Source organism: Panthera onca, chromosome X (assembly GCF_046562875.1).
Source record: "Panthera onca isolate mPanOnc1 chromosome X, mPanOnc1 haplotype 2, whole genome shotgun sequence".
In the NCBI taxonomy this organism is placed as follows: Eukaryota; Metazoa; Chordata; class Mammalia; order Carnivora; family Felidae; genus Panthera; species Panthera onca.
The window spans coordinates 10,631,785-10,703,873 of NC_138357.1; the positions used below are offsets into that span (position 1 = coordinate 10,631,785).

The 72,089-nt window shown below is 42.6% G+C and overlaps 2 non-coding genes and 1 pseudogene across 2 annotated transcripts; 2 read left to right on the forward strand and 1 right to left on the reverse strand.

Moving 5' to 3' along the window:
• The first annotated feature begins 11,575 nt into the window (after window positions 1-11,575).
• Window positions 11,576-11,659, forward strand: TRNAQ-UUG (transfer RNA glutamine (anticodon UUG)). The gene has a single exon. It is a non-coding gene; the product is annotated as a tRNA-Gln (tRNA).
• A 15,394-nt stretch (window positions 11,660-27,053) lies between these two features.
• On the reverse strand, window positions 27,054-27,126 carry TRNAK-UUU (transfer RNA lysine (anticodon UUU)). Its single transcript has one exon. It is a non-coding gene; the product is annotated as a tRNA-Lys (tRNA).
• Window positions 27,127-55,723: 28,597 nt separating this feature from the next.
• LOC145713690 (large ribosomal subunit protein uL23 pseudogene) lies at window positions 55,724-58,932 on the forward strand (annotated as a pseudogene).
• Window positions 58,933-72,089: the final 13,157 nt, after the last annotated feature.

Genomic DNA, 72,089 nt, shown 5'->3' on the forward strand with positions numbered 1-72,089 from the left:
ATAAATAAATAAATAAGTAAGTAGGTAAAATTAATTCATCACATGAAGTTGGCTGTGTCAGTGAGGAATTTGGGCATCGCTTAGCTGAGTGCTTCTGGCACAGGGGATCTCATGAGGTTGCACTTAAGCTCTCTTCTGGGATGCGGTTATTTCCGCGCTCGACTGAAGCTGGTGGATTCACTTCCCAAATGGCCCACTCACATGGCTGTTGGCAGGAGGCCTCGGGTCCTTACAACCCGCGCCACTTGAATGCCTTCACAATATGACATTGGCCTTCCCCAGAGCAAGTGATCTTAAGAAGGAGAGTGAAAGCAAGGCAGGCAGATAGCACGTACTTCTACGGCATTCTACTGATCACTCACAACAACGCTGGATAATATGGGAGGGGCTGATCACTCACAGCCATGCTGGACGGTGTGGGAGGGGATAAGGCCACTCGTGAGTATCAGGAAGGGGGAGGATCACTGGGGTATCTTTGAAGCTGGCAATCACCAGGGACCATGTGCTCTCAAAAGCATGGAACAATAGACCTGACCTTAGAGACCCTAACACTCTGATACCGCAAAAGGTTGGGTGAGGGGGAGTAGAAAGCCTTTTTGAGAACATCTAAACCTTGTCCTTCAGTTTGATGCTGAATCCTTCAATGAACTTTGAAACTGTTACCATAGATCAGGGGTCAGCAAACTACAGTCTGTGGGTCAGATTTGCTCTGCAGCTGCTTTTTATGTGGTCCGTTAGCTAAAAGTGTGTTTTTTTTTTTTTTTAACAGTTGGAAAAGGCTAGAAAATAAGTGTGTACGTCGATGCATATGACAGAGACCATATGTAGCCTGCAAAATTTAAAATATTTGCTAAGTGGCCCTTCAAAATGGCCATTTCTGTCACAGATCATCAAAATGTATATTAAAACATCCAATGGAAAGTAGACATTTGGGGCACCTGGGTGGCTCAGTTGAGCATCTGACTTGATTTTGGCTCAGGTCACGGTCTCATGGTTTGTGAGACTGAATCCCACTCAGGGCTCTGGGCTGACAGCATGGAGCCTGCTGGGGATTCTGTCTTTCTGTTTCTCTCTCTCGCCTTCCCCCGCTTGCTCTCTCGCTCTCTCTCTTGCATGCGTGCTCTCTCTCAAAAATAAACAAATAGAAATTTAAACTTTGCTACACTGTCCGGTAGGAGATAATGTACATGGGCCAAGAAGTGTCTTTCTCCCCAGCTAGAAGGTTAGATCAACATGGGATCCTAGGCCCTTCATTTTTCCACTTAAAGTAATTATAACTAAAATTAAGTATTTTGATCTCCTTATTCCAGCATATATCTCAGACCACCAAACATTGGTCTCAGATGTACAGGAAAAAAAAAAAAAAAGATTCCATGGTGAAATATGTTTTAGAAGCACTATATATCATCGTATCCTGTTTTTGGTGGTTCAGAACTTACTTGAATAATGCCCTGAGATTTCCTTCAATAATTCATATGTGACTACTTAACCTCAAAGACACTAATGAGGGGGCGCCTGGGTGGCTCAGTCGGTTAAACGTCCGACTTCAGCTCAGGTCACGATCTCGCGGTCCGTGAGTTCAAGCCCCGCGTCGGGCTCTGGGCTGATGGCTCAGAGCCTGGAGCTTGCTTCCAATTGTGTGTCTCCCTCTCTCTCTGCCCCCCCCCCCCCCCCCGTTCATGCTGTGTCTCTCTCTGCCTCAAAAATAAATAAACGTTAAAAATTAAAAAAAAAAAATGGGATAGTAGGTTGATCAAACCTCTCATTCACCTGGTCCTCCTGGACATTTGAAAACCGCTGCTTTGTTGCAAGCTCACATTCCCATTTTCAGGCCATTTTCCTTTTCTTGTGAATGGGACGGGGATCTATAGCTTAATAACATCTCAGCTGATTCGGATGTAGTTAGATTACTGACCAGCGTGTGAAAACACATAGTTTTCAACAGACGTCTTCATTAACAACTCCAGTTTCTGCGGATGTACGGCATTCAGGTCGGTGTTTGGCTTTTTTCAATTGTAATACACATAATAGTGCCATTTTCGTGCACGACCCATTCTCCTAATAAAGGAAGTTTACTGGATTGCAAGTGCATAAGTGCGCTGATATTGTAGGGATAACATGAATCTACTCTAATTCGTAGAAAAATGGAAACCGTTCTCCAAACTTGAATGCTGTGGTGCTTTGGTTGCATTCAGGAATTGGGGGAAAGCCGCACCTGAACATCCCTTCCCATTGGCATATTCAGTGACTTGACCACGGGAGGGGGGATCCCTCCCGCAGAAGTAAACAAATTCTACCTGGGAGGAAATTTAAAAACAACTGTCAGCACACCACTGAGAATCCTGTCAAAATGGATGGTGACACAGGGGTATGTTAGGACACGGAGGCCGAGAAGGCATGCTTTGTTCCGTTTCGCTTTTGTGTTGTTGTTGTTGTTTGTGTTCTTAAGTTTGTTTATTTTGAGAGAGCGCGCGTGAGCACAAGCGGGGGAGGGAGACAGAGGAGGAGAGACACAATCCCAAGCAGGCTCTGCGCCGTCAGCACAGAGCCTGATGCAGGGCTTGAGGGGTTGCGGGCCTTGAACTCACGAACCGGGAGATCACAGCCCGAGCCGAGATCAAGAGTCAGATGCTTACCGACTGCCACCGGGGCGCCCCTGTTTCGGTTTTGTTTTTGCGGTACTGTGACAGATCAACAATCACACCGACCTTGGTACATATTCTGCTGTTGCCTGAGCTTTGTGATGCGTTGGAATTTATTCACATTGACCATATAAAATGTGCACAATAACATGAATCCTTGGGATACCTCTGTGGGTACTGTGGATAATTTACCCAAATTACATTACACAGTTTGTGACACATGGTGAGCACTTAAATACACAGTGGCTATTGTTATTTTTCTCTCTACCAAAGGAGTGATAATGTCAGTTCAAGCCTAAGCTGGGCTTTTGGTGTCTAGGTCTCTGCTGAAAGGTCCTCAGTGCTCCCCTCGCTGTCCTGCATCTGTCCACATAGTCCGAGCCGCTGACTCGAAGTGCCGTGCCCGCGTATTCTCAGATCATCCGCTTGCTCCCGTGGGGTCTAGAATGAGGAGTGAAAGTAGGAATAAAAGTCATTTCAGGGCGATAAGCTCCACTGGATTGGCTACTCCTTCAGAATGCTAACCTGCTCCTGCCACACGCAAGTTCTCACGGTAGAAATGTACATGGGAGAACAGAAACCGACAAAGCACTTGAAATATGCTGAAGAGGCATGTTTTCAAACATCTCGGCTCTCTTGGGAAGGTTTCACATTACATATTTACAGATCCTCCGGTCATGAGCTGACCTTGGACACCTTGACAATCCACGGCAGAATTTTCAATTGTTGTTGTTGTTTTTTGTCTCTTTTTAACCACAAGCTGTATCCTTGACCCACCTCCACTGGCTGACCCACAGGTATTTGCTGTTGACTGGAACAAGAATTAATTCTGTTCCATTCAATAGGCATTTGCTAAGCGCCTGTGTGCATTTTTAACTTCCAATTTCCTTTTTGGAAAATGCAAATAAATTATTTTAGGCTTCAGGGGGATTATTTGAGATGTAATTGTTATTTTCCAGCCTAGCTGTGCTATTTAGTTTTACATAACTATATAAACACAGGTGTGTATTTGCTGATATTTTGCTTATTTGGATGAGAAAATAGGAATCATTTCCAAAATAGAAGTTTTACAAGCTCTTGGGACCAGGAACTGGGTCTTAGTCACCTTTCTATTTCCTCATAACTGAGCAGAGGGCCTCGTACAAGGTGCTCAGTAAATGTTTGTTGCATTGAATCAGTCTCTGTACCTGGTGTCCTCGGTGAAGATGCTTTCTCCTTTTTTAAGTGTTTATATATTTATTTTGACAGAGAGAGAGAAAGAGAGAGCACAAGCAGGGGAGGGGCAGAGAGAGAGAGAGAGAGGGACAGAGAATCCCAAGCAGGTTCTGCCTTCTTAGTGCAGACCCTGACGTGGGGCTTGAACTCCTGAACTGTGAGCTCATGGCCTGAGCTGAGATCGAGTCAACGCTTATCTGACTGAGCCACCCAGGCGCCCCGACAAGATGCTCTCTTTACATCGAAACCCATCATCTAATGTCCTCAATGCACCGTCATCGCTTGAAACACAGTGAAACTTCACGTTGAGGCTCTTGAGTATTTCACAATGTTATTAGATGGTAAAGTATATACTGTTGGAGGTGTTTAGGACTCGCCTGGATCCTCACATCTGTACACCACTGTTACAGGCAGATGAGCTGACTGTCTCCTTGCCTGATTCTGGCCCTGAACATGAAGCATATCAGAACATCTACTTTGGTAAAGATTGCCTCAGTATATTCATCGTGGTCATTCTTGTTAATGCCTTCAGCTTTCCGCTCGGACTCTATCTGGGTTCGACTTTTAATTAGTTGTTCTCTAAGTTCCTCTGGCATGGGTCCCCCTCCCTTTCTCCCTTTCTCCCTTTCTCCCAACCTTCCTGGCACAGGACTCGTATGAAACACTGGGGGTTCAGGACACATAACAGCCTTGACATCTTGCGGGAGCAACCAGTCTAAAAGAAACAAAGGTAAGAATAAGTAACTGCAGTGTAATATTTTGCTACTTGCCGAAGTGCTTTCCCAGGAAGGTGAACATGTTGGGCAAGTATTGGTGTTATTAGACTCGGGCACATGTGTCAGTATGAGTTTTCCAAGGCTGCCGTAACAAAGTAGCACAGCCTGGGTGCTTTAGACAAGACAAATGCATTGCCTCACCATTCAGGAGGCTAAAAGTCCAAGATCAGGGTGCTGGCAGGGTGGGTTTCTTCCAAGGCCTCCCTCCTTGGCCTGTAAATTGCTTTCTTCTTCCAACTATCTTCGGATGTTCTTCTCGTGTCTTTCTGTGTCCTAATCTGTTTTTTTGTATAAAGAAACCAGTCATATTGGGCAGATGCCCCTCTAGTGACCTCATTTTCATGAATTATCTCCTTAGAGGCCCTATCTCCAAATAGTCACATTCTGAGATCCTGGAAGTTAGGACTTGAACATAGGAAGTTTGGGAAGACACAGTTGAGCCCATAACGGCACGCAGAAAGTTTGGCACCTGATAAATTACATAACCCGCCAAGGTATCCTGTAAGTAAGAGATAGAACTAGGATGTAATCTAATGTCTATATGGTTCTAGAATTCAGATTCTTCCCACACCACTGTGCTGCCTTTTCCAAGTTCCTGTACCAAAACTGCTGAAATTGGATCTTGCTCCTTATACACTGTCACTTTCTTTTTGACAGGGTGCTTTTCGTTCTGGTGTTTTCTAGGGCTTGATTTTCTGAACCCATCAGAATCTGACTTTGCCCATCCGCTTACAAGCTTAAATGATGCCCCCCTTTGCTCTATTGGTAATGATCTTCCTCTGTTGCACATCGGGCACTTAACATGCCTTCCCTGAAGGAACTGACCTTGTGAGCGTACGTTCTTCTTCTTCACGACCTCAGGATCCATCCGATCGCTCTGATGTAATTGGGCTGCCACCCAAGTTCCGGTTCCAACAGCCGGACACTCTGGTGTCCGATACCTGGACGCCCTGTCTCCTATACCTTAATGGAGTTCCATTTTGCTTTTAAAATGTTTTTAATGTTTGTTTATTTTTGACAGAGTGCGAGTTGGGGGGGGGGGGGGGCAGAGAGGGAGGGACACCTAGAATCCCAAGCAGGATCCCCTCCGTCAGCGCAAATCCCGATGCAGGAATGCGGGACTTGAACTCCTGATCCCCAAGATCATGACCTGAGCCAAAGTCAGACGCTCAGCTGACTTGAGCCACCCAGGCGTCCCTCCATTTTGCTTTTTAAAATCTGGCAAAAACCCGCCTGGAAAAAGCTTCAGAAAGAATATTCCCAGTTGTTAATTTAGTGAGAGTGAAGTTATGTTAGCTCATTGAAATTTAATTGCTAATGGGTTATAAGATCTTAGGAACTACAGGCCCAGCATCTGTCTCTTTTTAGTGTCTCAATTATCACCACAATAATTTAATGGCATCCTGTTGAAGAAGCATCGTTGACATGCTAATGAATGGCACCCTGCTCATTTCCATGAACTTCACATTCCCTAGGTGATCATTTAAACCAGGCAATTTAGATTTCTATCGTTACAAGGCCACACAGACTGACTTAAAGGTTGACCAAAATTATGTATATATATATATATATATATAGAAAACACACACACTTAACACTAAATTGCAAATGCTTTAAACCGTAGTCACTTATAATTTTATAAGTATGCACAAAACCGGGACAAGCCATGAGCATCTTGGTATCTGCTTTATTATCTAATTTCATTGTGACCTACTGCGCTTAAGTTCTTCCGCTTGGATGTCTAGTGACTGGCGCCATGTGTATTATTTTGCTTTGCTAATTGTTTATTTTCTGTATGTTTCATTGTAATTTTTTCAGGTTACACTAAATTACGTGATTTTTATATTCAATTTGCTTCATTTAATCCCCATGCGATTACACGACACGCCGACTTTGTCTGGATTGAGCACTGAGTAGTAACAGCCTAAATTTCTAGCCACCTTGCAGCCTTTCTAGAAGGAGGGAAGATCTAAATAAATATCTAAATAGGTTTAACGTTCACTTCGCTACTTCCAATAACATAGAAGCAGTTGCAATTTAAATTGAGATTTGTAACTGGCTGAAGAATGCACAAAAGTCATTTTTTTTCCAGATTTTTACTTGACGTATTTAATGAACGTTAAAAAAAAAAAACAAAACCCAAAATGGAGATGATTTGCTTAGAGAAAGCACTAAGCATCTTTTTTCTTTTTTTAGCACAGTTGTCCACCTAAGTTGCCAGTGGAATTAATTTAGCGTGGAGTTTTAAAAGCCTTTGCAGAATAGAGATTTATGCAGTCAGAAGAGAAGAGAACAAAAAACAACAAGCCCCAAACTGAGGGAGTGAGGTTGGAAATAAAGAAGCGTTTCTCGATAGCGCAGTTCACTTAATTCTGGCAGAAATTGCTAAAGGTTTGGGAATTTCCTGCCCTGCGGACCTTGAAAGAGAAGATAAATACTAATTTGTGTGGAAATATTTCCATGACACCCTGTCTGAATTTGGTCAATCAGTCTCCTTGTGATTGGGCGCAGTCGCTGAAATGGTAAACAAGAGAAAAGTGCCCCCGCCGGGGGTGTTTCGACCTTAATCAGCGAGCCTAACCTGAGCTGTGTGCGGACCACGTTTCCCCGTGGCGCCGTGGCCTGAAGGCTGTGTACCCCGGCGACTTAGACTCACGATGTGAAGAACACGAACCTTATTATCTGGAGTGCATCCAGTCTGAAGAAAATCCATTTCTTCTGACTCTCCCAGGCAATGTAAAGTAAGAGGCAGGCAATTATCTGGAGAGATTTGGAGAGATCATGAAGAACCCCGAGCTGCTTCTCCTCCGTGGGTGACAGAGGAGGGGAGTTCCCGTGGTCCAGCCTTCCCGGAACCCCCAGGTCGGTGTGTCACAGCCGAATATCGCAGGGCAGTCCCAGCGGCCGGCCCTCAGAGACAGAACGGACAGGGGAGGCCACTAGCCTCCCAGGTAGCGGCTCGAGGCCCTGCGCCCCCCATGCGATGGCCGCTGCGAGGACAGCGCAGCCTTCCCAGACACGGCTACCCCCTGTTCCCTCCTTCCTGGGACAAACAGACTTGAATTCGTTCTTCCTGGGCCTGGTGAAGAGAGGGCAGCGAGTCCCTTGGCTGCGGTAGAGGAATTCGATAGGGTAGGTAGAAAATGATACGTGCCAGGGGCACGTGGGTGGCTCGGTCGGTTAAGTGTCCAACTTCCACTCACGTCATGATCTCACAGTTCGTGAGTTCGAGCCCCGCGTCGGGCTCTGTGCCGACAGCTCAGAGCCTGGAGCCTGCTTCCCATTCTGTCTCCCTCTCTCTGCTTCTCACCTGCTCATGCTCTGTCTCTCTCTGTCTCTCTGTCTCTCTCTCTCAAGAATAAATAAAACATTAAAAAAAAAAAAACTTAAAAGAATATGATATATGCCAAAGCATTGTACTGAAAGTTCAAAATAAAAATTAGAGACCAGGAAAGCAGTTGTCAGCAAAATAGACTTTACCAAAAATTACCTCTTGGCTGCAGAGAAATGATATCAATGTTAAGTACAAAGAATTATATATGTAACTGAGCTTACCTGACATACATATGATTCCGGAATACCAGTGATGGCCGTTAAAAACAAGTGCTTATTGGAACACCCGGGGGGCTCCGTCGGTTAGGCATCTGACTTTGGCTCAGGTGGTGATCTCACAGTTCGCGAGTTCGAACCCCGCGTCGGGCTCTGTGCGGACAGCTCAGAACCTGGACCCTGCTTTGAATTCTGTGTCTCCCTCTCCCTCTGCCCCTCCCCTGCTCACACTCTGTCTCTCTCTTTTCAAAAAAAGAGTGGCTCAGTTGGTTAAGCATCCTACTTCGGCTTAGGTCATGATCTCATGGTTCTTGGGTTTGAGCCCCACGTCGGGCTCTGTGTTGACAGCTCAGAGCCTGGACCCTGCTTTGAATTCTGTGTCTCCCTCTCCCTCTGCCCTTCCCCTGCTCATGCTCTGTCTCTCTCTCTCTCTCTCTTTCAAAAATAAAAGATTAAAAAAAAAATTAAAAACAGTGCTTATTAAGTACTTAACCTATTTAAAGAAGTAAATACTATTCATCTACTATATATAAGGTAACATACAGTGTGCTGTTAGGACCATGGAGGCCAAGTTTCTATTCTCAAGGGATTTATGATTTGGCGGGGGTCTAAAGGAACCAGCATTCTTTGAAATTTAACTGCATGCCACATACCGTGCTGGTCCCCTTTCATCCATCATTTCATTGAATCCTTGCAATTAAATAATGTCTTCGTGGCCATGGACATGGCAGTGGAGTTTCGGATTAAATGATTTACCTGAAGTTACACTTTCAGTACCATTCCAGTTAAGATAGCATGCAGATTGCAGGTAAATACACAAGGGATAATGTGGCTGATATAGTGGGAAAATAAAACAGAGTATTCTGCATTCCACCCCTTTTAACATAGTTAATTAGCTTGTTGATGCAGCTCTTAGCCCATCCAGGTGTGGTATTTTCTGGGCCCTCCTGACTGGGACTTGAGCTGGTCCCAATTTCCATCTCAAAAAACTTCCTCCTCCAGTTTTCCTAATCTCGTTCAATGACAACGCCTTTATTTCAGCTGATCAGACGAAGATGCTTAGTTAGTCCTGACTCTTGTCATTTTTTTCTTTTTCTTTGTTTTTAAGTTTATTCATTTTGAGAGAGACAGAGCAAGTGGAGGAGGGGCAGAGAGAGAGGGAAAGAGAGAGAATCCCAAGCAGGCTCCACGCTGTCAGCGCAGAGCCTGATGTGGGGCTCGAAATCCCAAAATGGGAGATCGTGACCTGAGCAGAAACCCAAGAGTCAGATGCTTCACTGACTGAGCCACCCAGGCACCCCCTGACTCTTGTCTTTCTTCCACCCAGGCGCCCCCTGACTCTTGTCTTTAGCACCACATATTCAGTCAATTAACAACTCATGTCAGTTTTACCCTCAAAATATATTTCAAGCGTGAGGTCTCTTACTCCTGCCAGCACTCTGTTCTAAGTCACTGCCGTCTCCTGTCTTTTCTCTGCTATTACCATTGTCACTTCTCAACACAGCTGCCTGAGTAATCTGCTAAAACATGTCATGCCATGTGTATTTTCTGCTCAAAACATTCCATTGGCACTGCATCTTATTCAGAGTCGAAGGCAAAGTTCCCAAGTTGTCCTTCAAGGCCACCCCACCATCTGGCCCTGCTCCCTTTGGGACTTCATTTCCTACCACTTCCCTGGCACTCACTCACTTCAAGCCCCACTGCCCACCTTTCCATTCCTCGTATACACCCGACATGTGCTTGCCTTGTGGTGTCAGGTTCTATTTCTCAGGAATACGTTAATTAGTTTATTAATTATCTATGTATGTATCTATCTATCTGAGAGAGTGAGCAGCGAAGGGGCACGGGGGGGCAGGGAAGAGAATCTGAAGCGGGCTCTGTGCTGACAGCAGAGATCCAGACATGGGGCTCAAACTCACACACTGTGAGATCGTGACCTGGGCTGAAGCCAATGCTCAACAGACTGAGCCCCCCAGGCGCCCCCCAGGAACACTCTTTTATCAGATATTCTCCTGGTTTTATTGTTTATATCTGCACAAGGCACAAATTGACACGATCTATTTGGAGGGAAGTATGTACGAGATGCCTTGAAATATGCATATTATGTGAACCATCAAGTTTTCTTCTAAGAATTCCTTCTAAGGAAAGAGCACATTATAAATGTAAAGATTTATAGGCAGAGATACATAAGTAGTACAGTGTATTTGTGAATACTATGAAGATACAGGAAATAGAAGTGTCAAAATGATGGGGTTCTCTAAATAAATTTGACACCCTGATACCATGGGCTACTGTTCTTCCACTGAGAATCATGTTGTAGGACAGAACTTGTTGAAAATATTCCAGCAGATTACCATTTTATGAAATGACAAATATGCCTGAGCCCAATGAAGGGGCAGATCAGGCAGGTACCTCCTTAGGTGTCAATAAAACCGACAAAAGCTTATTTATCAGAGCACCTTTCTGGAAGAGGAGAGAACAGATACTTGAATGTGGCAATTAGGGTGGGTCTGGAGTGGTGGGATCCCCAAGATCATGCTCCAGTACTAAAACATGGTTGTGAGGGGTGCCTGGGTGGCTCATTGGAGCATTTGATCTCGGCTCAGGTCATGATCTCATGGTTCGTGACTTCGAGCCCCATATCTGGCTCACTGCTGTCGGTGCAGGGCCCGCCTCAGATCCTCTGTCCCTCTCTGTCTCTGCCCTTCCCATGCTTGCACTGTCTCCCAAAAATAAACATTATAAAAAACCATGGTTACAAAATTTCCTTTTAAGGAGGGTAGGCCCAATTAACTAGGACTTGTTTGTGGATCTGTGAAGTGTACAAGTTTGGGGCCCGAGTAGCACAAAAAGTAGATGAAGCCTGATCCCTGGCGTTGAGATCCCCTCCTCTGATCTTTTACCGGATACTTAGACCCTCCCTTCTAAAGAAGTATAATGTGACGCAAAGGAGTCTCCGTAGTCTTTATGTGTACGTGTTCGTTGATACCTCTTTAGGATTCTAGGGTTATCATTAGGCTTCGTTGTGCTTTTCAGGCGTGTTTCTTTGGTGTTTGATGCAGGCTAATTTGGTAAAGGGGAAGAAAGCAATGACTTAAGCAGAGGAAATACTGTAAATTTTATAAAGATAAATCTGAATCATGACAGAGTGTGCCAAGATAGATTGTTCCACAGCGTTTAAAGATGCAGTGGAGGAAAATGGGGACAGAGAAGAAGTCTTTAGATTTGAGGGTGGAAGGTTGAGAGCAACCTCGAAAAGGCGGAGAGCTCAGTGGCAGAAACAAGCCTGCCATCCATTGAAGACTCGAAGAGAGAAAAATACTAATTTTAACAGAAAAATGAACAAATGAATTTCAAAGCAATATCGAGGATAAAACTGCCTTTTCTGGGGGCGCCTGGGTGGCTCAGTCGGTTGAGTGTCTGACTTTGGCTCAGGTCATGGTTTCGCGTGCGTGGGTTCGAGCCCCGCGTCGGGCTCTGTGCTGACAGCTCAGCCTGGAGCCTGTTTCGGATTCTGTGTCTCCCTCTCTCTGCCCCTCCCCTGTTCATGCTCTGTCTCTCCCTGTCTCAAAAATAAATAAGTAAATAACGTTAAAAAAATTAGAAAGAATAATTAACTTAATCCTCGAACCTCATAACAACCATATGAGGTCAGGCATTATTATCCACATTTTGCATATGACACACTGAGTCAGAGATCTAATAACATGTCTAAGCTACTGCAGTTAGTAAGCGGGAGGGATAGGATTTAACGTAGGTGCTTTAAACAGTGTAAGTGCGGCCCTTAACCATTGCGCAGAATTGCTTCTCCAATGTGGCTAAAATGAAGAGGGGTAATAGAGAAGAGAGTCTGGCCTTGGGAATACTGTGCACAGAGAAACCAGGACTGTCAGTAAAAAGGTAAGCAGAAACAGGATCCTGTGGGAACGAGAGTATAAAACAGAGTACAAATGTCTTAATGCCAGAGCGACTTGTGACAAAGGAGCATTTTCGGAACGGGATGTTCACTAGGCTGGTGTCGGACCCAGGGAAGAGGAAATGCGTGGGGATTTCGAAGAAAAAACACCCACCAGGCAATTCCGCAGAGTGCTGACTTGCTTGCCAGGCAAGACAGAAGGTAAAAGTCATCTCGTGCAGAGATTCCGGGCTGGCATTTTGTAGGACCGAGAACACTAATTACAAATGGGCTGAGAGGTACTGACAGGCTTTTGAAGAACTAGAGGGGAGAAGTTAAGTACAGTTTGCATTGTAGTATGCTTATATACCCTCAAAAGTGAGACCTTGCCTCTTTCTTTTTTTTTTTTTTTTTTAATTTTATTTTTTAATATATGAAATTTACTGTCAAATTGGTTTCCATACAACACCCAGTGCTCATCCCAAAAGGTGCCCTCCTCAATACCCATCACCCACCCTGCCCTCCCTCCCACCCCCCATCAACCCTCAGTTCTCAGTTTTTAACAGTCTCTTATGCTTTGGCTCTCTCCCACTCTAACCTCTTTTTTTTTTTTTTTTTTTTTTTTTTTCCCTTCCCCTCCCCCATGGGTTTCTGTTATGTTTCTCAGGATCCACATAAGAGTGAAACCATATGGTATCTGTCTTTCTCTGTATGGCTTATTTCACTTAGCATCACACTCTCCAGTTCCATCCATGTTGCTACAAAAGGCCATATTTCATTTTTTCTCATTGCCACGTAGTACTGCATTGTGTATATAAACCACAGTTTCTTTATCCATTCATCAGTTGATGGACATTTAGGCTCTTTCCATCATTTGGCTATTGTTGAGAGTGCCGCTATAAACATTGGGGTACAGGTGCCCCTATGCATCAGTACTCCTGTATCCCTTGGATAAATTCCTAGCAGTGCTATTGCTGGGTCATAGGGTAGAGACCTTGCCTCTTTCTAAGAAGTTCTTAGTGCATACCCACACCAAGGTTGAAGACCGGGCCTAGTTGTAGGCTGGTTGCCTTCCAGGTGTGGCTCTGAACATGCCGCGTCACGATCCCTCAGGAGCTTGTTGGAAATGCAAACTAATCTTTGTCACTGTCCCGCAAGACCTCTTGGAGCAGGACCCAAGAATCTCTTGTGTTACTAAGACTTCCAGGTCATTCTGATGACATTGAAGGTTGATGCCCACTGGTCTAGAAGATCCGCCAGTTCGTTAGCATGTAGGGAATCCCGGAGGAGAATAACTCACCCATCCCCTCAACTTACCCTCACAAAGTCTTCACCCAATCTAGACTCGGAAGGGAGGCTGCTGAAAGGCCTATGCCAGGCCTGGCTGAATCCAGATTCTGGAAGAGGTCAGTGAAGTGATTAAATGGATGTAGCTGATGAGATAGGGGGAGAGTTTCAGTGCAGCTGAGTCGAAAGAGCCACATCAAAATACGCCTTTTACACGCAAGTAATGTGCACTCATTGTCTACATCTTCCCTCATCGATGACCCTCACCAGATGTCACAGATCGCTGGCGTAGGTAAAACTCAGAGATGAGAGGAGAGCCAACGGTGTATATTGCTCATGTTACTTAATGAGAAAAAAGTTTCCACAACTTACCATAGCTGTTTTCACTCAGCCGCATCAAAATAGTCACATCTAATCGGCCACTTCAAGTCGCCATGTTTTAGTTTTTATTTTTAATTAATTAATTAATTATTTTATTTATTTATTTATTTATTTGAGAGAGACAAAGTGCGAGTGAGCGAGGGGCAGACAGAAAGAGAGAGAAAATCCCAAGCAGGCTCCACACTGTCAGCAGCGAGCCCAAAGCCGGGCTTGAACTCACGAACCGTTAGATCATGACCTGAGCCGAAGTCGGGTGCTCCGCTGACTGAGCCACCCGGGCGCCCGTCAAAGTGCCATGTTTTAGAAGCAGGATCTCAGAATCCAAGAAATAAATAATATTCGCTTCAGAAAGGTGAAATTGGCTCATTGCGAGAATTAAAAGATTTTTCAATATAATTAAACCCTAACCCCTTTTGGCAACACGACTCAATTTGTGTTTTCTGGTGCTAGATTAAAAATAAAAGAATATCCTTCATTAACTGTTATCGCTATTCTAAACATGCCGGAAGATATTATAATAGACATATCCAGACGTTTGAGATTAGAGTCTTCTCTCAGGGTCACGGGCATAAATCTGGCCCAGGTTGATTGGACAGGAGTGAAACTAATTATTACTGGAGCCTCTCTCTGATGGATTAATTAGCTGGGAATGAAGCGACCACGTGCAGTAAACCGTATTTTATAAGCAGCTTCTATTAGATGGACGATCAGTTGCATACAAAAATCACTTCTTCAGGTAGGACCAGTGTCCCTCTACAGCAAGCTGACGGCATCAAATGGTAGACTTTCTTAAACTTCCTCATCGCAGCTTCCTGAAGGCATAGAAAAGTCTTGGGTCCCATACACGAGGGCTATCTTGGGACTTTTCCACATCAGTCTGCCATGAGCAAAAAACTTCCGTAAATCGTTTTTATTTTAGAAATTTAAGAAGAGATTGCCTTTCACTTAAAAATATATCCATGTTTATTTTGATCTGAAAATCATGATTTAACTCACCACCATCAAGAAAAATGGACACTTGGGAAAGATGTATTACTTTTGTCCTGTGGCTCAGGATATATTGCTGTGTTTTCTCACAGACCCAGGGTTGAATGAATAGTAGGAAGAAAAGTCGGTCTGGGGCAGTTTTCCTGGTCAATCCCGAGGTCTGTAAATAAGAAAATGCTAATAATCCCTCTACCATCATAGTCGTTATTATGAAATTGTAAAACAACATGCATAAAAAGTTTGCGTAAATGATAAATCGCTGCAGAAATAGAGCACTATGAGTCCGATCACTCATATCCAAATACTGAGCAACTTACCCAGCTTTCTTCGCTGTATTGGTTGTCCGCTGTTCGGTTGTACAAGGAAATGACTGAACAGAGCAAAATGCACGTGGGTAATTTCACATTGCTGCTTACTTACCAAGATAGAAACAGAAGCAGGAATATAACTGAACCCAACCTTTCTCCCGATTTCGAAGGGGTCCCTTTCAACATCAATTCTAGCTCTTGGTCTTGCTGGCTTATTTCAAGTAACGGGAAGCCCACCACATATTAAGACAGCCCATGCCAGCTTTTCTCATCTCCAGTTGTTAGAAAGGTTTTCGTTTGTTGATTTGAGGCCACTCACCATTACGGCACGGATGGTGTCCCTCTCAAATTCACGTATCAAAGTCCTAATCCCCAGCAGCCCAGAATGGGACTATATTTCGATACAGGTGATAACGTGAAAACGAGTTTATTGGATTGTGACGGGCAGGTAGCACACACGTGTGCCGCATACGTAACGTCGCTTAATCGACACGTGACGGTATGACCCAATATTAATACTTTTCATCGTACACAAAGAACCAATGTGTAAAGAAATTAAAGAACAAGTCAGAAGTCATATGGATATATGGAATGGTTGACCCAGCAGGCGAATCCAGTTTACCAACTAGAGTTCGTACCCCTCACTATTAACCACACGACTGCCGCTGCCCCTCCCCGCTCCTCCTCCTCACATGAAAGTAAGAGATTATGTTTTATTCACCCGTGAATGTCGGTGCTGGCTATATATAATACTAGTCACTAAATAATGTCATCGAATGAATGAATGAATGAATGGGCAAATGACTGTCGATTAGCCCATTCAAGCAGTTAAAAATGCACTTCACTTTATCGTCCTTTTGTTCGTTTTTCCCTTTTGTCGAAATGTATACGAAAAGATCCTCACAAATCACTTGTTTACACCGAGGAAAAAATATGTGCACACACATACGCCTTTCTGCTATATTAACCAGCCTGGTAATCTAAGATTATTTTTTTTTTTTGGTAATATTTGTTTTGGGGCGAGTGCAAGTGGGGAAGGGGGCAGAGAGAGGGGGACGGAGAATCCTAAGTGGGCTCTGCACTGACAGGCTGACAGAAACGAGCCCGATGTGGGACTCGAACTCACGCATCGGGAGATCGTGATCTGAGCTGAAGTTGGGACGCTCAGCTGGTTGAGCCACCCAGGCGCCCCTGGTTGGTAGTCCAAAATTGTTAACGTGACCTGGTATTCTTTTATTTTCTTTTTCAGTTTGTTTACTTATTTTTGAGAGAAGAGGGAGAGCAGGGGAGGGGCAGAGAGAGGGAGAGACGGAATCCCCGGCAGGCTCTGTGCCGTCAGCGCAGAGCCTGACGCGGGCCTCAAATCCACAAACTGTGAAATCGTGACCTGAGCCGAGATCGAGAAAGAGTCAGATGCCGAACTGACGGAGCCACCCAGGTGCCCCTATTTTGTTTCACTTTTTAAAAGATTTTGTTTTTAGGCAATCTCTACACCCAACGCGGGGCTCAAACTCACATCCTCCACCGACTGAGCCCGCCAGGCACCCCTGTACAATCTGGTATTATTAACTAGCTGCTACTAACCTCTACTTCGTTAGGGCTCTAAAGTCACCTATTTGGCAGTCTGTCTGGGATTTTTCTTCGCATTGATATTAAGATCAGAGGTCTTGGAATTTCAGGGTTTCAGCATCTGGGGGAGAGAAGAGAGAAAATATTGCCTGTCTTTAGTCTTTTGTCAGCGTATGAAGGCTTATTTATTGGGCGGACCGAGGCTAGAGCCCAGTAGTAAAGCAGAGATAACAAAAATGATCTTAGCAAAAAGCCAATCTATATTTCCAAAGAAAACACAGCATCAGACTGGTTACCGGCAAACACCTCAGGATTTTGTTGTGTATTTCCTTAGTAATCACTTTGTTGTCCAGTGGCCCTTTTATTTTCATTACAAACGGGAGCAGTGGGCATCATAATCTCGGCAGCGCTTACGGCCTCTAAAAGCCCTCTCAGGTCCTCCCACTCTCCTTTTATTCCACACACATCTTTTCATTTATCTGAGTTAGGATACTTGAATGTATTTCAAGTTTTGACAGGAAGTACTTGCATTCCAAGATACACTGTTTGTCCCTGGAAGTGTCTTGAATTTGTGTTTTAATAACATTACCTAAAGTCTAACTTGGTGGTTTTGGTTGTCGATTTGTGGCGTTGATGCATTTGATCAAGCTATGTGATTCAGTCGTTAAATGAAAATAAATTTTGGCATTTTTTTGTCAAATCGTAATACCAAATCTGTGATCTGTTTACCCAATGTTCTCTAAAGTTCCTTTCAGTAAATAATCATTTTTCAAACGAAGAAGAATAATGTTGAATTTGGGGATGCAAAGATATTAACTAGAAAACAAACCTAGGTTTTAAAATTTTTAAACCTTTTTTCTAATAAACCCCATTACAGAATGAACTTCTAACTTTACTTTTGACATATAAATTATCTATATGAAAGAAATAGAAAGCCAACTAGCTATATATCTTATTTTATTTTTTTAGTTTTTAAAATTTTATTTTAGAGAGAGCATGATGATCAGGGGAGAGGGGCGCGGGGGGAGAGAGGGAGAGAGAGAGAGAGAGAGAGAGAGAGAGAGAGAGAGAGAGAGAGAATCTTAAGCAGGCCCCATGCTCTGTGCAGAGCCCTATGTGGGGCTTGATCCCATGACCCTGGGATCATGACCTGAGTGAAATCAAGAGTCGCACATTGAACCGACTGAGCCACCCAGATGCCCCTACCTCTATATTTTAAACACATATTTTCCCCAAAGAAGATGGCATTAAAGGAGTATAAAATAGTTTGAAAGATGTGATAATAGTAATGCTTTCTTGATAAAACAAAATTGACCTTTGTGTTCTGCTAAGATTTGGGCTCTACCTCATTTACATTTTAAGAATCCATGTTTTAATCTCAGTTTACTGATCTTGAGGTGATTGATGCTGCTCTATAAAAATGTAACCTTCACAATACTGATGGCAACATCAGATTTTCGTTAGAATTTTTCAGAGACACATCTTCCTGTTACAACTGACATTCAGGAACATCGTCTGGATATTCAAGATAAGAGTGTGTGCGAAAGTGCGCCACAATTCAGGTAGCCCTGTCTCTCCTGCTGACCTCAATTTACAATATTAAATTGTAAAATCCGCAGATGTTGTGCTTATAAAATTCTAAGTGTTTAACAGTGTTAAAACAACTGGAATGGGGTCAAGCGAGTATTATTGAGAATGCCATCATGGTGGCAGACCTTTTAAAGGTCAGTCATTTAAAGGAATAAGTCATTTAATCAGAAAAGATCAAGAGCTACTACGTTTTTCAAATCACTCATTTACTTTTCCACGGCGACCACAAAAGTCCGAACGGCCTTTGGAAAGGGATGAAATGTCCGAGAGTAAATAACATTGACGTGGGAACTTTGAAAATCTCATTGAGCTGAGAAAACCCATGGTTGAAAAGAATTATTAAATACACATTGATGGTGCACACGTAAAACAAGTGGTAACGTATTCAAGTGTAATAATACTTAGATCATTTTTAGCTGACTATAGGCCTTACACGCAAGTAGCTATCCTTGATTGTATGCTAGATAATCTACGATGTGGCTTAAATAATTTTCTCTGTGGAAACGGACCCGTGTTCCGTAAGCAATACTGCTTCACATCAGGGAAACCATCTGAGCAAGACTGTCTCCATGTTATAGTAATCCCGATCAAGGCAGAAGCCTTTCCTTACAAAGGAGCCGGATGGGTTCATTTCCCGATAGTTCTTTTGTTCCATTCTCATTAACCGTTCAGCTTTTGTTTTGTCACACACAGTTTTGGCTTTTTTTTTTCTTTCTTTAAAAGCCTGGAAATGCTCAAAACTTGCATTTGCACAAAGAGCACGAAATATTCTATAACGTCTGTCGGTGCATTTTGAGATGACACGACCACATCGTCAGTGATTAATGATAAGTTAAAATGTTAAGGGCATTTGGATTAAAATGCAATTAACCTATGGCGGCATCCCCCCTGATTTTTAGGTGATAGTTGAATTCTTATTCATATTCACAGCTGGAAAGGGGCTTCCTGTCCAAATGTCACCACTATGATGGACTTCTGCGTTCAGATATATATTCTATTTTCACAACGTATTGGTTAAGACGCGTGTTTTTCCTTGGCTGGCAACTGTGCGAATTATTCAGTAGGCAGTTTCCTGTGCCCCTCCTGGAGACCCACCCGGAATATTTCCAGATATTAGCCAGCTTGATCACATGGACTGTTGTAGTTCTAGCAAGTGATCATTTATCAGCTACAGTATTTGAAATATTGCTACACCTCCAGGAAGAACTTCCTGTGTGAGTGTGCATATGTGTGAGTGATTAAAAGGACGGAGAGCCACTAGAGAGAAGAATAGTTTTATTAATCATTGATGCCTCCCCCCTTCCTTCTTCTCTAAAAGACTAAAACTTGGCATTATGTATGAGAAGATAACTAATGATACATCCACAATTCAGAATAATGCTTTGGGAATATTGTGGAACTTTTTCTTCCCTTCCCTTCCCTTCCCTCCCCTTCCCTCCCCTCCCCTCCCCTCCCCTCCCCTCCCCTCCCCTCCCCCTTCCCTCTCTTAGAGCTGGGAGTTGCTCAAGGAATATAATGACCATATTCCTTTCCATTAAACTATTATAGATACATCTACTATCCTGTTTAACTTCTATCCCCATCCTGATTTCCCTTCTCTCCCAACTCCCCATACAGATAAACACTAGTAGGAGTTTGAAAGGTATTCTTCCACTCTTTAGTTTCTATATAAACAGCTATAGAAAAGATATAGTACAGTTTTTCTTTTTAAAATTTTCATATAGGGGCGCCTGGGTGGCGCAGTCGGTTAAGCGTCCGACTTCAGCCGGGTCACGATCTCGCGGTCCGTGAGTTCGAGCCCCGCGTCGGGCTCTGGGCTGATGGCTCAGAGCCTGGAGCCTGTTTCCGATTCTGTGTCTCCCTCTCTCTGCCCCTCCCCCGTTCGTGCTCTGTCTGTCTCTCTCTGTCCTAAAAATAAATAAAAAAACGTTGAAAAAAAAAAAAATTAAAATTTTCATATAAATGGCAAGCTTTACAAATCCTTCTTCAACTTACCTTTTCAAACTCATTAATATGTGTGTGAGTTTCATCTTTGCTGCAGTGCATTCTAGTTCATTTAATTTCATAGCTGTATAGTATTCTATTGTATGATGTGCAGCAAGTTACTGATCAAGTTCCATGCTGATGGGCATTCAGTCTATTTCCAGTTTTTAATGATGATAAACAATTCTAAAATGAATAACGTTTGTGTTTCTTTGCGCTGTGTGGGAGAGATTCTGCGGCAAGGAATTCCTGGGTCGTACAAGTGTGGACGTTTTTGGCTCTTCACGGTATCGATTGCTAAATCGCTCTCTGGAGTGGATATCCCGATTTACAGTCCCATCACCTGTACGTGAGGATACCGTTCCTCCACGCCCTTGCCAAATCAGATGTTACCATATATATAATTTTACGTTATGTACTTCTCTATTATTGTAGTTGTCGTAATAAGTGTATGAGGGTTTTGGAATTTATGTGTCTGAAATAAAATTTAGGGTAAAAATGCTCATACCATTTGGACAGAAATTTTGTATCTGAAATCTATCTTAAGAAAATACTGAAAAATTGAGGACGCAATGTTAGAGCTTTGTGGATGGCAAAGGCGACACTGGAGGAAAGAAAAAAAGGATACAGGAAAGAATGAACAAAATTTTTAGAAATTGTATATATAATTTTTGAGATCCATATGAATAATATTTTACCAATGTTACAAATTTAATTTTAGAGAATGATAAGCATTTATTTAATCTGACAATGTTAAACAGAATCATGAGTCAGCGAGGAACAATACTTGGCTACCTTCTAGAACAAAGTGAGAAGAAGAGATTTACAAAGTAAACATAGGAAATAACAGAATTATTAAAAAAAAAAACCCTTAACTCTTGAAAATGAGCCTTGGTTCTCTGAAATCATCAAGGGCATGACAAAGTCAATATAAAGCACAGGAAATTATGCTGATAAAACAGTATCTTTGCTCTCTAAGCAGATTACTCACGAAGTAAAGAAAGACACAAAATGTCATTTTCACAGAAAACAAAGTTCGTTTTGCATCAGTATATTTGACACTAAAGGTCTTTTTTTTTTTTTTTACGTTATAAAATGTTTTCTTCACAAAAACAAACTTTGAGAAACACGGTGCAATGTAAAAGCCAAGAACTCCTTCGGGAAGCACTGCTTGTGTGCACCACATAGTCCAGACTTTTTCCAAGTAACATTCTGTATTAGCAGTTTAGAAACAGAGCACTGAATTCAGAAGCCTCTTACTTCTCACTGCTTGAATTTTTTTTTTTTTTTTTTAAGAAATATGCACGAGGGGCACCTGGGTGGCTCGGTCAGTTAAGTGCCTGACTCTTGATCTCAGCTCAGGTCATGATCTCACGGTTCGTGAGATTGAGCCCCACATCCAGCTCGGCGCTGACAGCATGGAGCCTGCTTGGCATTCTCATTTCTCTCTCTCTCTCTCTCTCTCTCTCTCTCCCTCTCTCCCTCTCTCCCTCTCTCCCTCTCTCCCTCTCTCCCTCTCTCCCTCTCCCCCTCTCCCCCTCTCCCCCTCTCCCCCTCTCCCCCTCTCCCTCTCTCCCTCTCTCCCTTCCCTCATCCCCCCACCCGCACTGTCTCTCACAATAAATACACTTAAAAAAAAAAGCAGGAACATACTTAAAAGAAATATGCACTAAAGCACATAGTAAATCACTAATATTTACAACAGCATAGGTAATAATTAACATAATAGATTGCATTTTAGCCATGTTTCAAAGAACACTTAACAGGTCAACATCATTGTGTCTTACTGGTCTTGTGTCTTACACATAGTAGATGCTTAACAAACGCGTGATGGCCAAGAAGTTCAAATGGATTCTGTAACCACTTTCTTCAGTTCTCACATGTGTCATTTTGGGACAGAAACCTTCGATACTGCCACAGAAACCACAGTAGGATATGGCAGATGGTATGGTAACCCTGAAAAGAATCTCCGAGACTGGACAGTATTCGTTTTCTAGGTCTTTTATAAAGCTCTCATAAAACTAATTAAATCTTAGCCAGTTTGGACCAAGACAAATAAAGTCCCTTTTCTGTGAAGCTTTTAAAGCTTTTCATAGCCACTTAGGTTTTTTTTTCTTTTTGAAAATATTTTAGGGCAAAACTACTCTTTCTTTCTTAACAAAAGCATCCTTGGCACACCGTGCGTAAAAGTCATTCCCCTCTTCCACTGTTTCTAGAAGGCTCCTTTACAGATATTGCTTCTCATTTTTAATAACGAGTAACATATTTTACAGAGAAAACTAGATCATTGTAAGCTGTCATGCACCATCATTTGGTAGCTGATTAGCAAAGTTTATGAATGTATTACCCAGAGTTTTTAAAAGTATATGCTTCCTTATAGTATAAACTCTTTTTTATTTTTTTCTTTTTTTTTTTTTTTTAAATTTTTTTTTTTAATTTTTTTATTTTTGGGACAGAGAGAGACAGAGCATGAACGGGGGAGGGACAGAGAAAGAGGGAGACACAGAATCGGAAACAGGCTCCAGGCTCTGAGCCATCAGCCCAGAGCCCGACGCGGGGCTCGAACTCACGGACCGTGAGATCGTGACCTGGCTGAAGTCGGACGCTCAACCGACTGCGCCACCCAGGCGCCCCTAAACTCTTTTTTAAAAGTATATGCTTCCTTATAGTATAATCTCTCAATGTGGCAAAAAGAACATGTTTATTAACTGATCCAAATATATTTAGCCTCTCTATACCATGGAGAATAAGAAAAGGTTATATAAATTTAAACGTGCACGGAGTAATGTTTCAGTATTTTATGTTGCTTAGAAATGATCTAGGTGCTTAATAAACGCATACTATTTAACTGAGTTTAACATAAATCTAAAAGTTTTAAGTTACTAAAGAGATACTCCAACGTTTTAAGGCTGACAGGTTATGATACATAATTGCTGTGACAAAGTTTGTCAGAAGAATGAGTCCGTTTATTTAAACACAGATTTGCATTTTTCATTATCATCAGTATCTAGTGATTGTCGTGCTAACTTATTTGATCATTGAACCTGCATTAAGTTCAACAAGAATAAGCCCAAGCCCAACTGTAATAAAAATGTGTCAACTTAATGTTGATAACCGAAGACCCAGCTGTTTTTATTACATGAATAACATTCAACTAGTCTGATTTGCCAACAGTTGACCTAAACTATGTGAGCTTAAATTCTTAAAACATTTGGGCTGATTTCGCTAAGAATGCTTTTTGTGTATGTTGGAAATATTCAGTTTTATCGATTTCCGGGAGCTTTAGTATGCAGACACACAAACGTAAACACACAGATACACATAGAGAGTTTATAGCTCCGAGTCAGCCAAAAATGCAGAAATAGAAGACTCCCTGGTTTATATAAAAATATTAGCTCTCGTTTCGGTCCCGCTCTTATAATTTAGTAGGATTGTATTTCTGGGAGATGGGACAGGCTGAGTTTACCTGCTGAAAATGAAGGCCAGAGTGTTCACAACCCCATTTGTGGAGGCCACCGGGATTCTTTTCGGGGAGGTGTCATCTCGTGGAGACTGTGGACTGAATTTGTGGGGGACTGAGGTGGCCCCAAGCAGCCCTGTGTCTCCAAAGCACATCTGAGGGGGTGCATTATACAGGCTGTTTCCAGTTAGCTTCTGGTGGTTTTAGCTTCCCTTCAGGTGGTTGCTTTCAGGGTCTGTGAGAACATCAAGAGGTTGTGACGGGGGTAGAGGGACATGATAATGTTCTCCTGACTATAGAGAGTTGAGGGGCCGGGGTGGGAAAGGAAAGCTATGGTCAGAACGGATAGGAAGGTAGAGGAGGTGGGGATATTGAACGGAGACCGATCAAAAGATTCAAGGTAGCTAAAGAGAAGGTCAAAGGGGGTGAAAGGAAGGAGGATCAATGAGAGGAAGGAAGACGGGTGATGGAAAGGGCTTAAATGAGCCAATTTGAGTACGACCCATTTCGCAAAGAGGCTGTTGAAGTTCCAAATCACCGTTTGTGAAATTTTGCCATTTTGGGGGACAGCGGACCAAATGAGTGATATCGTGGAATAGTATATGGTGGTGGGCAGAGGAGGATTAGGTGGTATGCTTTGTGAAGTGAGAAACACCCTTGGGATTAGGTGAAGACTCAAACGCAAGAGACCTCGCAAAACAGCCCTGACAAGTCTTGTTCAAAGAGGAATCTTGTATTAAATCCTCCCCCGCCACCCCGCTTGAAAAAGCAAAAAAAAAACCCCAAAAAACAAAAAACAAAAAACCCACAAAAATCAAAACAAAACCAAAAAACAAAAAAACACTCTGTCCAGGAGTTAAGCAGAAAAACACCAGGAAGAACCTCGTTGTTTGTTTGTTTGTTTGTTTTAATTTTTTAATGTTTAATGTGTTTTTGAGAGAGAGCGCAAGCAGGGGAGAGGCAGAGAGGGACAGAGATGCAGAATCCGAAGTAGGCTCCAGGCTCTGAGCTGTGAGCATAGAGGCCAGCGCGGGGCTAGAACCCACAAACGGTGAGATCATGACCTGAGCCGAGGTGGGATGCTTAACCGACTGAGCCACCCAGGCGCCCCAGGAAGAACCCCGTTTTAACAAAATCAAAGTAACTCGCCATTATGCTACAACAAATGTCTGGAACACTGGATTTGGACTTGGAATTTAACTTGTGAACCTAATTTCCCCAGCCAGGAAGGGACAAAGGGTCTGAGAACCTGGCGTAAATCAACCTGAGTGAAGACAGCAGAGTCCAGTATATAGTCTGTACTCTCTTTAAGTCATGGCACCAGGAAACTGGTAATACGTAATTAGGTAAGAAAAGACTTTATTCGGGGCGCCTGGGTGGCTCAGTCAGTTGAGCGTCCGACTTTGGCTCAGGTCATGATCTCACGGTCCGTGGGTTCGAGCCCCGTGTCAGGCTCTGTGCTGACAGCTCAGAGCCTGGAGCCTGCTTCAGATTCTGTCTCCCTCTCTCTCTGACCCTCCCCCGTTCATGCTCTGTGTCTCTCTGTCTCAAAAATAAATAAAACATTTAAAAAAATTTAAAAAAAAAGAAAAGACTTGATTCAAACTGACTATTGCAATAGGAAGAAATCTCCAAGTATCTCACAATCAAACACAGGCTTCTCTTTTACACAGTAAGTGAGGAAAAGTTGGGAGTGGGGGAGGAAGTGTCAGTCCTGTCTGCCCGTGTCCGAATAAGCTGATAAAAACGGGCATGATCTGCATTTTCTGGTTTGCTCAGGCTTGGGGAAAAGCCAGAGCTCAGGGGACTGTGGGGACGAGAGAAGCCTGACTACAGTGGAGTCAAGGCAGAGCAGGGAGTAGCAAATGCATAGTCGTGAACACTTGATCAGTAATACATTTGTGTTGTGTTCGACCACTGTGCTGGTGGTAATTTGTTATAGCCATGACGGGAAACTAATACATGCATATATTAGAGAGGAAAAAGGCTGCAAGTATCTAAGTATTCATATCAAGAAGCTGCAAATTAAATCTAATGAAAGCAGAAAGTATTAAATAATGAAGATTAAAGGAATATACAAGATGATACAAAGATACTGTGACTAATATCTAATACTTTTGAAGTTTTGGCTAAACTGGACAAAAACTCTTTGTTAAAATTTTAAAAAATATTTTAACAATTTATTGATTCATTTTTAAGTAATCTCTGTGCCCAACATGGGGCTCGAACTCAAGACCCCCAGATCAAGAGTCGCATGCTCTTCTGACTGAGCCAGCCAGGTGTCCCAAAATGGACAGATTCTTAAACCATGCACACACCGTATTGAACAAGATGTAAGAAGTAAGAAATCTGAATTTCTATAGACAATGGATTTGTTAGTAAAAATATTCCCACAAACCCAAGCTCAATCCCGGATGGCTTCATTAGTGAATTCTTTCAAATGTTTAGATAAGAAAAAAAGTACATAGACAGTTCCCGAGGATATAGGCAAAAGCAATATTTACCAACTCTTTTTGTAAATCTAGAATAACCTTAGTACCAGCATTTGACAAGGATATTACTAGAAAAGAAATTGTGTCATTATATCTTATTACTAGAGATTCAAATACCATAAACAAAAAAGTACCAGATTAATCCTAGTAAATAAGATAATACATAGTGGCCTACAGGTTTTATTCTAGAACTGTGAGTTGTTTACCTCTGCAAAATCAATTTAATCCACCATATTAATAGAATAACAGAAAAATGTTTGTAGATACAGAAAAAAATATTTGATAAAAGTTAAAACTAATGTATGATAAAACCTCTTAAAAATCTAGGAATAGAAGGGAATTTCCTTAATCTGAAAAGAGTCTACAAAAAATAAAAAATGAAAACCTGCAACAAACATGATACTCACGGTGACATATTTAAACCCTCCATTGTGATATTAGGACTAAAACAAAAGGCCCTTATCACTAGTTCTATTGAACATTTTATTGAAGGTCATAACCAGTGCAAAAAGCAAGGAAAATACATCAACTTCATAAGCATCAGAAAGGATGAAATCTATCATTTTTGGCAAGTGATATGATTACACACATAGAAAATCCAAAAGAATCCTATCTTCAGACAAATTCTTAGACTTAATAAGAGAATTTGGAATTGGTGCTAACTGCAAGGTCAATATTGATAATAAAGCAATGGTATTCTACATACTAGTATTAGATGATTAGGAAAGGAAAATAAAAATGTTATTGAGGATAGTATTTAAAAATTTAAATAGCTAATAATGAATTTAATGAAAACATGCAAGTTCTATACAGTGAAAACTACAAAACACTAATGAGATAAATTGATAAATATAAAGTAACTGGAAGGATCTACCTTTTTTTTTTTTTTTTTAGATATTATATTTTTAAGTAATCTCTGCACCCAGTGTGGGGCTCAAACTCACAACCCTGAGATCAAAAGTCACATGCTCTACCGACTGAGCCAGCCAGGCACCCCAGGATCTACCATTTTCATGGATTAAAGGGCTTCATGTTGTAAATTCTCCCAAACTTAAATGAAATTTAAAAAAAATTTTTTTTTTTTACATTTATTTATTTTTGAGAGACAGAGAGAGCACAAGCTGGGGAGGGGCAGCGAGACAGTGAGACAGAATCCAAAGCAAGCTCCCGGCTCCTAGCTGTCAGCCCAGAGCCTACCTCGGGGCTCAAACTCACAAACCGCAAGATCATGACCGGAGCCCAAGTCGGACGCTTAACCGACTGAGCCACCCAGGTGCCCCTTAAATGAAATTTTAATAACAGTTCTAGCAAGGGGTGTGTGTGTGTGTGTGTGTGTAATAATTCTACAGCTTAGATGGAAATGCAGCAGAACAAGATTATTCAAGAGTATCAAAATGTTGTGAAGAATATCAAAGCTGGAATATATATTCCAGAATATTCCAGAATATCAAAGCTGGAATTTTGACATTCCTAGATGTCAAAAATTAAGCAACCCACAGTAATTTGGACAATGCTGTCCCAATGGAGAGCCTGGAAAGTGGCCCACATGTACATACACGGTAACTTGGTTTATGACAAAGATGCCTCTACAGTATAGTAGGAGAAGTTTGCAATTTTGAGTAAATAGTGGTGCTGGGCCAGTTAAGTACCCACATGTAAACAGTATCTCATTTGATACCTAAAAATGAATTCCAAGTCTATCATAGATCTAAAAGTGAAAGTTAAAGCCATAAAGCATTAGGGGCACCTTTTCTTCCTTTTTTTTCTTTGTAATTCTTTATATTTTGGATTAAAGTCCTTTGTTAAATATATATTGCAAATACCTTTTCCTGCTTTGGAGCTTTCGTCTTCACTTTATTTAAAAAAAAATTTTTTTTTTTTTTAAAGTAGGCTCCACACAGGGTGCCTGGGTGGCTCAGTCGGTTAAGCCTGTGACTCTTCATTTCAGCTCAGGCCTTTAAAAAAAAAAAATGTTTGTTTATTTTTTGAGGTAGAGAGTGTCCCCAAGGAAGGGGCAAAGAGAGCAGGGGATAGAGAACCCAAAGCAGGCTCCACACTGACAGCAGTGAGCCTGATGTGGGCCTCAAACTCAAGAACCGTGAGATCATGACCTGAGCCGAAGTCCGATGCTCAACTGACTGAGCCACCTAGGTGCCCCTTGATCTCCAGGTTAGGAGTTCAAGCCCTGCATTGGGCTCCGTGCTGGGCATGGAACCTACTTTAAAGGTTGGTTGGTTGGTTGGTTATTTATTTATTTATTATTTTTTATTTGAGAGAGAGAAAGAGAAAGAGCATGAGCAGGGGAGAATCCGAGAGAGAGGGAGAGAGAGAATCTCAAGCAGGCTTTGCCCTGTCAGCTCAACATTGGGGCTCACTTATGAACCATGATGAACCATGAGATCATGACCTGAGGCAAAATCAAGAGTCAGATGCTTAACCAATTGAATCACCCAGGCACCCCATGTGGAGCCTACTTTAAAAAAAGGGGTGCCTGGGTGGCTCAGTCAGTTAGGCATTCGACTTTGGCTCAGGTCATGATCTCACGGTTTGTGGGTTCGAGCCCTGTGTCGGGCTCTGTGCCGACAGCTCAAAGCCTGGAGCCTGCTTCGGATTCTGTGTGTCTCTCTCTGTCCCTCCACGGCTCACACTCTTGTCTCTCTCTCTCTCTCAAAAATAAATAAACATTAAAAAAAAGTTCTTTAAATTAAAATACAAGAACAAAGAAGAAAGCGCCGAAGTGGGAAAAGGTATTTTCAATATATATTCAACAAAGGATGTTAATCCAAAATATATAAAAGAATTACAAAGAAAAAGAAGGCAAACATGACAAAAGAAAAATGACTAAAATTTAAATAGGTGTGTTACAAAGGAAGATATGCTAATGACCAAGAAACATGTGAAAATGATACTTAAATATACACTGTAGTACTGGTTATTAAAAGGCTGTTTACAGAGACCACAGAATCCCCTAATTTCAGGAAAAGAAAGGCTCTTAAAGATCATTTAGTTCGCTTCCTTATTACACAGATGAGGCAACTGTGTATGAAAGCGGAGACAGGACTTGCTCCGGGTTTTGCTGTAGTCAGTCACCGAACAAGCACTTTAACATACTGCCTCGGAGTTGCTTCAGCACGGCTGGATTAAGTCAGCTTCCATCACCAGAGTAACCATTAAGGGATCAGGGGAAGGAAAAAGAGAAATCCTGTATGTAAATATGGATGCCACTTTCAAAGGAAGCAGCTCTATCACTTCAGCGACGTGGGCCATTTTGAGTTGCTTTTATAGACAGACGTTCAACAGGGGCGGAGGTAGCTGCCAGAGGGGCCAAAGGACCGATAGCTTAACATTTCGTTAAGAACTGCACAACAGGGGCACCTGGGTGGCTCAGTTGGTTAAGCGTCAGATTCAAGGTCATGGTGTCATGGTTCGTGAGTTCAAGCCTTGCGTCAGGCTCTGTGCTGACTGCGTGGAACCCGTGGAACCCGCTTGGGATTCTCTCTCTCCTTCTCTCTCTGCCCCTCCCCACCTGACTCTCCTTCTCAAAATAAATAAACATTAAAACAAGAGAGAACTACAAAACATTAACTTCATCAGACTCCAAAGAAAACAAACTGAACTTATTAGAAACATCCATTTACACATTTTTGTTATTTATCTTTATTAAGGTGTAACATTAATTATCCATTTTAAAGTTTATGCTCCAGGGGCGCCTGGGTGGCTCAGTCGGTAAAGCGTCCGACTCTGGCTCAGGTCATGATCTCATGATTTGTGGGTTCGAGTCCCACGTCGGGCTCTGTGCTGACAGCTCAGAGCCTGGTGCCTGCTTCGGATTCTGTCTCTCTCTCTCTGCCTCTCCCCTGTTTGCCCTCTGTCTCTCAAAAATAAACGTTAAAAATTAAAAATAATAACTAAATGAAGTTTCCACTCCAGTGGCATTTAGTACATTCACGATGTTGTGCAACCACCAACTTTATCTAGTTCTAAAACATTTCATCATTTTGAGAGGAAACTCTGCACCCACCAAGTTGTGACTCTCCACATGTATTTAATTTTTTTTTTAATGTTTATTTTATTTTTGAGAGAGAAAGAGAGACAGAGTGCGAGCATGGGAGACGTAGAGAGAGAGGGAGATACAGAATCCGAAGCAGGCTCAAGGCTCTGAGCTGTCACCACAGAACCCGATGCGGGGCTTGAACCTACAAACCATGAGATCATAACCTGAGCTGAAGTCGGCGCCTCCTCCCCACGCGTATTTTAACATAATAACTTTAAATGTGTGACTGGTGCTTGCACTAAGTATGTATTTAGGAGGAGACAAAACTAGAGTGAGATCCTTGAAATGGTTGCAAGAAAATCCCTTTTACTGTTGCCATTAAGTGACCATGACCTTTTAATGAACCCTTTGCTTTTTTTAAGTTGACTTATTTATTTTGAGAGAGAGAGAGAGAGAATCAGCAGGGGAGGGGCAGGGAGATGGCGGTGTTGGGGGGGGGGACAGAGGATCAGAAGCTGGCTCTTTTTTTTCTTTAATGTTTATTTATTCTTGAGAGAGAGACAGAGTGTGAGCGAGGGAAGGGCAGAGAGAGAGGGAGACACAGAATCTGAAACAGGCTCCAGGCTCTGAGCAGTCAGCACAGAGCCCGACGCGGGGCTCGAACTCAAACCTTGAGCTCATGACCTGAGCCGAAGTCGGATGCTTAACCGACTGAGCCACTCTGGTGCCCCTTTACGAACCCTTTGTACGTGTATTTAGAGTTCAGTTTTATTTGGACAAGATAACTAATCAGGTGGTAACTAAATGAAAAAGAATAGCACCTTGAAGCATTTGGTTTCTCACAATGAAAACATTTTTAGAAAATTCAAGTATCTTTGGAGCTTTCTAGTGCGTAATGCTTTAGAAAACACTCAGAACATACAACTACCCATACGCACACACACCGCACACAGTTCCCCAGCCCCTAGATGGGCACTTTCATTTCCCTGTGAAGCAAGGAGGGTTAGCTGGAGAAAGGAACGTCTATTAGCTTTAGCTCGTGAAGCATCTCCTTCTGTTAACTGGCAAAGCCTGGGATCTGGAAGCTCTGGAAATCCCGCCGCACTGGGGGCTTGCCCTCAACTGTTTACTCATTAGTAGGCCGCTTCCCAGTTTTCCAAAGGTGGGTAATGGCCTTTCGGAAACGAAACCGCGCAAAGTGAAACATACAGTCACATTTAATGACCCTTCCCCCTCTCCCCTGATCTCATCGTTCTGTGCAAGAGTATCACCACGTGGCCAGAGTCTGCTCTTCTCGTAGAGACTGAAGGAAGCTAAGCAGATTGTTCATTCTGTTCATTCTGAATTCCTCCCTCATTTATTCTTGCGAATTTCCCTTTCCATTTTAATTCTTCCAGCCAGCCCGTATCGAGACACCGCTTCAGTTTCTAAGCAGATGCATATGTATCGCAGAGTGTATTTGGTGTGCCAGATCAATGCCTTCTGGTTTTGAGCCTTACGGAAATGTAGCTAATTTTAACGTCCTCCCAGGGAGAGTAGGGTGCAGGGAGTGGGGAGCCTGAGAATGTATCTGCATCTGTTGTGATTCAGATTTACCTTTACTCCTGGAACGGAGCTGTGTAACCACATTATTTATACAGGAACTACGGAGTAAATAAGATTTAATGCACGTCTGAGTCTGTCAAATAAGAGAGTCATTTTATAGAATCCCAGAATCCTAGCGCTAACAGGGATCTTTGGAATGCGTCACATCCAAGCACCTGTTAGGGGGCCGGGCACTCTTTTAGGTGTTTTTGCATAAATTAACGTCATTCATGTTCACCTCGACCCGGTAAAATGTGGAGGAGGGGTGCAGTGGCCCAACTACGATGACACAGGTCAAAATAGCAGACTCAGGATTTCAACCCAGGCCCCTGGCTCCATCGTCCAGGCTCTTCCTTCCTGGGAAAAGCCCTGTAGACCTGGGAGCAGGCAGGCACAAACGGTTAAAACCGTCCACAGAGACCAAAGTACTAGGCTGATGCCGAGGCACAAAAGCAGAGAATAGATGCAGTGTGGCCTCAGTAAAAGAAGATGAAGACGAGTTGTTAGGTTGAGAGACGGAGAAAAGGATGGGGGACGAGAAGGAAACATGGACAGGAATGGCCCCGATCAGTTTCTGTTTTCTGTGAATTCCAGCTTTATTTCCTGTGTTGATTTCTACAAGATTGCCCTGTATCCTTAAAATAAATGTTTTTTTCCCATGATCTTCGTGGGTAAATTTCTGTTACTAGTCCCTGGTGACTGAGTCATGCTTGAAAAGTTTGCTCTTTCACCCGTAAGGCTGATTTCCATATATCTTTGAGGAGGGGCTGAGAGTAAAACTGTGTCCCCGCGCCCACCCCTTATCCTGCACTCCATCCTTCCCTTTCGCTCCCAGTGCTCTGCTACTCTTCCTCTGAGGCCAGCCTCATGAAATCAAAGCCTCCTGTCTGCCACAGCTCTCCTCTTCTAGACATCAACCTGATTCCCTGCCCCCCCCCCCATCCGGCCCCCACCTTCTGTCCGTCCACGTCTTTATTCCTCCCTTCCTTCGTCTGACCTCAGTGTTGCCAAGTACTTCGAATGAAAGTAACAAGATGATCATGTAAGGAGAAAAATATTTCCTGTATCAATACACCAGTTTCAGGGCCATGTAATTTTTGTACAGGCTCTCGAGTTAATACCTGTTTCACATAAACCCTTTCGTTAGATTCTCACAATACATTGATAAGGTAAACAGGGCAGGTTTTTAACGTTTAAAAAAGTTTGGAATCTTATCCACTTAATTGAAAGCACTTTTTGGGGAAAGGACTATCTTTTACCAGTTTGTATAACCCCTGAACTGACTGGAGCCTAGCGAGCTCGTGTTGTTTGAGAAATGGAGGGTAGTGGGGCACCTGGGTTTCTTAGTGAAGCGTCCCAACTCTTGACTTTTGCCTCCGGTCATGATCTCACGGTTCGTAGGATCGAGCTCCACGTTGTGCTCTGTGCTGACAGCACGGAGCCTGCTTGGGATTTTCTCTCTCTCCCTCTCCTCCTCCCCTGCTAGTGTGCTCCCTCTCGAAGTAAGTAAGTAAATAAGCTTTTTAAAAAAAGAAAGAAAAAAATGGAGGATAGGTAAGTGAATGAATGAAGGAATGAAGAATGAGTGAATGAATGGCACTAATTATTTTTCACATTTCCTTGATATTATCAGGCCACACCAATTCTAGAACCAATGTCTTAGTCCTCGTATAGACTTTTCCCCGCATTATACCAGTCTGCCAACGCTCAGCATGAATCCTACTTACACACCTCAAACAAGAAGGAACTTTTAATGGCTATCTTAGCTCCATTAATTGGGAAAGACTATCTCCAACCTGATATTTCAAAGGCGGTTTTCTCAACACTACATTTATTTTAAGAAAAATTTGCAGATAGGCATTGCAAAGATACATAAGAGCATAGAGCAGGCATGAATAAAAATAATTGGACATTTTAAAAGCAAACAAACCAGAATTTATACATCCAAATGAGTGCTATCCCTCTAAGGAGGCCCCCCGGGACAGTACCCACATATTCTGGTGATGGTGCCATCGCTCAAAATGCTTTGGAACCCTTGTATGGGAAATGACTTCTAAGACAGGTTGGAAAAAACCCCAACAAATTCCATTTTATTTGTTTACATTCACACTTTGTGTAAGAACAAATCTCTTGAGATGTGTCCTACAGAGTGTCAGGTAAAACGCTCATTAGGTACACTTCCTAATTTCTCGTACCACATCATGAATTTTCTCTTAATAATATAACATAGGCTGAAAAATGAGTATTTCCCATAGGTGGTGACCATTGTCGGAGCTACTAAACATTATCTAAATTAAAAGTAGGCATTTCAGACACAAGTTAAATGTTTTTACCCTTTTCAACTTATTGTGGTTCCTGTAAACATCTCATCTGTGTGACAAGAACACCAGAATGCTACTTCAGGAACCATGTGCCTTTCTGATGGCTTCCTAGAAATTAACTGTGTCTGCTGTGCGCCTCCAATCTGTTGATAACAGCTGCTTTTGGCTGCTGTGGTTTTTAAAATGAAAATAGCTGCAGGAACCATCAAGAATTTTGATCTCGATCATACTTTCTGAAGTGGATTTTAGTGGCATTTGTATTGGAAAGACACCTGGTGCTGTGTCCCTTTATATATTTGGTTTGGTCCTTTTTAAATCCATTTATTCCAGATTGTTCCTGGCATTTTTCTGTGACTTAGAGAATCCTTGGCATTAGGAAGTTCCAGTAGTGAAAATTTGCCTGTGAAATATGGTAACAGCATTGAAATGGGAACACTCAGGGACAGCTGTAGTATAGTGAAATGAATACATTTAGAACCAGGCAAGTTGGCTGTGAGGCCTTGGACTGATACTTTTCTCAGTCGGCTTCTTTTTTTTTTTTTAATGTTTTTTTTCAATGTTTATTTATTTTTGAGAGACCGAGAGCGAGCAGGGGAGGGGCAGAGAGAGAGGGAGACACAGAATCCGAAGCGGGCTCCGGCTTCCGAGCTGTCGACACAGAGCCCGACACGGGGCTCGAACCCACAGACCACGAGATCGTGACCTGAGTTGAAGTCAGCACTCAACCGACCGAACCACCCAGGCGTCCCCGTCTGCTTCGTAATGTATGGAATGAGAAGTGTTCTACTGACCCGGAAGATTTTGTTTGTGAAGATAATGAGGTGTCCTTTGTAACGTGCTCAGCACATGCCTATAGGCGTTATGTGGTCCACAAACGGTAGCTGCTGCTTTCATCGTTCTTATTTAAAGGTATTGCTTTATCTAGCATATGCTGAGATGAAAAGCGGCCCCCCAAATCTCAGGGACTCAAAACAGGTGCACTTCTTACACCACAGTCCAATGATTCACTTCCACTAAGTGACTCGGGGACCTCTGTCATGACCATTTTGTACTACTGCCGTCACGGAGCGCGTCGCGTCCGTTCTCGCCCCGCGTTGTGAGAGGCAGCTTAGAGAAGACGCTTACCTGCGTCACGGTGCAGCTGTCACATTGCGTCTGCTCTCCTTTCCTCTAAGCAGAGCTCAGCGGTCCCCGCGAAAGCCACGTGGCGACTGGGGAAATGTGTTCTTCCTGCACACCTAGGAAGAGGCCCTGGTGGGCTTACGTCACAGTATTTTGTGTGTGTGTGCCACAGGTAGTTTCTTTATACTGATAATAAAATAAGTGTCTACAACAGTGACAGCAGCCAGCTGCTTTGTTATATGTTATGTGATTCCCTACCTCCTTTCCCTTCTCCGTTGGATTGAATGATAGTTTTGTCATCTTTGAGACAGCGCTCAGCTGAAACCTCACAAGCGTGCTTCCCATGAATGTCCTTTAAAACTTTTTTTTTTTTAATTAATCCAGTCTTGTTAAAAAAAAATATTTATTTTTGAGAGGGAGATAGAGAGACTGAGCATGAGTGGGGTAAGGGCAGATGGAGAGAGAGAGACAGAGAGAGAACCCCGAGTGGGCTCTGTGCTATCAGCCCAGAGCCCGATGCGGGGCTCAAACTCACGAACTGTGAGATCACCACCTGAGCCTAAATCAAGCATCAGACGCTTAACCGACGGAGCCACCCAGGCGCCCCTGTCCTTTTTAAACCTTTTGAACTGATTTTTGTTGAAGGTGAAATGAGCCTGCTGCGTAGGGCCTCTCTAAGAATACCTTTCCAATCGGGAACTCAGCCTGGATGAATGAGACTTTGCAAACTGAAAGGATTCATTTTGGTGCTACAGCTGCCCAGTGCGGCCAGAGCACTGGAATGTAGGAGGCTGTCCCTTGGACAGTCAGACCTGTGTTGCTGAGGCATCTCCAAACCTTCTGGTGCAGGTGACGGGTTCATCTGGGCTTGTTTGTGTTCCGGCCGGGGCTCCCTACTCCCGAACAAAGCTCCAAGTGGCATCGTTAGCGTTTCTAACTAGAAATAATTAATAACAGGTCAGTTTGTCGGAATGAGAAGGGATGAGTGCCACAGCCACAGCTGATCCCAGGGAAGAGTCATTCGCAGAGAAATTAATGAGGAACATTTCCATTCAAAGAAACAATTTATCAAGAACTCCCACCAAAAAGTAAATCCTGCCAAATTAGCAATCACTATAAAACGCACTCTGCTCAAATGAAAGCTGGAGCTCACTCTGAATCTAAATTTACATATGAATGATCAGGAATGGCAGACTATATCTATTCAAATATAACAGCAGTGTTCATAGGCATAGCCTAAGTCACATTCTTTTGTTTTCTGAGCCACTGTTTTAAATTTAATGTCTATTTATTTTTGTGAGAGAGAGAGAAAGTGAGCAGGGGAGGGGCAGAGAGAGAGGGAGACACAGAATCCAAAGCAGGCTCCAGGCTCTGAGCTGTCAGCACAGAGCCCGACGCGGGGCTCGAACTCACGGACCGCGAGATCGTGACCTGAGCTGAAGTCGGACGCTTAACCGACTGAGCCCCCCAGGCACCCCTATGAACCACTGTTTTAAAATTGCTAGTTGCTCACCACCACTGTGTATAAAGAAGTATATTAATCATATAAACCTGTAGTTTATGCAGCTCAACCATTCTCTCAGGTTTACCTTTTTGTTAAGCCAGCTAAATAGCAAATATTAATCTGCGTTTTGGTAGGATCCTACCAGTGTATTTGAGGCACATAGGAGAGACAGTGCTATAAATGTTAAGCTGTGTTAACTCTTCTTTTCTTTTTCTTTTATTTTGTTTGAGAGAAAGGAAGGGCAGACAGAATCCCAAGCAACCTCCGTGCTGTCGGCGCAGAGCCCGACGAGGGCTCAGCCTGACAGACCGCGAGATCATGGCCTGAGCCAAAACCAAGAGTCAGACGCTTAACCGACTGAACCACCCGGGCACCTCAGGCTGTGTTAACTCTTAATCCTGCTGGAAACCCGCCAATAGCTTTTCTTATATTTAGGCTAAATCGAAATTCCATACTATGCCCCCTGGTAGAGACTTGGCTCATTCTGATCACTCCAATATTACCTACTACTTGAACAAAACCACCAAAAGTCAAACACATTTTGATTGTGAAGGAGAATGATCAATTGCTTAATAGGCCTATCAGAATGGATCCATACAAGTCTGTGTGTGTGTGTGTGTGTGTGTGTGTGTGTGTGTGTGCGTGCGCGCGCGCACGCTCCAAATGTGAGTAGGACCCTTGAGAAGTTTCACGTTCGTTCTATACTGCTCTTGCCCAAACCATTCTTGAGTGTCTCTTTGGAAAGTCCCATCAGAGCTAATTCTTTGGCCATATAAAAAATAAGCTTCATTACTTCATAGTCTTACGTCATGTCAGGCGGAGTTGTAAAGTATTATTAATTAGCTCAGCTGATCGATTTACTCAAAACAGCTGATTAATTTGTTGAAAATTTGGCTGTGGCAAATGATTTAATTGCAAGTTTAGGATGACATGTCTGATGCGGAGAGTATCAATAGAATGTAAGTTAATTTCCAGAAGGGGTTCCAGAAATGATCTGTGCGCTTCCAACATGGGTAGAAGAAATGTAAATTTCCAGAGGGGACTGCTTTTTGAAAAGGAGATACCTGTCACAGGCAAATCATTTCTCATCTTTGTCACAAGCACTCTGTTATTACCTTACCACCAGGCCTTCTAGGTCGCCTTCAACTTTTGACTTCCTCAGGAATTTGGGGACCAACTCGTAAAGCGAGTTGAGGTCACAGCATTGGCCAGGGCAGTGAGTCTCCAGTTCCTACCCCGAAGAGGACAGATAGACAGACATAGGAATCCCAACTGGCGCCCATGTCCCTCCCATTCGTCTAGTGAAGAAATGGTGTGCCAGGGGGACCTTAGAATGCAATGATTTTCTGCTAGGCACTTACAGATCGTAGAAAAAACACCTCTCCTGATCACTTGGATCTAGCACAATGTTTCTTTCGTTTTAACGTAGGCAACACGTAGAGGGCCCACACTGCCTATCAAAGACTCCCTGAGAGTATTATTAAGTGGATCATTCACATCAGCTCTAATGTCAAGACAAGCAAGATGCTGTGCACACTTACCAGTCTGTCCCTGACAGCTCCCAGACAATCTTCGCGGCATCCCTGTGCGACTTCTGGGCTGTTAACAGGCTCTTGTACATTCATCTACCTCGCTTTCAGCTCTGGTAGTTTCTCAGTTGGAGTCAGCAGTCGCACATGTGCCTCGCCTGGTCATGATGTCGCCTTCCCCAAAGAATCTCATGGGTCTAGAAGAGAAAGACACGTTAGACAGGCAGCAGGTTTAAGGGTGACTTCCTTGACTAAGACTACATCCCCCTTCATCAGAGTGCATAGTGATGACCTCTGAAATAATGTCCGCTGTCGTTTACACACCGGGTTTACAAGCTCCCCTCACACGCTAGGGCAATGGTGGCTCACCAAGTCACCATTGAGTGACTCACCAAGAAAATAAAAACAGTGAGTGCTCCCTTGAAGGGAATTTGTGATATCCAGGAAGCAGCTGCAGAAAAAGACTTCTGGAAGGCCAAAGATCGACTTCGATATTCACGTGCGACAGAGAATGCCAGCTCAGCTCAACTTTCCTTTGAGGAGTGTCCACCTTAGTCTTCTTTGGTTTCTATAACAAAATACCATAGATGGATTGGCTTGAAAAACAGAAATTTATTTTCTAAGAGTTCTGGAGGAAAGAGGTCTCAGATAAGGGTGCCAGCATGATCAGTTTCTGGGGAGAGCTCTTTTCCTCGTTTACAGGCAACTGCCTTCTAGTCGTGTGCTCACACGGCCCTTTTGGGTGCATGTACAGAAAGCGTGAGCTCCTTGTGTCTCTTCTCATAAGGACACCAATCGTATTGGATCAGGGCCCCACCCTTAGGACCTCATTTAACCTTAATTTTCTCTTTATAGACCCTATTCCAAATACAGTCACCCTGGGAGTTAGGGCTTCAACATAGGAATTTTAGAAGGACACAATTCAGTCCATAAAGGTGCCTTTTTTTTAAAATGTTTATTTATGTATTTAGAGAGAGAGAGAGAGCGAGAGAGAGATAGAAAGGGAGCAGGGGAGGGGCAGAAAGAGAGAAAGAGGGAGAGAGACAGGGACAGAGACAGAATCGCAAGCAGGCTCTGCACCGACAGTGCAGAACCTGATATGGGGCTTGAACTCACGGACCATGAGATCATGACCTGAGCTGAAATCAAGAGTGGGATGCCTAACTGATTGAGCCACCCAGGCACCCCCAGAAAGGTGTCTTTAAGAATATCTCGGGGGGGGTGGGGGGGCTTGGTGCATGGGTGGCTCAGTCGGTTAAGCGTCCAACTCTTGATTTTGGCTCAGGTCATGATCTCACAGTTTGTGACTTCAAGCCCCGTGTCAGGCTCTGTGCTGACAGCTCATTGCCTGGAGCCTGCTTTGGATTCTGTGTCTCCCTCTCTCTCTGCTCCTCCCCTGGTCGTGCTCTGTTTCTCTCTGCCTCACAAAAATAAATAAACGTTAAAAAAATTAAGAAACAAAAAGAATATCTTGGGTGAGTTGGTCTAGGTTGCTGTTTTTGAACATCATTAGATTTGATTATTTCAATGAGAACAACGTCATTGGCCTCAACTATTAATGTGTGAGATGAGAAAAAAGCCAGATAAAAAAAGAAGTGAAATGGATAATTCTTCTCTTGCAGATAGGAGCCTACTCTTATTCCTCTCTTCATTTGCAAAGGGAGATAAAGGGCTCTAAACTCCCACTCCAGTTTCAACCAAGACCATTCTCATTTGCTTCATTAGATATCGGCATTGTGCATAAAATTTGTACGAATAAAGGGTTCTGTTACTTAAAACAGTAGTTTGAAATCCATGGGTTCAGAAGAGGGGTCGGCAAAATGTTCCCTCTCTGGCTACCTGTGTTTGTAGTTACAATTTAATCTGCAAGGAACCTCACCCATTTGTTCACGCAGTGTCTGTGACTGCTTTTGTTAGGAGGACGAGTGTGAGTAGTTGTGACAGGGACCATCTGTGACCCATAAGCTTAAAATATTTACCGTCTGGCTGACCAGTATTTGCTGACCCCTAGTCCAGATGGATGATCTACTTTTGAAATCCACATGATTAGCTCCTTCATTAACTTCCCGTCTTGTTCTTCAGGTCTCAGAAGTATCTCTTGACCCCACGGGCTAGATCAAGTGCTCCTCTAATGTGCCTCCACGGTTACTTGTGCTCACTCCTACCTACTGTATTCTCGTATTGCACGTTACTGAAATGTTCCTTTACTTGGTTCGTTTGTATGTGTGAATATAAGTGACTTAAATGCAGTGGTCATGTCTTATTCTCTGCCGTATCTCCAGTATCTATCATAGTGTCTGGAATGTAGTGTTTAGTAAGTATTTGTTGAATGAATGAATGAATGAGAAATGCATTCAGTATCCAACTCAACAAGTATTTATTACTTATTACACACGAGACACTTTTGAAGCCCTAAGGATACAGTAGAAACAAGAAACAGGAAACATTGCCCTTGTGGAGTTTACATTAAAGTAGGGAGAGCAAATCACAAAGAAGTTGAAAAAGATTTTAAAAATAGATGTTTGTGGGGCGCCTGGGTGGCTCAGTCCGTTGAGGGTCCGACTTCGGCTCAGGTCATGATCTCTCAGTCTGGGGGTTCGAGCCCCGTGTCGGGCTCTGTGCCGACAGCTTGGAGCCTGGAGCCTGCTTCCGATTCTGTCTCCCTCTCTCTCTGCCCGCCCCCCCCCCCCCACTTGCTCTCTGTCTCTCTGTCTCTCTCTCTCTCTCTCAGAAACAAATAAACATTGAAAAAAAAAATGTTTATGTATGATAATTACTAAGGAGAAAAAAATAAAACCAGGAAGGGCCATATGCAACGTTGGTGTTGGGGGCATGGGAGGAGTTGGATTAAAACTTTAGATAAGGTTGGCCGAGAAGAGTTCAACTGGGAAGGTAGGTTACCTTTGAGTAAAGACCTGAAGTTAGTGATGAATGCACCTAATAAGAATTTAAAGTAAGGGCTGATCCTGTGAGTAGGAGGGAGTAGAGATTCTCGTCAAAGTTCACAAATAATAGAAGTAAAACCAATGAATCCCTGAAGTAGTAACCGGGAAAAGTTTATTGTGCACACACCAAAAAGACAGTTTGCCGACCAGGATCGCTCAAACCAAAGCATGGAATGAGGCCCAGGAGTGCATTGGTCTAAAGCAGCTTACACGCTGGGAAGACAGTGACTGTTGATTCTTTACGGTGACTCGTTTTAATATTAAAATGTTCTTGAATGATAGGGAACCGGTCAGTGGTTATATCATATCAACCTTGGGAAAGTTTAAGTTTGGCTTATGATTTCCAGAGGCATGGGCAAGAAATGACCCAGGTCAAAGCAGTCTTACAACATAAGCTAAATTAAGCTTTGGAGGAGGAGCAAGCCGATTCGGTCTGCTCAGGGAACTTTTCAGGCTGGCCTCTTTTTTTATTTTAACGATTTCCCCCCTTTTGGTCATTCTTTCAGTAGGCCGAGAGCATGACCAGCCAGGACAGTGTCATTCTTGGTTTCTACCATTGACACAGTCAGGCCCAAGAGTCTCAGGTTTGCTGGCTAAGTTATTAAGAGAAGTTCTGTTTCCCCTACTGTATATATGAGGAAATAGAGATTCAGAGTTAAAAAGGACTTGCACAATGCTAAACAGCTGGTAAGTGATGGGGGTAAGATTTCGATCTTGATGAGAACAATAGCCAGGGATTGAAACATTTCCCAGAGCAGAGATTCCCAGGAGCCAAGATTTAACCAATTAAATAACTCAAATGTGTTATAAGTTAAAAAAAAAAAAAAAATGTTTATTTTGAAAAAGAGAAAAAGCGTGAGCAGAGGAGGGGCAGAGAGAGATGGAGAGAGAGAATCCCAAGCAGGCTCCATGCTGTCAGCGCAGAGCCCGATGTCGGGCTCGACCTCAGGAACCATGAGATCACGACCTGAGCCGAAACCAGGAGTGAGATGCTTAACCGACTGAGCCACCTAGGCACCCATGCGTTATAGTTTTTTTAAGAGTTTATTTATTTATTTTGAGAGAGAGAGACCGAGACAGCGTGAGCAGGGGAGGGGCAGAGAGAGAGGGAGACAGAATCCCAAGCAAGCTCCACACCCAGCACGGGGTCCGATGCCGGGCTCGACCCCTTGACCGTGAAATCACGACCTGAGCCAAAAGCAGGAGTGGGATGCTTAACGGACGGAGCCACCCGGGCGCCTTTGCATTATACTTGTTTCGAAGTTCTGTATATAGGTGGTACACGATATATTAGCAGACACACGTCCTTCCGGTTTACATGGGACGAGATGAGCATGAGGCTGGTTTATTTCAGGAGGCAGTGCTGCAGGTGCGCTTCGACCTAAATCAGGCCCCTCTATGATGTGAGTAATCGGGTTATTTAATTCGAGGCATTTCTACGGAAACAAAAGAAAAAGGTTAATAGTTGGAGCAAAGTATAAATTCAGTTTCTGAGTTTGGAGAGCAGCCAAGTGAAACCGTTTCTGGATGCCAGGTTCAAACCATGTTCAGATGGAGTGAGGGCTGGCGGTGGGAATCTGACACGTTTCCCTGGTTTGCAGAGTGAATGTCTCTGGTGATCTTTCTAAGTGCCCACGCAGCAAGAGGCATGAAGGTTGTGCACACATGAGCTGCTGTGATTTCTCTGAAGTTTATATCAAGTTGTCCAGCTTTAGCATGCATGGCTTGAGGAAGAGGGCTGTTTTAGTTTCATGGTGACCCCAAGTCAAAATAGTGGGAGAAAAGGGGAAATATTCATTTGGAGGGTTCTGGCCAGATATTAAAGGGACTCGGGATCCCATCCATCTTACAGGTCGACAACGAAAACCTCAAAGACAATAAAGAGTCCTAGATTCTGGTACCCACAAAGGTGTTTTACTGAAACATAAATTTTCTTTCTGTAATCATTCCCATTTCTGCCAAAGATAACCACAGCAAGACTAAATTGTTTGCAAATTAAATCTAGTTTCAGTAAACTGGGCGTATGCCACGAGAATAGTGATTTTGACTAGATAGGCTTTTCAAAATTTGCTTTGCTGGAACTCTTCATAAGGAATCTCAGATTGGACTTTCAAAAGCCTCTTGAGGCAAGGAAGCCAACCAAATGCTTGTCCTTTCGTGTCCTTTACAAGAACAAATTGTTATTGAACTTACATGCAAGTACATACATTGTCATGAAAAAATGAGAATATTTAACAAGAGTTTCTGAATTCTGGAGGGATCAGGTAGGACGAAAAAGATAAATGTTTCAACTTTTGTTGCAACGATATACTTTACCAGATTGCTATGTTATAACTGATATAACTTTTATAAGTAACTTATAACTTTTATAACTCATAAAAGGGGCGGAAAAGGGAAGGACTCTCTGGGCTCAGACCAAGGTTGTGGTGACTTAGCTAAATACCCCAAGGAAGTTGGAATTATCTCTAAATATGGGACTCGTCGGGTGCCTCACTTAGGAAAATAAGAAGAAAATTGAAAGGAGTTGAAAGAGCAGTAGGTGCTCCCTTTGAAGCATCACTAGCCTATATAATACATGGGTTAATTTATGTAACAAAATTACACGAAAACCTTGGGTTGGGAGTAACTTGTTCTGAGAGTGACCCACAAGATGAGCCAACATTTCTGACACGTCTTAACTTGATAAGCCAGCGACGTCTTGCAATCCAACTAGTACGTGTCACCAAACGTCATATGATCACAGCTGAGCCAGTGGTTCTTGGGATTTGCTTCGATGTACAAATGCTTTGGATGACCACGAGCATGGTTCAATGAATGAGGCTCACAAACCAAGGTTTTACTGTACTTGGGTTTGTTGTTAAATGTATTAATGACATGTTCAGATTTGCATTGTGTTAATCTTGGTTTCTTAGAAAACATTTGGAAATTAAAATCCTTCTAATTTTTACTGGTTAAAAAAAAAAAGAATAGAAAAAGGAGTCCTTTAAATCTGGAAAACTAAACATTGAAGAAGTAAGTAACGTTTTAAATGAAGCCATAAAAATTATAGTCCTCTTCATTGTTTCATTCAGTGTTACTTCTTTTTTTTATATGAAGGTTATTTATTAATCCTGAGAGAGAGAGAGAAGGGGAGGAGCTGAGAGAGCGGGAGAGAGAATCCCAAGCAGGCCCTGCACTGTCAGTGCAGAGCCCCTATGTGGGGCTCAAACTCACAAATCAAGAGCTCATGACCTGAGCCTAAACCAAGAGTCAGATACTTAACCAACTGAGTCACCCAGACGCCCCTCATTCAGTGTTGTTTCTTAATTAATTCTTGTTTTCCTTCATCTTGGGTTAACAGCTTTATAAATCAGTTTTCCATTAAAGTTTTAGAATTAATTTTTTTTTTTTAAGTAGGCGTGAGGCTTGCTTCTTACAACCGTGAGAGGAAGCGTCGCACGCTCTCCTGACTGAGCCCGGTGCCCCTAAAGTTTTAGAAATCCTCATCCAGTTCAGTTTTATGGTCTTAAAATTAATAAAATCCTAGATTTTAGAATACATGTCATGTTCTTTTCCGTGGATTTTTTTGAAGATGCAGCAGTTTTGCAGGAAGACTTTTGCAGAAGCATCAGAGTAAAAAATGTAAATGACAAAAGACTTTAAAAATAGCCATGTTCAGGGGCACCTGGGTGGCTCAGTCCGTTGGGCGTCTGGACTTTGGCTCGGGTCTCGAGATTCGTGGGTTCAAGCCCCACATGGGGCTCTGTGGTGACAGCTTGGAGCCTGGAGCTTGCTTCAGATTCTGTGTTTCCCTCTCCCTCTCTCTCTCTGTCCCTACCCCTCTCATGTTTTTTTCCTCGCAGAAGTAAATAACCATTAAAAAATTTTTTTTAAAAAATAGCCATGATCAAATATCTGGTACAAGTTCATATAGACACAAAAATGATGCAATTGACTTAATTATTCACATAACTAAAGTGACAAAAGATTTCAGAGGCAAATACAGAAAGTTTCATAGTTGTAAAACAAACAAACAAAAACCCCATAGGTCTTTTAATATTGAAATGACTCAGGTTTTTCCCCTAAGTAATCGAAGACCTCATAAGGACAATGTGAAACACAGGAAATTATTTTCATAAGACACAGAATCCTTAAATCTTTGTTTCCTAGGCAGATAACAGTAAAGGTAAAGAAAAACCTTTGCTTACAATTCCTTATTAAGAGCAGACTAATAATGTAAAGGAAAATTGTGATTTAACAAAGAGAAAACAAATTCTAATTTTTTACCAGTACAATACTTTCGATATTAAAGCTCTTCTTTTTTTCTAAACTTAAATCCATTCCAATCTTAGCTTAGCCACACATAAAATCACTTTCTCAATATTCCGTTTTCACAAACTTTCTACAACCTTCTGTATCCATTTATGTTTTGTCCGATCTCTTTCCCTTTCTTACTCTGGAATAATCATTTTAATTCAGGACAAAATTGCTTTCTTTTTTTCCTTACTGAACTACAAGAACAAGAAAAAAATCCCACATCCTTTATACCTTTTCTTATCCAAAAATGCATTCTATTTTCCATACCTACTTTTCATACACAGTCATCTTCTTTCACCCATATTTCTTTTTTCTTTCTTTCTTTCTTTCTTTCTTTCTTTCTTTCTTTTTTTTTTTTTTTTTTTTTTTAGAGAGAGCACACAAGCCAGCATGTGAGCATGCGAATGGGAGGAGAGGGAGAGAGAATCCAAAGCAGGCTCGAAGCTCAGCGTTTAGTGCAATGTGGATCTTGGTCCCTTAACCCTGGGATCATGACCTGAGCCAAAATCAAGAGTTGGATGCTCAACTGACTGAGCCACCCAGGCTTAAGGCATTTTTCTTGTTGAAAAATTTTGAAGATGTGGAGATGGCATAAACTTACTTGACGAGTAAACCCAGGTAGAAAAAGATGTACATTTGCATTACACTGAACATTGGCAACTCCAAAGACCTCTGACTTGTATGTATCAGCCATTATCCTAGATTATGTGAAACTTGAAACACATTTGGGGTAGTCTCTCTGAGAGTATACTTGCTTCATAAAAACATTTAATTTTCTTTAATCCAATTAAATAGAGCTCTTCACAATTAATTTTAGCAGCACTGTCCAGGGGTACAAAAATATCACATAATCTATAACATACATATGTAGACATACATAAATGGACGGATGCAGACAGAGATCGTATAGCTTTTTTTTTTTTTCTTTCTTAATTTAGCCATGTCTCGGGGGTACAAAGCTCAAAAGAACAGCTGGACTGAGTTAAGGTTACCTGTTCAGATGGCCCAAGTTTTTTTACTGAAGATTTTTTTTATTTGCCTGTTCTAAGGATTCTTTTAGAGCTATTTTTGGCTAGAAGCTTCTGCATAACAATCGAAGAATGCATTCTATTGTCTCTGAGCGGTTTGGAATCCTCTCTTTTAAGGATGCTCCTTAAGGTAGACTTGCTAAGTTAAAGGTTTCCCAAAGTGGCCACTACAGTTCCAAAAGTTCACCCCTTTTCCAAAATGCTCAAGATGCAGGTCACTAGACCGGGTGGAACCCATCTTTGCCTTTAGATTTCCCCAAACCTCTTCTCCAGCGGCTGTTCCAAAACCCACGGAATCACATGTTTCCACTCCTTTTGAAAATAATAGGGTAGGTAACTTAACCAAGAAGGTTCCCCACGCAAAAATGCACAGTCAAGTCATCGAGCTCAAAACACAAAGAGAGCAGAGTTCAGATCCAAGAGAGGCTGAGCCTCAAATTCCAAGGTCAGCAAGAAAGCAGTGACCTCAGTGGGCTCTGTGGGTATGAGCACCTATTTGTTCACTGGCCTCCGAGGCATAGGGAGTGTTCCTTGGATCCCACTTGGGATGCCATAAAATGTCAAAAGTTATAAATACAGAAGTAAGAGCAATGAACCACTGAAGTGGTAATTAGTAAAAGCGTATTTTGCACACCAGAAAGACAGTTTGCCAACCAGGAATGCTCAAACCAAAACATGAAATGACATTCAGGGGTATATTGGTAGAAAGCAGCTCATTATACTGAGTGGGCAATGACGGTTCATTCCTCACGGTGATTGATTAAAATATTAGATTTTTCTTCAGATGCTAGGAATTGGTCAGTGGTTACTTCATATCAACCTTGGGAAACAGTTTAAGTTCACTTATGATTGATTTCCAGAAGCGTAAGCAAGAAATGACCCAGGTCAAGTTGGTCTTGCAGAATAAGCTCAATTAAGCTTTGTATGCTTTTCTTTTTCCTTTTTCTTTTTCTTTTTTTTTTTTTTTCTGCCCAGGGAATTTCAAGGCAGGTCTTCATTTGTTTTTTATTTTAACATTGGAAAACAACCTCCAGGTTGCTGGGAGAGATCTTGGCACATATATGGAATTGAAAGACATCCAAAAAGCCTGCAGTTATATGATTAGAGAAAGGGACTCAAAAGTTTCTAGTTGCAGTGCTCTCGACAAAAAAAAAAAAGGGATCACAGAGTAAATGGTTACAGCTATCAAATAAAACCTGAACTCTAGCGTTCCTTGCTAGAATCTCCTGGGAATCAGTATATGTTGAAATGGTGTCCAGAGGCTGTTGCTTAGTTTTCTTTTGTTTGAGATTTTAGAGATCTGTAGAGGGCATGCAGGAAAAGGGCAGAAATTGATAAACAGTTTCTACCGATAAACTATAAACACTAACTTCCCAGTATTAACTGCCTTAAGGTAACTCAACAGTATGGTTTAAGAGTCCTACAGGGTGCTGGGGGAGAGAAAATATAGGCATTCATTCTTAAATTCCTTTATTTGCATAATTTATGTTGTTGAGATGACTTAGGGGAGAAGATGCCCTCAAGAAGTTTCTCCTCTAATATAAAAGAGAACATATGTACAAAGATAATGAAAACGCGGGCTCTGATTGGAAGAGGTGACGTGACGTATGTGGTTTCTGAAACCAGCATTCCTGGGCTCAAATCTTGGATGCTGATACTTTCTGGATGAACTTGGTCATTGATATATGCAGTCTTTGTCTCAGTTTTCTTAAATGCAAAATGGTAAAAATGCTAATTGCCTTGTAAGTTTATGATGTTAGAAGAGTGGCATGTGATAAGCACAATATTAGTGCTTTTTCTTAATTTAACATTGGCAATATTACTACTGAATTGTTTTATTTATTCATTCATTTATTTAATTTTGGAGAGAGAGAGAGCGAGAGAGAGAGTGCGCACGCATGGGCAGGGGAGGGACAGGGGGAGAAAGAGAAAATCTTAAGCACCCTCCAAGGCCAGCGCGGTGTCCCAGCTTGGTGCCCGATAGGGGGCTTGATCTCATGAGCCAAAATCAAGAGTCGGACACTCAACCACCTGAGCCACCCAGGCACCCCGGAACTGTTCATTAAACCCCCAGATGGAGACAAAAATTAGGTAGTTGGGGTTCCAGAGAGAGGTGCAGGGTCGGGATGTAATTTTGGTTGTCATATGCATATAGTTGTTCTTTAAAGCAAATGGACCAGATGAAGTCACCAAGGGAATGCGTGTAGATGGATAAGAGGGTATGTCTAAGGATGGAACTCCGGAGCAGTCTAGCATTGCTAGGTCTGAAAGATGAATGGAAGGCATCGAAAAAGATAGAAAAATGAAGCTTCTCTGTAATAGACTGAATTGTCACCCCCCACAAAATTCATGGGTTGAAACCCTAACTCCCAGAATGTGACTGTATTTGGAGATAAAGCATGTAAGGAGGTGATTAAGTTAAGATGAGGCTGTTAAGTTGGGCCCTAATCCAATAAAGTGAGAAGCTGAGGGACGATTTGCAAGCCCATAGGGAGGGAGAGCTCAGGAAGAAAGAATTGGCTGATACCTTGATCTTGGGCTTTTAGCTTCCGGACGGTGAGAAAATACGTATTTATTGTTTCAGGAATACAGTCTTGTATAGTCAGTAAAAAATCAGACATATTTGTTGTCTCACAGCCAAAAAGAAAGGAGTCTTGGGAACGCAGGGATTATCTGAGTGAGGTGCTACTGATGGGTGGGAATGACTTAGAAACCAGAAGGGAATGTTGCGTATGGCGACGCGGAGGTTATCGGGTAGAACTGTGATTAGAATCCTTTGAGGAGGAGAGCAGAGGTGTGGATTTTGCAGCAATGAGAATACACAGCCCTTCAGAAGTTTTGCTGCGAATGGGAGTTGGGAAATGGGGTTGTGACTGGAAACGGCTGTGGGGTCTCCGTAGGGCTTGTGTGCGCGTGCGCCCGTAGGTATTGTTGGGTGTGAGGCGTAGGACAGCAGCCAAGCCGGTTTCTGGCTTGAGCCACCACTAGGCGGTCAAGACAGTTACTGAGACAGGGATGCATTTGGAAGTTAGGTGATCACAGATCCTTCCTTCTGTCTTCCGAAATTTCACCACTAAACCGGACTCTGCATATGTGTCTTTTCAGCACAAGACAGAGGACTAAGGCAAAGATGGCTTTTTCAAGTTAATAGATTTCCGGGACTGAATGCAGCCTGGACACAATGGACAAATTGTAACCAAATGAGAAATTCTCAAATGTCCGCTTTTAGGGGATCAAACACACATTGGCAAATGTCTGTAAATTTGTTTTCCTAAACTTTTTTTTCTTCAATGTTTATTTATTCTTGAGAGAGAGACAGGGTGTAAGCAGGGGAAGGGCAGAGAGAGAGGGAAACACAGAATCCGAAGCAGGCCCCAGGCTCCGAGCTGTCAGCACAGAGCCCGACGCGGGGCTCGAACTCACGAACTGTGAGATCATGACCTGAACCGAAGGTGGACGCTCAACTAACTGAGCCACCCAGGTGCCCCAGCACAGACTCGTATGCAGTAGTTACTCAATAAATACAGGTTGAGGGGTGCCTGGGTGGCTCAATTGGTTAAGTGTCCAACTTCGGCTCAGGTCGTGATCTCATGGTTTTTGAGTTTGAGCCCCACGTCGGGCTCTGTGCTGACAGCTCGGAGCCTGGGGCCTGCTTCGGATTCTGTGCCTCCCTCTCTCTCTGCCCCTCCCCCGCTTGTGCTGTGTCCCTCTCTCAAAAATAAATAAACGTTAAAAAAATTTTGTAACAAACAAAAAAAGGTGTATCCCTAGCACTGCAGATATTTTCCTCAGGTTCCCTTACAGTAACTCTTACGGGCAACCACCTCTATAATTTCTTTCATCATGGGTTAGTTTTGTTTCTTCTGGAACTTCATTTGAATAGAATCATGCAGCATCTGTTTTGTTTTTGTTTGTTTCAATCTTCTCTGTACAACTATTTTAAAAAGGCTTACCATTCTTGGTATACGCTGTTTTTCAGAATACATACATATACTCTGAAAATACATATAGGGCGCCTGGGTGGCTCAGTCGGTTGAGCGTCCGACTTTGGCTCAGGTCACGATCTCGTGGTCCGTGAGTTCGAGCCCCGCGTCGGGCTCTGTGCTGACTGCTCAGAGCCTGGAGCCTGTTTCGGATTCTATGTCTCCCTCTCTCTCTGACCCTCTCCCGTTCATGCTCTGTCTCTCTCTGTCTCAAAAATAAACAAACGTTAAAAAAATTAAAAAAAAAAAAAAGAAAATATATGTGTATATATATATATATGGAGAGGGGTTTTAAAGCATCAATTAGAGTTTACTTTTTCTTAATGCTTTTATTTAACTGTTTCAGAAGCATTTGATGAAAAAAGTAGTTTATGTCTCCATTGAACTTTTTGGGCACCATTGTTGAAAATCAATTGACGGTATATGCGCGGCTCTATTTCTGAATTCCCTGTTCTGTTTTATTGATTTATGTATCTAACTTTATGCCACTATAACACCCTCTTGATTACTGTAGCTTTATAGTAAATCTTGAAATGAGAGTACTTATTCCTCCAAAGTCGTTCTTCTTTCCAAGATTGTTTTACCTATATTATTTTGTTTTTCCATATAAATTATAGAGTGACTTTGCCAATTTCTACTTCCAAAATACTGGAATTGATATGTTAACATTTCATCTTTCAATGTTTGATCGTGGTGGATCTTTCATTTATCTTCATCTACTTTAATTTCTTTCAGTAGTGCCTTGTAATTTTCTGTTTAGACATCTTTCACATCATTTGTTAAATATATGTCTAATTACTATTTTTTTCATGCCGTTGTAGATGGGGTTTTCAAACTTCTGCTTTCAAATTGTTTGGTTCTAGTATAGAGAAATACAATTTATTTTGGGGGGGGTATTTACTTTGTATCCAGTAATCTTGCTAATTTCACTTATTTCTAGTGGTTGTTTTATACACGGACTAGAATTTTCTACATAAACCATCGTGTCTGTGAATAAAGACACTTTGACCACCTTTTTTATGACTTTTATTTCTTATCTTGATGGATTATACCATCTAAGGTCCCCATTCAATATTAAATAGAAATGATGAGAATGGGGCACCCAGGTGACTCTGACGGTTAACCGTCGGACTTCGGCTCAGGTCATCTCAAAGCTTGTGAGTTGGAGCTCTGCATCGGGCTCTGTGCTGACAGCTCGGAGCCTGGAGCCGGCTTCGGATTCTGTGTCTCCCTCTCTCTGTCTCCCCTGCTCATGCTCTCTCTCTCTCTCAAAAATAAACAAAACAATCAAAAACAAAAAACAAAAAACACGAAAGCAATGATGAGAACAAACACCCTTCTGTAAGTGGGTGCCTAGCTCTTACATTCACTAGCTGTGTGCCTTGCAAGTCACTTAACTTTGTTGCACCTCAGTTTCCTAAACTTATAAATAATAATAATAATACCCACCTCAAATGGTTGTTGTAAATATCAAATGAGTTAGTGTGTGTAAAACCCCAAATAAACAGTGCATGGCATTTTGCATGAGTGCTACAGAAATGCTGGTGCTATTATTTCCATTATTACTTGTTTTATAATAAAAGGTAACATAAATTTGCTTTGATTTGAAGTTTGGCTGGGTCATATATATTTTACTATTTGGTGTTCTCACTGTAGTTTTTTTTTTAATCACTTTATTGAGGTTGATCGACATGTAAGAAGCTGTACCTATTTAAGGTGTACAACTTCATGAGTCTAGAGATAAGTATATACTCGTGAAATCACCATCATCAAGGCCCTAGACCTTTCCATCATCACTGTGATTATGTTTTAAAGAGGATACAGCGGCTGTTACAATTTTGTCTTCAAATCAGGCACTATGCAGATATGTGATTTAAAATTTTCAGGTAGTAACATTACTGTAATTTAAATTTGTGTTCATTTATAGTCTCATACCTAAGATAAAAATTACCATCGATCTAGATTTCTCCCCTTACTTACTGATTTTCGGGACCCTAATTTTCCAGTATTTGAGGTCTTAATTTTGTTTCACCTGTGTGTCTGGTATAGCATATCCTTGACTTTTTGTTTCTGTTTGTTTTCTCCGCTGTGTATATGAGGAGCATGATTTCTGAGCACTTCTGTATCTGAACGTAATGGTCCTTTTCCCTCAGTAATGGAATACAGCTTGTATATTTAATTCTTGGACCACGAAGTTTTTATCTTCACACTGTATAGAAATATCATCTCTAGCTGCTTCTGTCATTTAATATTGTTGAGGTGGAGTTTGAGGCTAGCCTAATTTATGTCCAACTGGGGACAGCCTATTCCCCCCCCCCAAGCATTTCAATTTCAACTTCATGTCAAGATTTGTTTAGGTGTAGACATTTTTACACTGATTTTTCCTGAAACTTGATGAAATATTTCCATCTCTGTTCTCGGCTTTTGATGTTTGTTGTTGTTGTTCCCTATTTTTGTGCCTTTAGAAAGTTTTCTACTTGGGTTGTGTTTATTTTATTTACTGTTTGTTTATTCCTTCTTTCTTATTTCACTTGCCCCCCCCCTTTTTAAAATGTTTAATGTTTATTTTTGGGAGAGAGAGAGAAACAGAGCGTGAGCAGGGGAGAGGCAGAGACAGAGGGAGACACAGAATCTGAGGCAGGCTCCAGGTTCTGAGTTGTCAGCACAGAGTCCGAGGCGGGGCTCAAACTCACGAACCACAAGATCACGACCTGAGCTGAAGTCGGACGCTTAACCAACTGAGCCACCCAAGCGCTCCTCACTTGGCCCTTTTGTAAATTAAAATAGAGAATCTGTATAATATATCTCTGTCCTCTGCTCTGTTAGCTTCTCTATCATTTTTTGCCCTGCCTTTTTCTTCTGCAGACTTGAGTGTCTCAAGCCTGTGTTTGAATGCTATATTTGCATGATTGGTTCATTCTGTTCTTTATTATCTCAGAAAATTTTTCTGTGTTTTAAAGTGATTGTGGCACAACGTGTTGGTGTGCAAACCCTGTGATTCTGACCAAAGTCGGTCATTGATGGAGTACAGAAGACTCTTTCTGTCTTTTACTAAGCACATTTCAGCAGGTAAAACATTTCATGAGGTCAAACTTGGGTAGTTTTTATTGTTTTTAGGTATGAGTCCGTCTGCCTTATACTTGGTGAAAAGGCCTGTAAATGTGATCAGTCTTTGCCCATTATTCTTAGGTTTTAAGTGTTGTTTTTAATTTTTATACATTTTATTTATTTATTTATTTATTTATTTATTTATTGTAGGAGTACTCATTTCCTTATTTTTTTAAAGTATATTTTAAAATTTTTAGTAAGTTTTTAAAAAAAAATGTTAATGTTTATTTACGTTTTGACAGACAGCATGAGCAGGGGAGGGGCCGAGAGAGAGGGAGACACAGAATCAGAAGCTGGCTCCAGCCTCAAGCTGTCAGCACAGAGCCCAACGTGGGGCTCAAACTCATGAACTGTGAGATCGTGACCTGAGCCAAAGTTGGATGCTTAACCAACTGAGCCATCCAGGTGCCCCTATTTATTTATTTATTTATTTATTTATTTATTTATTTTAATTTTTTTTAACGTTTATTTATTTTTGAGACAGAGAGAGACAGAGCATGAACGGGGGAGGGTCAGAGAGAGGGAGACACAGAATCGGAAACAGGCTCCAGGCTCCGAGCTGTCGGCACAGAGCCCGACGCGGGGCTCGAACCCACGGACCGCGAGATCGTGACCTGAGCCGAAGTCGGCCGCTCAACCGACTGAGCCACCCAGGTGCCCCCCCCATTTATTTTTTAAAAGAGCCAGTGCAAGTGAGGGAGGGGCAGAGAGAGGGGGAGAGAGAGAGAACTACAAGAAGCTCCACACTGCCAGCTCCCAGCCTGACATGGGGCTCGAACTCATGAATGGGGAGATCGTGACCTGCGCCGAAATCGAGTGGTGGGCAATGAACCGACTGATACACTCACCGAGGCGCCCCAATTTTTATATATTTTAAAAGCCTTCTCATATGCCTGTGAGTAAGGAGAGAGTTAAGAGAGTGCCTCAAGTCTGTTAGGCGGGTGCCCTTTTTTGAACACACTTCCGTTTTATTTATTTATTTGTTTGTTTATTATTGGAGTGTGGTTGGCATACAATCCTGTGTTCGTTTCAGGTGCACAGGGTGGCGATTCGACAAGCTGTATTTGCCACGATTAGCGCAGTCACTGTCTCCACACAGTGCCATTACAGTGTTGTTGACTGTGTTCCCAGTGCTGCGCCTCTCACACCCATGACTTGGGCATTCTGCACGTGGAAGTTTGCACCTCTTAATCCCATTCACCTATTTCAGCCGCCTCTCCCACCCCCTCCCCTTGGGCCACCACCCGTCTGTATTTTTGTTGCTTGTATTACGTTTTGTGTGGTCTGTTTCCAGTTGGTTGGCTCGCGGGTACCATTATAAGCCAGGGGTTATTTATTCTTTTTTAAACCTCATCTTTCACTTCCATGATTTATTGCAACGTGAATTTATCTAGCGGGAGCTGTCTAAAATTGCTTCCTCTGTAATTTGCACTTTGAAATCTGAATACAAGGTTTCCATTCTTTTAGCGTCAAAATTTTCGCAGGCCCCTGCAGTGGTTATTCGTTTTCTCTGTTCCCACATTTTAAGTTTCATGAGGATAAGGACGGTGTCTTTTTAACTGAGGAATGATTGACGTACAATATTGTGTGAGTTTCAGGTGTACAAGTAGTGATCTGATATTTATATACATTTTCCAAAGTCATCACAGTAAGTCTAGTTATCATATTGTCACCAACATTGTTGCAATATTGTTGACTGTAAGGACTGTGTTTTGTTCACTGCTGTATCCCCGTCGAGGTGGCACGATTCCTAGCACATAGTAACAGTTGAATAAGTATTTGTTGAATGAATGAATGAATGAATGAATGAAAGTGAGATTTAGCAGTATCCACAGTTTCAATGGTAGTATGGGCCACACTTTGGTTGTGTGTGGAATAAATGTTGAAGAAATTTCTTTGACGTTGTAATATGTCAAAGGTGCCTGTGATATCAGGCCAATATCCAGCTCTTTCCTTTGTGGCCTCTGAAACAGTAGACTTTGCAACATCCTTTCATTTAGGTAGGGTCAGGCAAGTAGTTCTGGACAACGAGCTGTAAGAAGTGATATGTCTTGCTTCTGGCACAAGGTATAGAAGAACAGCTGTAAAATTGTCAGCACTGTTTTCTCTGCCGCAGTGGTCAGTGACAGCACAGATCTCCAATTATGTCTAGTATACGTCGGATACATAGCGATGATGAGAAATAAAACACTGGTAGATGAAGCTAGTGAAATGTATAAGAGGGCAATAATTATAATAGCCATCCAAGTAAGTAGTTAATCCCATTTGCGTAATTCCACAGTATGCTATGCTCAATAGCAGATTTTTGTAAGCACGATTTATAAAGTAAGCTAGGACTCACTTTGTGAATAACAGTGAGGTTGCTGTCTGGCAGATTTCTTTACCCAGCATTCCTACACGTTGATTATAGTAACACCAGTAAAAATAAATAAGACGGATCCAAGCGAAGAGCTATTGGTATATGTGCCTATTTGAACTTTGTTCAGATGGAGATGTTATTTTAACTGATTAGGGAAGTAATGAAGCATTCTTCCTGAAAAGAGGTGTTAATTGGTGATAATTCTCAGAAAGTGCCCGAAAATATAACAGCTTGAAACCCTACATTACACTGCATCATCCAGAATTTTTCAAAAGTCTTATGGGATACCAAAGTAAGGATCACAGGGGCACAAACACCAAAGTCGAAATGCCATGAATAATACCGATCTAAGCAAACATTTTTATATGACCTGCTCCCTTCAGAGCATTTCAAAGGCATTGACGTTCCTCCCACCGGATTTTACACCGTTCATTAGAAATAGTTGAAACTCAGAGAGGCTGTGATTTACTTGATATCTTGTATTACACAAGGAACTCAAGATTACCAATTTCCATTCAGAGTTCTATCGTCAAATTACAAAATCTCCTAAAAAATGAAAACTAATAGCTAAGTCACAATGTAATGGTAACATTTTTGCTAATTAGATGAGTAAAATCAATGCACTATAAATATAATTTACATCTGATTTGAATATTTCATAGAACCTCCAGTGGCTGTTAATTTGGTAGGATTCACGGGCGCCTGGGTGGCTCAATCGGATAAGTGTCCGACTTCAGCTCGGGTCGTGATCTCACGGTTGGTGAGTTCGAGCCCCGTGTCTGGCTCTGTGCTGACAGCTCGGAGTCTGGAGCCTGCTTCCGATTCTGTGTCTCCCTCTCTCTCTACCCGTCCCCCACTCACATTCTGTCTCTGTCTCTCTCTCTCTGTCTCTCAAAAATAAATAAGCATTAAAGAAAATTAATGTGGTAGGATTCAGTTTGACCCTGCATGATCCAGCTTCATAAGTATTTCCTTCTGTTTTTCAGATAGCATCACAAATTTCATCACACCACTGGTGGAGGACATGATATTGAAAATTGATACAGTTGGTTTTTCTTAAGATCTAACTGGCAAGGAAGTCCTAGGAATCTATCCATATATTACATGATTTAAGATTATCAAAGGAGGATATCTTCCATTTTCTTGGATTTGAAAAATGGAAGCATCTTCAAAGTGCAAAAACAGTTGAGTCTTTATTTTGGTTGGATTCATTCTTATTCTCCCTTCCATAGAAAAATCACTCTCCGTCGCAAAGTCTAATTTTAATGAAGAAAGAACCACAGGGTGTAAGGCATTATCAAGAGACACAAACACATAGGATAACGTTTTCCTTCTTTCTTTCTTTCTTTCTTTCTTTCTTTCTTTCTTTCTTTTAAAGTTTATTTATTTATTTTGAGAGAGAGAGAGAGAGGGAGAGAGAGAGCGCAAGCAGTGGGGGAGGGAAGGCAGACAGAGAGAATCCCAAGTTGGCTCTGCACTGCCAGCTCACAGCTTGACATGGGGCTTGAACTCAGGAACTGCGAGATCATGACCTGAGCCGAAATCCAGAGGCATACGCTTAACCAACTGAGCCACCCACGCACCCTGGTAATATTTTCAAATATTAGGCAAGGTAGCTACCTATCCGGGGAAGATGTATGTTGGGAAGCTACAAGAATGATGATTCCTCTTAATGTGTATAAATTCTGTTTCTTATCTATGTGAAAAGTAGACTTCTAGAAAGGTTCTGGAATTATATAGAGGTTATTGAAATGCAAAGAAAACAGGCCACATTAGATTTGGATTCACATCACTACTTTCCCATCTAGAGTGTGTGGTGTTGGTTAAGTTACTTACTCTCACTGAGTCTTAGATTCTTCATCCACAGCATGTTGATAATAATGGTACCTATTTCATGAAGTTGTTGTAGATGGTTAGATGTTATAATAAAGGAAGAGCACTTTAGCACAGTGTCGTATGTAGTACTCGATAAGTGGTAGCTATTATTCTATGGAAAGGAAGAATTGTTTCTGTTTTCTTCTAAAAACTTGCAATAGAATTGAGACCCTGTCTGGTAAGGAGGGACGGAAGCACTGAGGCTCCTGTAAAGGTGAAAGTTTTTAAGGATTTTCCTAGAATAACTTCAGAATGAATCTACGTATTGGATTTTACCCAAATTGGGAAAACAATAGAGTCTTTGTTTTATTGTCAAATAATGTATTAGGAGTTTAAGTGATTAAAAATGGTTCCTTGGCCTTTCTTTTTTTTTTTTTTTTTTATTTTTTTAAATTTTTTTTTCAACGTTTTTTATTTATTTTTGGGACAGAGAGAGACAGAGCATGAACGGGGGAGGGTCAGAGAGAGAGGGAGACACAGAATCGGAAACAGGCTCCAGGCTCCGAGCCATCAGCCCAGAGCCTGACGCGGGGCTCGAACTCACGGACCGCGAGATCATCGCGGGGCTCGAACTCACGGACCGCGAGATCATCGCGGGGCTCGAACTCACGGACCACGAGATCGTAACCTGGCTGAAGTCGGACGCTTAACCGACTGCGCCACCCAGGCGCCCCTCCTTGGCCTTTCACAAAGACGGTGCAGGAGGCAAAGAAGGAAGACGCTGCTCCTGCCAAAGCCAAAGCCAAGGCTTTGAAGGCCAAGAAAATGGTGCTGAAAGGTGGCCACAGTCACAAAAGAAAGATCCTCCTATCACCTACATTCCAATGGCCTAAGACACTGCATCTCTGAAGGCAGCAAATATCCTTGAAAGAAGGGCCCCAGGAGAAACCAGCTTGACCACTATGCCATCACCAAGTTCCCCCTGACTACCCAGTCAGCCATGAAGAGAATAGAAGACAACGACACACTTGTGTTCGTTGTGGATGTCAAGGCCGACAAGCACCAGATCAGACAGGCTATGAAGAAGCTCTATGACATTGACGTGGCCAAGGTCAACACCCTGATCAGGCCCGATGGAGAAAAGGCAGTTGTGTGACTGGCTCCTGACTATGATGCATTGGATGTTGCCAGCAAAATTCGGATCATCTAAACTGTGTCCAGCTGGTGAAATACAAATACGCGTTTTTTTCACCATTTAAAAAAAAAGGTGCATTGGGACAGGAATAATTTTATTCAAGTAACTTCTAAAATTCCATTAATCTGTGAGACCCAATTAAAAGAAACTTTGAATTATGGAAGCCAAAAAAACCCTGTGTTGTTTATGGAGTCCTCTTTCAAATAGCCTCATACATTTCCTTTTAAAACCGTTGGACTTTTCCAGAGTGTAGATTTTAGTTTTGATACTCCAAAATCATGACTTTGACTTATCTTTCATGGCAAACTTCAAAGTAGAAAAAAGGTACTTCAGTGTTTTTATTGTGGTAAGTTTTTGAAGCTCTTAGTAACTTAATTTGCAAGTATAAGGACCTCATGATTCAAAATGAAAATATAAAAACTTTCTCGACAAACTAATTTTATTTAGGCCATTTAAGACAATTGCCTAGACCTCCTGCACTTTGGCCCACTTCCAGTAGGTCCATCGTAATAATGTAAGCTATCATCCTCCCTGATTTGGACCATCGTAATAAGCTTTGACCTTATCAACCTATAGTCAAATCTCCATCGAACTGAGCGTGATCCTTATTAATGAGAAATGGAAGCATATAAATGCCATTCAAGGATCTTCAATATCTTTCCATCACGCTTCAAATATAAGCTCCACAACCCTTCCTATGGCCTGCAGACCCTGACTGATGAAAATCTTTGTACTACAACTTTATCTCCTTTCACTTGACCTTTTGAACATGCCAAGCACTTTTCTGGCTTTAGACACTTGCAGAATGCTACTCTTTTCTCTTTTCTTTTCTTTTCATTTTTTGAGAGAGAGAGAGAGAGTGTGAGTGGGGGAGGGGCAGAGATTGGGAGACTGGATCCAAAGGAGGCTCCGCCCTGACAGGCTGACAGCAGCGAGCCCGATGTAGGACTTGAACTCACAGACTGTGAGATCATGACCTGAGCCGAAGTCTGACTCTCAACCGACTGAGCCACCCAGGTGCCCCTGAATGTTATTTCTTTTTAACTCACGACTCTTCTCATTCGTTTACATATGCCACTGCATTTGTTGAGTGTTTGCTCTGCATTAGGTGTGACAGTAGTTGATTGAGATATGCTGGAAGAAAGGCCCTAGAGTGGGAGATTACCCACTTGATATAACCATGGGTTATGTTGGGCTACTTGAAGTATTTTGGTCTTCGCTCTGAGTGAGCAGGGAAGCCATTGGAGGATTTGGGGCAGAGGGACTGCGTAATAAGTCGGTTTTAAGTCATTCTGGCTTCTCTGTAGAGACTGGACTACATGGAGGCAAATGCAGAGGCAGCGGGACCGGTTTCCAGGAGAGTGCGGTAATCCAGGCAAAATATGACGGCGCCTTAGACTAGTGTAGGTGGTGAGAAGTAGTCGGCTTGTGGATCTATTTTGAAAGTACAGGCAGTAGAATTTCTAGTAAGGTGGGATGAGAGATGTAAGATCTCATGAAAGATTTCAAGGATGACTCCGGGATTTTGCTCTCAGCAATTTGAAAGATGGAGTCATCATTAGCTTCTAATGTTAAGACAGTGGTAGGAGCAGGTTTTGAATGAGGGAGGAGAATGAGATCAATTTAGGACGTTCTGAGTTTGAGAAGTTGCTTAGAAATCCAAAAGGAAATGTCGGGGTGACAGTTGGAAAACGTGTGACGTTCGGGAACCATATTTGGGCTGGAGGTATGAATTTGGGGGGGTCACTGACATTTCAATGCCATTTAACGTCATGGAAAATGATAAGGTCACCAAGGGATTGGGTATAGATAGAGAGGAAAAGAAGACCAAGAAACAAACCTGCGATACTTCATTGTTACTACCTTAGGGGGAAAGAGGAATGAACAGAGGGGACTGAAAAAGAGCTGTTGAGTGAGGTGGGAGGAAAACCAAGAAAGTGTAGTGTCCCGAAAGATAAGTGCAGAATGTATAGGAAAGCACCAGGAAATGGACGAGAGTCCATTGAGAGTGAAAGGTCAAGTAACATAAGCACCAAAAATTGAACGTTGGATTTAGCAACATGGAGGTTATTGGTGATCTTGACAAAAGAGTTCTTATGGATTGAGGGGGAAACGGTTGATTGGAGTAGTTTTCAAAGTGATTGCAGAAAAAGGAAATGAGAGACAATGGACACAAGCGATCATTTTGAATACTTTTCTGTAAATGGGAACAGAGAACTAGAGCAGAGGCTGGTGAAAAAATGGGAAAGAGTGAGGCAATTAATCTTAATATGCGAGAAAGAGCACATCTGTAATCTATTGGGGAAAGAAGGAATACTTACTTGTTGATGTAGGAGGAGGAAGAGAGACTTGGCCAGAACCAGGCATTGAGGGGTGAGAGGTAAGGGAATGACTTCCCGTGAGAAAACTGGTTGTAGGAAGTTGCAGAGAAGATTCATCCATAGCACAGATTGCAAGAAGAGTATATGGTTGCAGCTGGAAGAAGGAAGGTGGAGTGGTTTTGAGAGAATGCACAAGCCCCCCTCTAATTTTGTTCTTCAAAGTTCCCATTGAAGCATGAAGTGAAGACATCAGCCAGAGTGAGGATGAGAGTGAATTTGTTGAAGGTTTGGAGAGACAAAATAAGGTGTAAATTCTTTATCTGGAAGAATGGTAGGGTGAATAGATGAGGGAGATACAGTATGTTGCCTGGATAGAATTAAGGGTGAGCAGTGGTTCTCAGAGTGTGGTTCCATGACCAGCAGGCTCACCTCTACCCGAGAAATTGCTAGAAATGCAAATTATTGGGCCCCATGCCAGACCTGGCAAATATTTAACCCTGGGATGAGACGCCCTCCAGGAGATTCTTCTTCCCAGGAAAGCTTGAGAACCACTGGATTAGAGGATTAAGTCCTTGAAGCGAAAATGAGAGCAATCCGTATGGCTGTGCATTTTTGTCCAGACGTGTTCGGTGGCATAGGAGGACACAGGTGGAAGGTTGTTTTAACCAAGGCTGTGGTTTCACCAAGTAACGAAGTTATTGTTTTATTTTAATGTCTATTTATTTTTGAGAGAGAGAGAAAGCACAAGGGGGGGGGGGGTGGCACAAAATCTGAAGCAGACTCCAGGCTCGGAGCTGTCAGCACACATACTGTGAGATCATGACCTGAGCCACCCAGGTGCCCCCGAAGCAACGAAGTTAAAATGAAAGAAGAGCAAGAGAATTGAGAATGGATGGGAACAGACCCTTATGGTCGTTGATTATGAAATTTAAATGGAAAAAGAATGAAGGGAAAACATCAAAGGCAAGAGGAAGAGTGGAAAAGGAGCAGGCTCAGAGCTTCCTGGTGGTAAACCAGAGGGAGTGAGCTGGAAAGGTAGGAGGTGGTTGTCAGAGAGGGTAAATTAAATTGAGACTATGGAGGGTTTATAGTTATTCGTCACGGGAATGTCTACATCAGAGCTGACCAATAGAAACATGATGTGGTTCATGAACCTCATTGTAAATTTTCTAGTACCTGGCACTTAAGAAATATTTATTTAATGTAAATATCCAGAGATTATCATTGTAACATTAACGAATATAAAAATATTAGTGACATATTTTACATTTTTTTCTATTAAATTGTTGAACTCGAGTGTGTATTTTACACTTTCAGTACATCTCAGTTTGGATTACCCACATGTGCCTCAACAAGTACAAAAAGATCGAGGTCGTACCTTGCATATTTTCAGACCGCAACGCTGTGCAGCTCAAAATCCACCCCAAGAAAAAATTGGGAAAGACAGTGAATACTTGGAGATTAAAGAACATACTACAAAATGGATGGGTTAGCCAAGAAATTAAAGAGGAAATTAAAACGTACATGGAAGCCGGGGCGCCTGGGTGGCGCAGTCGGTTAAGCGTCCGACTTCAGCCAGGTCACGATCTCGCGGTCCGTGAGTTCGAGCCCCGCGTCAGGCTCTGGGCTGATGGCTCGGAGCCTGGAGCCTGTTTCCGATTCTGTGTCTCCCTCTCTCTCTGCCCCTTCCCCGTTCATGCTCTGTCTCTCTCTGTCCCAAAAATAAATTAAAAAACGTTGGAAAAAAAAAAAAAACGTACATGGAGGCCAATGAAATTGAAAACACGACCGTCCAAAAACCTCTGGACTACCCACGTGTGAAGCCCCAAGTGGCCAGTGACCACCATATGGGACAGTACGGGCCACAGAGGTGATCATCGGGGACAGTACCGTGGTAGGTTGTGGAGAACACCCTTGGAGGAAAGGAGCTTAAAGCCCGGGGGTGGGAAGAATTATCTAGTGCGTGTTGAAGTTGCCCTGGGTTGTTGCTGGAGAGAGGGTCAGTGAATCATGATCGAGCACGAGGAGAGGAGTAGACGGCAGCAACAGTGAGAGGTTGTGGGCAACGCAATAGGATAACGGTAAATTCAGAGCTGGGCTATTTGAGATAGAGAGAGGGAGAATGATCTGGAGGCAGAGATGTGGACCCCGGAGGACATCTATTCCACTTCCAGGCCGAGTGGTGGGATGGGTGTGGAAGAAGAAACGGCCATCACTTGAAAGTGTGCAGCGGTGTCCTCAGAGGAAGGAAAGAGTCAAGAAGTTGAGCGTACACACATAGGACATTTTGGTGCTGGTGGACCGTGGGTTGCGGAAGGCACGGTGGATGGGTTGCAGCCATTAAGGGGGAGTTAACAATACAGACAAAACAGGGGCACCTGGGTGGCTCGGTCGGTTGAGCACCCAACTTCGGCTCAGGTCATGATCTCGGTTCCTGGGTTCGAGCCCCACATTGGGCCTGCTGAAGTCAGCCTGTCAGTGCAGAGCCCGCTTCGGATCCTTTAACACCCCCCTCTCTCAGCCCCTTCTCCCCCCCGCCCCCCAGAATAAATAAAATGTTAAAAAAAATGTTTAGGGGCACTCGGTTGGCTCAGTTGGTTAAGCAATGCAGTCTTGATTTTGGCTCAGGTCATGATCTCACCGTTTGAGCCCAACGTCAGGCTCTGTGCTGACAGTGCAGAGCCTACTTGGGGTTCTGTCTCTCTCTCTCCTTCTCTCTCTGCCCCTCCCCTACTTACACTGTGTCTCTCGCTCAACATAAATAAATAAACTTAAAAAAATGTTTAAGAGGGGCGCCTGGGTGGCGCAGTCGGTTAAGCGTCCGACTTCAGCCAGGTCATGATCTCGCGGTCCGTGAGTTCGAGCCCCGCGTCGGGCTCTGGGCTGATGGCTCGGAGCCTGGAGCCTGTTTCCGATTCTGTGTCTCCCTCTCTCTCTGCCCCTCCCGCGTTCATGCTCTGTCTCTCTGTGTCCCAAAAATAAATAAAAAACGTTGAAAAAAAAAATTAAAAAAAAAAAAAATGTTTAAGAAAATAAAAAATACAAACATACAATAAAGAGAAAGAAGGGGATGTACAAAGACTTCATCGGGATTAGAGTGTGCAAGATTAGGGAGATATGAGCCGAGGGTTTCTCGAAGTGACTGACATAAGTGAGGGTAAGGGACTGCATGAGATTGAGTGGGTTCAAGGCAGGTGAGTGTGAGTTCCAAAGTATAGGGAAGCAGGGATATCTGGGGTTATCTCTGGATCCCTGCAGGTGAAAGAGAAAGTTCTGTTGTGCAAGGTGCACAATGTACATCTGTCAGGGGAAAAGCAAACTTAATCCAAGGATGTATAACACTCACTCTGTAATGCGTTGATGGGATTGAGGCTATCTAGAGAGGTGAGGTGTTATTCCAGTTGTGTGGGCCCCAACTTCACCTTGACCTTTGGTAATGAAGGGGTCGAAGACGTAGGATAACATGATTTTATTCGCAGTTAAAGATATAGATATAGATATAGATATAGATATAGATATAGATATAGACGTATCTTGAACACATGAAAGAATGAAAAAATGTGAAAAATGGAATGCCCATAAATTATTGGGTAGGGATATAGATAAAGAACTGAATTAAATAAGGGTCCCAATATTAAGGAATAGCAACATGTTAATTGAAATGTCTTTGGGAGTTTAATTTTGTTGACAGCGGATTTCCAGATTTGAGAAGATGATCCTGGCCTTCTTCATTTTATGTTCTGTATCTGTGTTAATGAGAACAACAGCTTACCCAAGAATGCTGGAAGTCAGTATTCGGGGAAAGCTGCTGCTGCTGCTTTGTGAACGTATTTTGCGGTTTTTCGGGCATCTCGGGTTCATTCTAGGTTTCCTTCACATACAGTGTTAATCCACAGCTCTGTTCTGACTTCTGAGGGGATGCAAAGCGTTGTCATTCTTCCACCGCTCTGCGCTTTGAAGGGATTACTGCTTGGCGATACGCACAAGGCTTAAAGACTACAGGGAATACGAGTGATTTAAGAACATTCTGAGGGCAAAACTAATGATAGCCATGTACATTCTTCTGATTTTCTGACCTCTTAATTACTGGCTTGACAGAAAATAGAGCCCGTGTCAACTGAAATATACCATCCGAGTATAGAAATTTTATTTAAGGATTATCTTAGTTCCTCACCAGACTTGGAGCATAGATTATGGACATATCTGTGGTAGGAGAATTTGAAATTGATTACTGTTTGGTTCCTAAACGTATACAAAGCAATTTATAAATTTGGCCACCCAAAATGTAGACAGTTCTGAATTTGACAGTTCCCAGGAACAGAGTCAGACGACCAGGTGCCCCCCGGGGGGTGCTATTTGAAACTCCTTTGATAAAGTACATTTTTGAAGGTCAAGTATCTTTTTCTCTCTGCTCTTCATTCTCTCCCAAAGTCCGTTGTCCAAATTTCTATGCCTATTATGGCTCCCTCTCAGCATCGCTTTGTTATTAAAAGCAGATGGCCAATAAATAGTTGGCTTCCAACTGTAATAAGTCCCGTGAAGAAGCGTCGAGTGATATGAGAGCATATAATCAAAGGAAAGCAATTAAGTCTGTGAAGTAAGGAAATGTTTCACAGAGGAAGCAATGGTGAAATTGAGATCCAAGAGATGAACAGGAGGCAGGTGAAAGTATTATGGAAGATTTCTATCGTGTTCCAAAGAGAAAAGCATGTTCAAGGGCCTTAGAAAGAGATGGGATGATAGGTACAGACAGGCAGCTAAAAGAAATTTAGTTTGTATGTAGAATGTAAGAAAATTGAAAAGAAGAATTAGAAAAATCATAAGAGCACATTTTTGCTTCGTAATGTAATTTCTGAAAGTTTGTTTTTTATAACTGTCTAACAAATTATTCTATTCCTTTTCATTTCTGGCAAATTATGTCAGGTGATCTCTACAATTAGTTAAAGTTAGCACTGAATAGGTCTGTCAATTTGGTATGTTCTCACAATGGTATTTTGTTTTTTAAAATAAAGAATTGAGAAAGCACCCACAGTAGGAGAAAGCTGTATTAGGCCTCAAATATAAGGGTTCCACTTTTCTCAGCAGTAATTTGTTTTATGAACAAAACAAGCCTTGTCGATTATTTGGGAATTTATAATATGTCCCAAGTATTTTTATGCACTCTGTGATTTATATTTTAGCTTTTCTTCCAGCATCTTTTACCCTAAAAAAGTTTTTAATTTCCATGTGATCAAATCCCTTACAGCCTTTCCTGTCCTGCTTAAGGACATCATCCTCAATTAGTTAACTCCAAAACACACACTATGTTTTATTAATTCATTCATTCATTTCGAGAGAGGGAGAGAGCACACCCATGTGAGTGGCAGGGAGGGAACCCCGAGCGGTCTCCATGCTCACCTTGGAGCCCAACGCTGGGCTTGATCCCACAACCAAAAGAGATCACGACCTGAGCTGATATCAGGAGCCAGACGCCCAACCCCCAAGCCACCCATGTTGCACCACACCCACACACACTAATTTAACCAATATGATGCAAATATACTATCTTCTAGTATTATTATGATTCTCTTTTTGAGACATTTTAGTTCTTTAATCCACCTGGAAACTCCACTCCACACAAGAGTTTCTTTTCATTTTCCCTAAATCAGTGGTTCTCAACTGGTTCAGACGTGGCTTCCCCCCCCCCCCCCCGCCCCGGGATATCCAACCACGTCCGGGGACAGTTTAGGTTGTAACAACCGCAAGAGGGCCATCTAGTAGGTGGGGGCCAGGAATGTGGCTATACAGCCTCACACAACACACGATTATCCAGCTCAGAATGTCATCCCTTTATGACCTAATATGAATAGCTCATGTTCGTGTGTTTTGGGAAATATGTATTTTCCTATGAAAAGTTGAAAACACACGTGCATACACATACATGCACACACACACAGAATCATGTGGGAGACGTGCGGGGTGCAAGTTTTCTGCACAAGCTCGGATTCAGGGGCGCCTGGGTGGCTCAGTCGGTTGGGCATCCGGCTTTCGCTCAGGTCGTGATCTCATGGTCCGTGAGCTTGAGCCCCGCGTCGGGCCCTGTGCTGACAGCTCCGAGCCCGGAGCCTGCTTCAGATTCCGTGTCCCTCTCTCTCTGCCCCTTCTCCACTTGCACTCTCTGTCTCAAAAATAAGTTAAACACTAAAAAATTAAGAAAAAAATAAAGAGTTCAGACGCATCCCTCTAAAACTATGCCTTAAGTCCCCTTTATCACACCAGTGCTGCTGGCTCTATACAATCTTCCCCTATTCGCATGTATGAAGGAAAGTTGAACAGCACACATTCAAGTGATGTTCGCTTGTTCGTTTTTCTTATTATTCTGTCTAACTCATTTTCCAGTTTCACACATCAAACATACTCGAAATAATTTAGATTCCAAGACCAAGGTAAAATAAAAACAGTTTTCCAGAATAAGGCTCTCACTGCCTTTATTGTACAGACAACGGAGGTATAGTAGACGTGAACCATTTATCTTTTCTGAGGTGATCTTGTCCTTAATTTTGGTCCTCGATCGATGTTGTTTCTTGTTGTTGCTACTGACCTTTGTTAAGTACACATTCTAGTAAATTGGGAAGACTTAGCAGGAATCTGCTGTTAACGTATCATTCCCCATGGCTACGATCCATAAGATGTTTCCGGTTTTAACAGGAAAAACAAAAACAAAAAAACAAACAAACAAAACCCAGGAAAAACAGATTAAAAATGAAGTATAAAGGAAGGGATTTTTATTTATTCTACAAAAACACAGCAGTTTAAAAGTTCTGTTAAAAATATTGGCTATTAGCCATATACCACGAGTGACCTTAAAATATTACATCAACTATGGCCTGACGTATCCGGGAAAAATATATGGCGGCCATTGTCTTCCATTGTCAGCATTTAGCGCTCTCTACATCTGGGCTTCTCTGAGATGATAGAAACACAATTTGTCACGAAGATCGGTGCAGACATACTGCCCTTGATACGCTGCCTGTATTGAGGCAGATGTGACGCAACTGCATTTCTGAGACAGCACTACTGACGTCCTGATGTGTAGGTGGCCCACATGTGGGCAACAGCTTTTCTCTGGGTGGAAACTTGGTTTTTGTTTTTGAGGCTACCCAATACGGCGGTGTGCTGCTAAATGTTTAACGGTGTTCTGCAAGCACGAAACAAAACGAACCCCACAGTAAACCCCCCTTGGTTTGTCGCGCAACATTTACTGATGTCCGTAGCATACGTGCCACAGACACGGTTGACGTCAGATTACCAGGTTGCCTTAATTAAACACAGAGGTGGGAAGAGTTGTGCACGGCTCTCGTGAGCTAGTACACGCTTATTCCAGGACGCTCTCTTTGTCCTCAGTCAAGGCATCTGCAGGGTTTACCCGTGCAAACACGTAGTAAAGAGATGGTATGTTGAAGCCTGTCCGTGACACGACCTTCTTCCTGCTCATCCTAAGACGTACGTTTGTTTTTAAGTTTTGGGAAGGAGGTTAGAATCGTTGCACAGATAGGAAGAGAAAGAAAGTTTTGAGATTCAGATTCTAATAAAGCAGGAAGCCAGTCAGCTTGAAAGCCAGTGTTCGTTAAGAAAGAGAAGTGTTTTATGAACCCCTTCTTCTCCACCTTTATCATCAAGGGTCATCCGGCCCCACCAAACTAGATTCTCAAGTCTTCTGTGTGTCGGGGTAGGGCAAGAAGGACATGACAAAGAAGGGAAACTCAAAGCCTGTTCCCTCTCGTCCTGTGGAATTCTAGGAGAAAAGGAGAGGAGAGAATTTGAACAGAGATTAGTCACCAGGGTCTTTGCCCCACGTGTTTACTGCCACATCCGGGCATGGAGAGGATGTGATTCAGAAATACCTGGATAATTTTAAGGGAATACCAAAGTCAGAGAAGTTTAGCTCCATGTGCTTCTCTGGGGATTCATTGTTCTCTAGATGGCACCGACTTAATTGGGAGGGTGGTTGCAACGGAAAAAAACCTTCTGATGCTGTATGCTTTGGAATTGCAGCCTCCTTTGATGGAGAAGGCAGGTAGAATGCAATTTCCTTGCAGAGCATCAAAGAGCTACGTAAGGATGCTTCCTGGAGGGTTTGGAAGAGAAGGCCAGGAAGTGGGGGTGGATCGGCCCTAGAGCTGAGTGCCGCGGGGCAGATCTCCTTGCCAGAGCGCCAACCCGAATTCCAGGGCCCGAGCCATCTGCACAGACACGCAGACCGGTTACTGAAGTCGAAATGGTCACCGAGAATCAAGATGCCAGGCAACAAAAACACAAGTCCCAGGTTTTGGAATTGGAGGACAGCAAGGTGCTACATGTTAAAGGAAACAAGAATCGTGGTTGGGGGTAAACAGGGAGGCTGCAGGACGATGTAAAGCTCTGCGCATGAGAATATGAGGCTTACATTTTTGTAGTCCCTGTGTTATAGATGATCTCCCTCCCTAAATTTCTAAATTCATCTTGGAGAGGAGCAGGGGCTGGAGAAATGAACTCTGAATATTGGTGTGAGCCATGAAGTAGAAACTGTTACTTAGAGACATTTTCATTCTACTTAGTAGGGAGATAATTGTGTGTGCGCGCGTGTGTGTGTGTGCGCGCGCGTGTAGTAGAAGTGCTCATTATAAATGTCAAATCATATATGGAAAAACTACATTTTTTTTTTGTCTACCTTGGCATGGCAATTTTGTGATTCCCTCTACATATAATTGCCTCATTGGCAAGATTAGGGAAATGGACTAGTTATCCTGAATGTGGGCCCGAGGAAACACATGAATATGCTACTTTCCAAAGAAAAGGCAACAGAGAAAGCTGGAATAGGGCCATGGGGACTGGTGTCATGGACGAGGAGCCAAAGGCCTATAGAACCCAATGTTTTAGGAAATACAGAGAGATTTCTTATCTCTAAAGTCTGCTTTGGAGTCAGGGGAGTGTTATGTAAGAGGCCTTGTAATAAATGCTTTAAGGACGTAATCGAAGCCCCCGTGCTTGCACCACCATGCCATTTGCCACGGGAAGGCAGGATTTTTATTTTTAGTTTTTTAATGTTTATTTAGTTTGGGGGGGTGGGTAGGTGAGACAGAGCACGAGCAGGGGAGGGGCAGAGAGAAAGGGAGACACGGAATCCAAAGCGGGCTCCAGGTTCTGAGCTGTCAGCACGGAGCCCGATGTGGGGCTCGAACCCACGAACCATGAGATCATGACCTGAGCCAAAGTCAGACCCTTAACTGACTGAGCCACCCAGGCGCCCCAAGGCAGGATTTTGATAGAAAACTGTTCTCCCTGATTTAGCCTATCTGGTCCTCTAATCTCTTGATTTTTTTTTTTTTTCTTATCCCTTTCCCCCTTTGTTTTATTCCACCCCACCCCCCACCCGGTAGGTCACTTCCCCTGTCCCACTAAGCCTAGTGAGCGGTGGTGACTATATTATGTGATACAGATCATGGTGAAATCTACTAACACAAAGGCACTGTCATCCCCACATTAAACAAAGAGAGAAGGCAGTTCTTGCTGAGAAAGAGTAATAGGCCGCCTAGAGTTTCAAAGTAGCTGGCATCAGAGGGACAGGGTGGGGGGCAAAGAAAAGAGAGAAAGATAGCAAAGCAGAAAGAAATTCTGTCTACTAAGAGAAGAAATGCCCAAGAGAAGACTTTGTAACTAGTACCAAAGGGGACAAAAATGTCAGTGTGCACTCACCTCCTGTTCGTGCCCACGTGTCAGTGTCATGCCGGCTGTTGCTTCTTGGATTTTAAAACCGTTTTCTTGTCTCTTGCCCAGGGTACTAAGCCAACTCTCCTTTAATCTGCTGCCTCCATCGCGAGCTCCAACCCGTAGTTCCCAATAGCCTCATCCTTTGCTTTTTGTTTGTCCCCAAACCCTCCACTGCCTGTTCCCCCTCCAAATCTTGGCCTCTATCCGCAGGTTACCTTTTTAGATCCCCATGGTTTTAGCTTTGCAGGATATACCACTGAGAATAACACACGTGCTGCTTGCAGACAAACCTGGCCAGGCAAATCATTCCCGTGGTCATCAGGAACATGATAGAATCTAATTTTCCTCAGTAATTCTGAGACAGGAGTCAGATAACATACCAACCCAGTATTAGGAAAAGACCCATAAGTATTTACTATGAATTAAGGATAAAACAGTGGGCTAGTCGCCATGCAGAACCAAGAAGGAGAACAAACACAAATCCTGTACCTTCACAGAGCTGTCGGGTAGTGGACAGATACTTTGAGCACAATGCAGTAATGACGATGATGGAGGAAACTGGAGAGCATGGCGATGACGCATTAAACATGTAGAGCGTTCGGTTGAAGTTTACCTGGTTCAGAAGGTCAGAGAAGACTTCCCGAAGAAAGGGATGCTTTGGGTCGCGTTTCCGCCGCCGGACTTGTGTACGTTCCGTTCTGCTTGGAAAATTTTCCTTCCAGGTCATTGTCTCTTCTCAACCTCCGTGTTTTACCTTACGTGTTGCATTTCTAGAGGGGCCGTCTTCGACTACCTTTTCTAAATCGGGTCCCCCTGTTGTTGTGTCCTTCCTAGCATTTGCTTGTTTATTTGTTTGATATTATCTCCCCACCTCTAACTTGGGCTCCTTGAGGACACGGATCTTGTTTCTTCCTCTTCACCATTGTAAAACCAGTGTCTGTGGCATCCGTGATATGTAACCGAGTGTAGCCACTCGGAAAGTGCTCGCTCTGTAAACGCATAAAGCGTGGGCTGAAGCACGGTACACAAAGCAGGAAATGGTCGTGGGTTCGGCATCTGGGACAGGCAGAGGGCAGGACGTTAAGTGTTCGTGTCACAGTAAACAACGTATCCTGTGGATTA